Source organism: Octopus bimaculoides, chromosome 3, assembly GCF_046866305.1.
Source record: "Octopus bimaculoides isolate indiv1 chromosome 3, ASM4686630v1, whole genome shotgun sequence".
NCBI classification, from domain to species: Eukaryota; Metazoa; Mollusca; class Cephalopoda; order Octopoda; family Octopodidae; genus Octopus; species Octopus bimaculoides.
Window position 1 is genome coordinate 6,261,773 of NC_142930.1, and position 72,089 is coordinate 6,333,861.

Sequence of the window (72,089 nt, forward strand, 5' to 3'; positions counted from 1 at the left end):
AAAGAGAAATGATAAGTGGATGGGTGTGTTGTGAGAGTGTGTGAGGAGAATGGGAAATGTATGATGATAAGGGTGAAAGTGGTCATAAAAACATTGGGACCAGTCAACAGGAAGTGGTTCCAGTGAGATGGGAAGATAACAGAAATGTCGTGGGAAAGGAAGATGTTAAGAATGAAGGATGGATGTGAAAGAGAATGGTTTTGGGTTCAGATTGAGATGACTGGTAGTTCTGCAAAGGATGATGGGATATGTAGTTCTGGTCTCATTTAGGTACAGCAGCAGAACATTGCAGGAATTAGAAGAGTGATGGAGAAATCAGTAATAGGGCAATGAGAGGATGGTGGAGAAGGCATAACTGGGACAAATTGTGTGGCAGAGCCACATTATACTTCCAGAACCTCAGTTTTACTGTAAAGAATGGGTTTTCTCAAGAACCATATATTGCCAGTCACCTTGGTCTTTAGCAATTTCCTTCATGAAACACAAACTCCTGAGATCAACCTTCACTATTTCATGATCTCAGGATTGTTTTCATGGTTCTTTTACTTCCACAGGTTCCGTCCCATATAAGTGAATGGAATTTTTTTTTACAGTTGTCCTTCATCCCTACACATTGCATATCTATACCACCATAGTCTTCTCTCTTGATCCCTAAATCTGATTTCTCCTATGTCCAGTTTTTCTCTTACCATTTTGTCATTCATATACATTGACATTGCACATCCAGCAAAGCATTTCATTCTAGTCTTTGCAGTCAAAGACCATGCTTCACTATTATGTAGCATTTATAATTCTTCTACAGATTCAGTGATAAAAATGAGGTCATTAACATATAGTAGGTCCCACTAGCACCTGGTCTTAATCTCCTCTGTTATGGCCTGGAGGACTATGATGATTAGGAAAAGACTGAGAATTGAACCCTGATGAGCTACTTGCCACTAAATTCGTTGCTGTACTCATTGCAAGCTTTCAACTGACTAACAAAACCTTTGTATGTAGTTTATATAAGAGAGTGTAGGACCCTTTCAAAGGCTTTCTTCAGGTTGACAAAGTACAGTGGCTAAATATTTTCTTGCAACTGTTTTTTTAGAAAGATAGCATCAGTAGTACTTCTTCTTGACACAAAACTGAATTGTTTTCATCTAGTCAAAGTCTTTCCCTAAATAATCAAAACTAGAACTTCTGTTACTTTCATGACTTTATCTCTCTTATCTCTCCCTCAAGTGTCCCCTTTACCCTTGTAACAGTTGACTATGATATTTTTATGCCAGTCATTGGATATGACACCTTCCTATCCAACCTGAGTGACTCTGTGGGTGATTTGGTCATACTGCCAGATATTTCAAGCATCTCAGTAATAATTCCTGATGGTTCAAGAGCTTTCCTTATCTTCAATTGCTTTATCTAAGATTTTTGTTAGCAGATATACCAGCCATTCTAGTAGCCAAAAGCGTGATAGATAAAAATGCTTTGCAGTAAAATGAAAATATTGTCTGCTATGGTCCAGGAAAAGTGTTTGAATATTCATTTTTCTGAATTTGTCTTCTCCATTTTAAAATTATTTTTGTCTTTATAGTTTCTGTTACCTAGGTGACCACGTTAGAAGTGGAAAAGGAAGTTCTGAACGTGTAGTTACTAGAATAAGAACAGGCTAGGTAAAGTTCAGAGAGCTTCTACTTTTGTTATTAACAAAGGGCCTCTCCCTCAGACTGAAAAGCAGATTGTATGATTGTGTACATGCAGCTATGTTACATGGCAGTGAAGCATGAGCTTTGGCTACAGAGGACTTACGAAGGTTTGAAAGAAATGAAGCTAGCAAGCTCCACTGGATGGGTAATGTCAGTGTGTATGCACGACAGAGTGTAAATGATTTTAAGAGGAAAACTGGGTATAAGAGGCATCAGGTGTTGTGTGCAATAGAGAAGACTGTGCTTGTTTGGTCACGTGATGCATATGGATGAGGACAGCTGCTTAAAGAGTGCTGATCTGTAACTGTGGAGGGAACGTGAAGAAAGGGTAGACCCAAGAAGACGTGGGACAAAGTGGTGAGAAAGGATCTTCAGATGTTGGGCCTCACTGAGGAAATGGCAAGGGACCGGGAGATGTGGCAATTTGATGTACTTGAGAAGACACGTCAAGCTGAGTAAAATCACAGTCATCTATACATACAGGTTTGTCTTTTCCGGTGCCAGTGCCACTTAAAAAGCACCCATGCTGGTGCTACATAAAATGCATTCATTCCGGTACTGTGAAAACATACCTGTGCTAGTGGCATATAAAAAGCACCTAACACACTCTGTAAAGTAGTTGGTGTTAGGAAGGGTATCCAACCATAGAAACCATGCCAAAACGGACAATTGGAGTCTGGACAGCTCCTGTCAAACCGTCCAACCCATGCCAGCCTGGAAAATGGACGTTAAATGATGATGATGATGTTTGCCAGACATTTCTACATTTATAAGTTAGACGTTTTTATTTTGCATTGATATATCGCAGTATGTAAAGTGTAACTTAAGCCATCATAAGTGAGTGAGTATGATGACAACAAATTTCAAGATAAAAGTTGTTGTGAGTCGCAGTGCCAGTAGGGGGCGCTGACGTCAAGGGGACATAACTGCTAATGGCGACAAGCCGAACGGCAGCTGATGGCCGCGACGTCAATTATTGAAACAAACTTGATTATTTACGGCTTACTTTCACAGAACTTTCCAACATATTACGTTTAATTTTACATTGCTTTTCGCTCCGAAATCTCGTTTGTTTTCTGTTGTCTTTCCATGATGCATCTGTCTATCCCTGACACAAAAGAATTCCAAGACAAAGATGGAACAGGGACCTACACAGTAAGTAACCAAAACCATTTAACAGGGCGTTGACAATCTTCCACAGCTGTTTATTACGGCTTTTCATTTAGAAATATGCTCAATAGATAAATTTCTAACTACAAATTCTATTGTTAACAGAACCAGTCAACATAAAGTTTCAGAAAATCTTTCTAAAAAACATTAAATAAAGAAAAGATCTCCAAGAAATGTCTTTTATGACAACAACATGTTAGAGAAATAAGTTAGATCTTATTTTAAATCTCCTTCAGTGAAATTTAATATCGAGAATTTATGGCTAATGACATATTTCGATTGATAAACATTGTTGTTGTTATGTGAAATATTTAAAACTATCTTTTTATATAGCTATATAATATTGATTAACTAACTCTTCCTTATATTAATAACTTTTTTTCTTATCCTTTGACCATTTCTTCCAACTTTTTCAACCCCCATCAATCGTCGAAAGTATTGTCAGCATTTCTGCTTTTCTTTCAGTTGTACAATCATTTAATATATTCATTCATTTACTAATTGCCTTTTCAAGTTTTCCCTCTTTCATCTTATTCCGTGTCGGTATTATTTATTTTATTTCAAAATATATGGTTTCTCTAAAGAATTTACCCTTTCTTCTGTTTTTTTCGTCCTTATTTCTTACAAATAAAGTCTGCCGAGGTGAACGAAGCCAACTTCCCGGGGTTCGACTCTAACTTTGACCTTAACCATCATAAATATTACATTATTTCATTTCCAATCCTTTGCAAACCTAAAAAGTGTATCGAAGACTTAAACCAGTTTGCCGGTCTGTCGAAATTGCGGCCTGGGGTTTCAGTTCTCACCGGGTCTAAAGTAAAGTCATGACCCTCCTATATTATTTCCTTTCCTGTAGATATATGACACATCATTTATTATTTTGGTGGCCTTTACCCACAAACAGCAATTGCGATCCATTTGTTGGCCTTCAGTTTCTAATATCAACTTCGACATCGTTTCTGGTCATTACAGAGATCTGTTGATAAAACAGATCGCATATATAAAATTAATTTTGTGCCTATTAAAAAAGTATTCGTCATTGCTTCTATATTCTTATACACACACACACACACACACACATACGCACATACATGTGTGTGTGTGTGTTGAAACATTTTTTATCTCACTCATTTGCAATTACACCTTTCGATAATTAATCTAATCAGTTTATTAGTGTATTGTCTTCGACTGACTGATCAACTCTTATTTCATATAAATCATTTGAATTCCAGAAGATTATCGATTGTCTTTGGGCAACGGACGATTGTATGGAATGCAAAAGAGGTGCTGTACTGGTATCTTTTTGGCGAAGTCCTATTTATTTGGCTCGTTATTAGTGACATTATTTAATTAGCCTCTTCAGTTGGCAGACACTTAATTCCAAAAGGTTTATTTCTTAGTCTATGACATAATTTCTTGAGGAAAAAAATCTTAGTTGGCAACTGAAGGTATTTTAAAGACCAATGTTGAAGCTGAATTTGTTATTTTATATACATTTTTCATGACTAAAATCCTAGATTCTTTTTCAGTTTTTAATTGATACTGCATTATTCGATTTCATTAAATAAAATTGATGTAATCTATGCAGAACTTCAATAATAATTGTATTTCTTAAATTTAAAATCAAAATAGAATATCGACAATTTACTCATTCTCCTCTCGATATGTTTTATAGTCGTCGTGGTTTTTTTTTTAATTATAATTTCCTTATTCATTCATCTATTAAATATACTTAGCTGCTTTGTCATAATTTGGTTTAAATTCCAAGGTTTGACAAAAGTATCACCTAATTACAAGAAAAGTCATTCCTTCCCAGTGTATTTATAAACCAACTTCTTGGTCATTGTTTCAAGACACAAAACGACACCAACATCTATGACACACCCACTTCTTCTTCAACTTTTAAACATTCTTAAACACGCTGAACTTCATAATTTTACTCGTGATGTAAATCTAAGAATTTTAGTGACGCCTCTAGATATTGTGATATTCTGATTTGGAAACATTGGTCTAAACTGTAATTTTTTTTCTAAACTTAGATAATTTCTTCATTAATTTTATGCTTTATCATAAAAATAAAAAATACTATTAAATAATATTCACTTCTGTTCAAAAAGTTTAACAATCTTTTAAAATATCTCAGAAAGGAAACCTGTTAATATCTTAATGTTTATAATTTGCATTAGGTTGTGATTTATATATGTAAACATAAAAGTGATTGTAGGTGCCAAGTTAAAGGCCACAGCCTTGCACCACCACCACCACCATTTGACGTCTGTTTTCCATGCTGGCATGGGTCGGATGGCTTGACAGGAACTGGCAAGGCCAGGGGCCACACCAGGTTCCATAGTCTGTTTTGGCATGTTTTCTACAGCTGGATGCCCTTCTTAACACCAACCACTTTACAGAGTGTACTGGGTGCTTTTTATGTGGCACCTTGGTTTTAGGATCTCAATTCTGCTGTGGTGGGCAGGTCTTCTTCAATACAGTAATGCACCACATATCTCAGTCCTCTGTTATCTCCTTTGTAAAGCTAAGTGTTTTGAGATCAGTCTTCAATACTCTGTCCCTGTCTTCCTAGGTCTCCCTCTTCCACAAGTTCCCTCCACTTTAAGTGTCCCCATCCACCCACATCTCATGACCAAACCAGTGCAGCCTCCTCTCTTGCACACTGTACATGATTCCTCTTATGCCCAACTCCCCTCTCAATACACCAGTGCACTGTCACACATGCACACTTACACTGCACATCCAGCAAAGCATACCAGCTTCATTCCTCTTCAGCCTTCACATGCCCTACACATTTAGGGCCCACATCTCATTGCCATGCAGCATCACAGTTCATACACATGCATCATACAATCTTCCCTTCACTTGGAGAGAGAGACCTTTCTTCATCCTATTCATAGATGACATTTTAAAGAGGGCTGCATCTTTTCAACAAGTAGAATCAGTAGAGCACCATACACAATGTCTTGTGGTATTTTACGTACTTTATATTAAGTCCTATTGAGGTTGATGTTTGCCTTTCATTTGTCTGGCATTAAATAACATGCTATTATTCATTCCTGGTACACCTTCATTTAATAACAGTCAAGTACTATGTTTCATTAGATTCACTGTTTAATAATTGTTAATTACAAAGGTTAATCACTCAATTTTCAGTGTTTAATCAACCAAGTTGGATTGGATATGTTAACTAAACTGAATCAGTTTTGGCTTGTTACATGATGACAAACTTTTGTTTTACTGGTTCAGCTCTAACCAGTTTATAAAACTTGTTCCAACAAGTTAAATATTATTAAGATGTAGGTTGAATTTATGTCAAATTAAGAGAGTCATCATCATCATCATTGTTTAACGTCCGTTTTCCATGCTGGCAAGGGTTGGACGGTTTGACTGGGGTCTGGGAAGTCAGGAGGCTGCACCAGGCCCCAATCTGATCTGGCAGTGTTTCTACAGCTGGATACCCTTCTTAACACCAGCCACTCTGAGAGTGTAGCGGGTGCTTTTTACGTGCCACTGGCACATGGGTCTGAGGATCTGGCATTGACCATGATTGGATGGTGCTTTTTATGTGCCACCGGCATGGAAGCCAGTCAAAGCGGCACTGGCATCGGCCATGTTTGGATGGTGCTTTTTATGTGCTACTGGCACGGGGGTCACAACTACAATTTCCATTTGATTTGATGTTGATGTACTTTTGAGTGGGCTGGTTATGCGACACTGGTGTAGGTTACAGCTGTGAATTCACTTTATTTGCTGGGTCCTCTCAGTCACAGCATACCTCTAGAGGTCTTGGTACCCTGTCAGTGCCTCTGTGAGGCCCAATGCTCGAAGGTCGTGCTTCACCACCTCATCCCATGTCTTCCTGGGTCTCCCTCTACCCTGGATTCCTTCCACTGTTTGGGAGTGGCACCTCCTCACACAGCTCTCCTCGTCCATCTGCAGTACATGACCATACCAGCGCAAACGTCTCTCTTGCATGCCACGTCTGATGCTTCTTATGTCCAATATTTCTCTCTGCGTGCTTACACTCTGTCGTGTGTGCACATTGACATTACACATCCAGCGGATCATGCTAGCTTCATTTCTTTCAAGCCTATGCATGTCTTCAGCAGTCAGGAGACTTAAAGTTTATAAGTTCAAACCTTGCTTGTATAAAATTGTATTTTTTAACTTATTGGTTCTGTAGGTGGCTATTGTCTCTTGGCTATCTTAAACTCAAGACAAGCGGTAGTCTGGCGCAGTTGGAAGCAGAGGTGAAAAAATGTAAATCAGCCTTGACTATCAATAAGGATAGCTTTTAGTTTAAAGTGGGGTCATTATCAAGCAAGGATATGAGTTTTAATAGTTGTATGTTAACAAAAGAAAGAATTTATTGAGGAGGCAATCCTATGTCATAACAAGTGAGAAATCAAAAACAAGTTTTGTTAAAGTATGTTAAACAGGAAGTTGATTGATAGACTGTTGTAATATGAGAGTCTCCTGCTAGACAAGGTCAAATCATTTGCTAATATTGAAGGTAAACAGTGCTGTTTTTGTACAAACTTAGTCTGAACCTGGTTTTGTTTCCTGGATGAGGCTGTTTTACACCCTTCATGTTCTTGAGAAAGCATGACTATCATCTCATCTTATCTCTTCTTTATAAATCATAGTCTTATACTTTTAATGTAGAAAATGTTACAAAACCAGGATTGCCTCTCAACAAAGTCTGTTGACTTTTCTTTTCTTAGGTTTTGTATTTCACTTGCATTGAGGTCACTTTTGTTGTTATTCTGCAGTAATATAATAAAAAGCAGTGTTGTTTTGAGGCTGATTTTGTTGACTGTATTTTGTTTTACAATAGCAGGTTTACCATCATCATTTAACGTCCGCTTTCCATGCTGGCATGGGTTGGACAGTTTGACTGAGGACTGGCAAGCCAGAAGGCTGCACTAGGCTCCAATCTGATCTGGCAAGGTTTCTACAGCTGGATACCCTTCCTAATGCCAACCACTCCGAGAGTGTAGTGGGTGCTTTTTATGTGCTACCAGCTCGAGGGCCAATCAGGTGGTACTGGCATCGGCCATGTTCAGATGGTGCTTTTTACGTGCCACCGACATGGGAGCCAGTCAGGCTGCATTGTCAACAACCACGCTCAAATGGTGCTTTTTATAAGCTATTTACTCATGTTTCTGGAGGTTTTAAATTTTCTCTTTAAAATAAGAGATTAATGGGAAGAGAAAGGGCTGGTAGAATGGGAGGAAGAAGAAGAAGAAAGCATATATTATGGCTTGCTGTGGTCAGAAGCAGCACATTAATGCAGGCGATATGCTATGCTTGAGAAGACCACCTGTTGAGCCAAGTGTAATCGAAATTGTGGCCAATGACCCGACAAGTTAAGTGAGATTGCAGCTGGGGCCAATACCAGTGTCACATAACCAGCCCATTTAAAAGTAGCCTTGAATTGTCAGGCAATATGCTGTGCTTGAGAAGACCTATTGAGTCAAGTGAAATCGAAATTAAAATGGAAATTGTAGTTGTGGCCGATGCCAGTGCCACCTGACTGGCTTTTGTGCTGGTGGCACATAATAAGCACCATTCAAGCGTGGGTCGATGCCAGTGTCGCCTGATTGGCTTCCTGTGCCGTGACACATAAAAAGCACCATCCAAACATGGTCAATGCCAGTGCCCCCTGACTGGCTCCTGTGCCAGTGGCACGTAAAAAGCACCATCTGAACGTGGCCGACGCCAGTGCTGCCTGACTGGTTCCTGTGCTGGTGGCACGTAAAAAGCACCCACTACACTCTTGGAGTGGTTGGTGTTTGGAAGGGCATCCAACTGTAGAAACTTTGCCAGATCAGTTTGGAGCCTGGTGCAGCCTCCTGGCTTGCCAGTCCTCAGTCAAACCATCCAACCCATGCCAGCATGGAAATGGATGTTTAAACAATGATGATGTGATGTAGCCTGAATGTTTACCACAAATTAGACTTTGCTTAAGGTAGTCAAGGACCAGATTAAGTCGACTACCTAAAAACAGGTACAGTCTGACAGGCTTCCATACAGTTTCCATCTATCCAATTTATCCCAGGCTATGGTTATTCACACTTGACTAAGGTGCTGTCTTGTGTGGGACTATTTGATTGTGCTCTCCTTAACTACATCCCCATACCCTGCACCTGTGTTTCACTGCCGTATATATATCCTCATCCTCATTTGATCGGACTTCCCCTTATTGCTACCTCTGTAATATCCTCCAACTCCACTTTTCTCATTATATCCATCACCGGAGGAGTAGTAGTGATGCAGACCAAGCATAAATAAGAGGGTATAATTGTCCTGGTAGAAGACAGGCTTGTCACAAGAATGGTACTCTGATGCTGCTTTTTTTTGTCCGCATATATTTGTCCAAGATGTTGTCCCAAGTAGGAGGATCTTCTCCAAATTTCAATGAGTACCTTAAATCAAAAGAATTCTTTGGAATCTTTTAGACAGAAGAACTTTTCAACTTGTTTGTTACAAAAGCCAGACATCAGGCTACTGCAGCAAAGGCAAACAAACCTAACAACCATGAAAGCAAGTTCTCAAAGATGAACCAAAAGCCTGTTTTTTTTTTATTCAAGAACCTATATGAAAATGGGTTTTTTTTCTATGTAATCACAAGATCACATACCCACTTTGGTTTTGGTTGGGTTTTGAGAAAGGTTAAACAAATCTGGATTTGACTGTTTTTAAGAACAAGATCTACAAGTAGAGTCCAAATTTAGTTTCTACTATTTCAACATCTTTTGTTGGACCAGGGTATGCATCCCACAGAAAGAGCTGTGTCCATATGGCAATATACAAAGTACAAGAGAGGAGTCTGGCAAGTCGGTTACATTAGTCACACTGGTGTCCTCATCTTGATTGTTGCTTCCATTACGTTTTGGCGGTGGACTCTCCAGCCTTCTTCAGCTGTCTTGTGATTCACCTGAGTACCCCTTATCTAGGATTGAACTACATGACTGCACTGCATTAACCAATGCCTTTATCCACTTCACTATCCCTGGAGGCAGTGTCAGCATGAATTTTTAAGGCTTATAAGCCCCCATTAATGTCTTATGTTGGCTCCGTACCAATTGCATAATACAATGCCAGTGCCGCTTGATTTGCCAGTGCTGCCTCACCGGCTCCTGTGCCAGTGACACATAAAAAACACTGTTTGAGCATGGTTGATGCCCGTGCTGGCTGACTGGTCCCGTGCCAGTGACATGTAGGAAGCACCATTTGAGTGTGGTCGTTGCTAGTACCGGCTGACTGGTCCCATGCTGGTGGCATGTAAAAGGCACCATTCAGGCGTGGCCGTTGCCAGTACTGCCTGACTGACCCTTGTGCCAGTGGCATGTAAAAAGTACCCACTGCACTCTAGGAGTGGTTGGCATTCAGAAGGGCATCCAGCTGTAGAAACCTTGCCAGATCAGATTGGAGCCTGGTGCAGCCTTCTGGCTTACCAGTCCTCAGTCAAACCATCTAACCCTTGCCCGTATGGAAAGCCGACGTTAAATGACGATGATGATGATAATGATTTCTTAGATGAGGAATTTGTATTATTTTACATGAGTCAGAGTTGTGTCCTTGTTTTAATTATTGCTTTCGCTCCAATTAATGTAACTTGATACATAAATTTCCTCATCTCAGAAATATACAATTGTACCACCAAGTAGGGTTTGGTATCTTTTCTACAATGTGAAGGACAGAATTGGTCCATTGTTTACAATGAGATCTACACAGGAGCACAGGTAGATGAAAATATAGTTGAGAGCTTGATCAACTGCCTGGTTGTTATACTGAATTATGCACAATTAAACTGATTGATTTTATTTTATTGGCTGAGTAGTTGCTGTAGTATGGCATACATTTCAAAGGAACTGTTGCTACAAATTGGAGGGGTTAACCCATGCTAGCATGGAAAGTGGACGTTAAACGATGATGATGATGACTTATTCATGAGGAGAATCAGATAGAATGTTTTGTCATTGTATTACACTGTTCTTGTCTGGTGTGGCAAAAACCAATCTTATTTTGTAACAACCACAGATATCACAGAAACAGAGCCGTGATTCCTGTGAACATAAATGGGTTGAAATACCCTGTTCTACAGGGTATGTCGGTGGCATTGATTTGAACAATCAGCTTTCTAATCTTCAACATTGTTAATGTAGCCATTTATAGTTAAGAAAACTGACTGTAAAGATGTTTGTGTGGGCCAGGTTTGTCTCTTGTGGCAAAACACCACCACTGTATCAGGTTGATAAGAAGAGCACCTTTCGAGTGTTGGGCCTCATGGAAGCAAAGTGGCTGACTTCCTTTCAAGCATTGGGCCTCACAGAGGCGATGACCCAGACCTTTGGCATTATGTTGTGCTTGAAAAGAAGACCCATCAAGCTGAGCAAAATCGCAGTCATGGCAGACACTGGTGTCATGCAAATGGCATCCATGCTGGTGGCATGTAAAAGCACCCATTACACTCTAGGAGTGGTTGGCATTAGGAAGGGCATCCAACTGTAGAAATCCATACCAAATCAGACTGGAGTCTGGTGCATCCTTCCAGCATGCCAGCCCTGGTCAAGCCGTCCAACCCATGCCAGCATGGACAATGGACGTTAAATGATGGTGATGATGATGGCTTGTCACAGCTCTGATGAGAAATTGTGCCCTGAATTCATTGGAACATTCAGCTGGTTGACTCCATAACCAAAAAATCTGAATATCAAGGTGAAAGGCCATTTGGAGGATAGGGGACGTGTACTCCAGTCTGATGTAAAATGAATTGAACATTGTAAGCAATAGATGTTTAGTTTGTCTTGAGAAATATTGCAGATTTAGATTTTGGGCATCTAGGAATAACCTGCCTGCTTGAATTCAGGCCAAGTTTCGAAAAACTATCTATCTTTGTCTAATTTCTTTGCCTGTATTTACAAGCTGGGTAAGAATTACTACCCACTACCCCGACGTCCATTGCTGTTGTAAGAATGTCAACAATGCAGTCTTTGTTTCCATAATATTTACCCAATTTACCAGCAAAAAGAAAAAAAAAATTAAGATACATGGCTTAGTGGTTAGTGTATTTAGCTTCTGATTTTAAAATCAAAGGTTCAATCCCTGGTAGTGCTTTGTGTCTTTGAGCAAGATACTTTATTTCATGTTGCCCCAGTCTGCCCAGCTGGGAAGAATGAGTGGTACCTGTATTTTGAAGGGCCAGCATTGTCATGTTCTGTGTCACACTGAATTTTCCTGAGAATTACATTAAAGGTGTGCATGTCTGTGGAGTGCTCAGCCACTTGCATATTAATTTCACAAGTCAGCTATTCTGTTGATTGGATCAGCAGACAGGGAGTACCAGATTTACCAGAAAATACAAATTCAAAATGTTTTTCTTTTTATTGATTTCCTTAAAAATTGGTGGTGGTGGTGGTGGGACCCACTTCAGAAATTTGAAAATTTTGCCCAAGAATAAGAAAAAATATGTTTTAGAAAACTCGTTTAATAAACCCAATTGTTTATTTTTTGTTTTTCTCCATGTTTCAAAGATTTCTAGTCAGTAATAATGATGTTACTAATATTTATTCTCAGAACATCAATTTCAGGAAATTCACCAAAATAATCAGGTAATGTGGCATGTTCTGTATAAACCAAAGAGTTAACTGGTTTTTATCAGTTAATAAATATTGTATTGTGGTTTTTACTGTCTCTCATTGTCTCTTGTTTGTAAATTAGTGTGAGAGAGAGAGAGTTGTGTACATAACAGGCTTGTGTTTTATAAACTAATAGGTGTCATTATATGTTATCGCAAACATTTTTATTTCTCTAGAGCCTAGCACTGTTATCAATTGCTAATGATACTTAAAACAAGATTAGTTGTCACTTGAAGAAGTAATCTGACTTGCTCTACATTTTAAATTCCATTGGAGAGCAGTTTATTTCTTCAGCTAATTACACTCAGAACGGCTGCTGGTGTAGCTAATTAAATATGAGCTGATTAAATATGTGTCTTGCAGTGCAAAAATGAAAATAGTTTCTTTTCTTTTTTAAAATCAGTTTCTGTATCTTGAATTCATAAAAATGAACTGTTTTGTGAAACCAAAATATTTCAAAACTTGTAAATGAAATTTAAACTCAAATAAAAAATATTAAAAGAAAACCTCAGCTTTAAAATATATTTTATCCAATTTCTCATCGTCTCCAAATGATTTCTGTTTACACAAACATCAAGTTTTCAATTAGTCTAAAACTTCAAAACACTTAATAAGAGAGAGGAAATGAGAGATTTATATATTAAGATTACCATCATAGATTGTGTGTTTATTTATTTCTGTCTTCAAGCGGTAAACTTATAAATAGGAGTGGATATTTTTGGCAGACACAGTGTTAAATTTGTTTCATGAACTCTCACCATCATCAGTTCCATTATTAATATTAATATCGTTCAAAGCAGTGAGCTCGCTAAATCATTAGCAATCTGGGCAAAATGCTAAGCAGCATTTCATCTGTTTTTACATTCTGATTTCAATTTCCACTGAGGTCAACTTTGCCTTTCATCCTTTTGGGGGCTTATAAAATAAGTGCCAGTTGAACACCAGGGTTGATGTAATCAACTTGTCCCCTCTCCTGAAATTGTTGGCCTTGTACCAAAATTTGAAGCCATTATTATTATTATTATTGGAATGGAAGTAGAATAAGATGGAGTAATAACTTGTTTACTCTTCACATTTGGATCTTCTGAAGTATTACTAAATACATGAAATTGTAAAAATTGGTGATATGTTGTGATCAATAAACCACATCACAAAAAAAAAAAACCCATATATTTACAAACAATTTTCTGACTTGATTGAATGTTACTATACGGTTAATTAATAGTTTCAAATTTTGGCCAGCATTTGCCCTGAATGGACAAAAGGTTAAGTCAACCTCAGCGGAATTTGAACTCAGAGCGTAAAGACAGACAAAATGCAGCTAAGCATTTTGCTTGGCATGGTAACGGTGCTGCCAGCTCACTGCCTTGTACAGTTTAGACAATAACCTCCAATTTTCTCCCCTTTTCAGGCCTTTAACATCCACATCAATGGTGCTTTCCACTGTACAGTACGGTACCGGCAGTTACACCATTTGCATGAACAGGTAAGTTCTTCAAATGTTCCTCTTTTTAGTTTATCATCATCATCATTGTTGTTTAACGTCCGCTTTCCATGCTAGCATGGGTTGGACGATTTGACTGAGGACTGGCGAACCAGATGGCTGCACCAGGCTCCAATCTAATCTAGCAGAGTTTCTACAGCTGGATGCCCTTCCTAACGCCAACCACTCTGAGAGTGTAGTGGGTGCTTTTACGTGCCACCAGCACTAGGGCCAGTCAGGCGGTACTGGCAATGGCCACACTCAAAATGGTGTTTTTTACGTGCCACCTGCACAGGTGCCAGTCCAGCAGCACTGGCAACGACCTCACTCGAATGTTTTTTCACGTGCCAGTAAGGCAATGCTGGTATCTTTAAATTAAATCAGTTTTAGAAGAAAAAAGAATAGGGCCATAGATGGTAGAATCAGTAGAGAATCAAACTAAATATCTTATGGTGTTTGGTTGTGTCTGGTTTGCATTGAGTTCAAATCCTTCTGAAGTCAATTTGACCATTTCTGGTTCTGAGATTGTTAAAAAATATGCCAGTAAAGTATTAATGTAGATATATATATATATATATATATATATATATATATATAATAGGTGCAGGCATAGCTGTGTGGTAAGAAGCTTGCTTCCCAACCACATGGTTCTGGGTTCAGTCCCACTGCATGGAACCTTGGGCAAGTGTCTTCTACTATACCTTTGGACTGACCAAAGCCTTGTGAGTAGATTTGGTAGACGGAAACTGAAAGAAGCCCGTCTTGTGTATATATGATTGAGTGTGTATTTGTGTTTGTCTCTCATCACTGTTTGACAACTGATGTTGCTGTGTTTATGTCCCTGTAACTTAGCAGTTTGCCAAAAGGGACTGATAGAATGTGTACCAGGCTTTAGAAAAAAACAAGTACTGGTGTCAATTCATTTAACTAAAACTCTTTAACCTGGTACTGTAGCACAGTTGCAGTCTAATGATAGAAACAATTAAAAGATAAAGATATTAACTCTTCCGGCCTTGAAAGTGCTGCACCAGCATAGCCAGAGTCTTGTAGTGAGATTAGTAAAAGAAAATGTAAACAACAATTTACATTTTGTATCATTATTTTGATAAAATGTTAGAACAATAATATTATTCCAAGATAATTTTGTATCAGGTATTTGATAAGAAGCTTTGTAATATTAGCAAACATAAGAAAATCTAGTTTTATCTTCAAATCTATTTCCTATTGTAATGTGGTCTTTTGCCACTTTGTGTATCTGTCTTTTGATGACAGCTGTCGCTTTAACCGATGTTATATTCTGAAGCCGTTGATAGAATGGTTCTATATGGCACTCTACGAACCCCAGTCGTACAGTATTATTATTCTTAAAAGGGTGGATCATTATAACGTTCACTCAGTATCACAGTATAATTACTATATCAGCACAGACACAACTATCATCACAGTCTACACGTACTCTCAACCAGCTACTGGTCTGTTTATAATGGCTGGTTACTACCACCTTTTATCAGGAGGGGTGTATGGTTACACTATATATTTTCCTTGCTAAGGTTTCTTCTATAGTATAAGATCGGAACTTCTTTATGCAGCTGTCGTCATCTACATGCATCACATTACAGTACCAGTGCAGTCGTCTCTCTTGAACTCTACATCTTGTGTACTTGAATTCTAGGGGCACAAAAGGTAGATTATAGAGGAGGACAACTTTGTGTGTAGCAAATTCATGGAAATAAACAGTTGGAACGGCCATGAAATGAAGCCTTTCAAATGTTGGGAAGGTTCCCTTCATCATCATCATCATCGTTTAACGTCCGTTTTCCAAGCTGGCATGGGTTGGACGCTTCAGCTGGGAAGCCAGGAGGCTGCACAGGGGTCACAACTACAATTTCCATTTGATTTGATTTTGATATTGATGTTGATGTTAACTATAAACAAAAACTATGAACAACTTTGAGGTTGTTTATAGTTTTTGTTATTCAGGTGGCTTCATTATTAGTGGTTCTCATGGAGGGGAGAAAGTCTGTGAGAAGTGAAAATGAGGTGGACAATTTGCTGGGTTTCACAAACTTAAGATTCTTAAAATGGTTTTAAACTTGCTTAACACCATGGCAAAGAAGGAAGATTTATCGTCATCTTTATTTTGTTTGTTCAGAGTCAGTATAGTTTTACCGACTCCTACTACCCACTTAATTGTTTCCGACTTCGACTCCACGGCCCTGAGAGGATGTGCAAAGCTTGGAAAGAAACAAGGCAAACCTGCATCACTGGATGTTCACTGTTTGTGTGACTGAACAATAGAGTAGATGAGGGGGATGGGGGAGAAAAGTGAATCCAAGAGGAATTGGATGTGATGCACAAGAGAGAAAACTGAGTTGGTGCAGGTTTGATGAGATGATGAATGGGGGTAAAGAAAGAATCTGCTGTAGAAGACGTCAGCAGACATAAGGAATGGTGAAAATTGATTTCAGGTTCAAATGAGTTCTTAAAAGATGGCAAGAGACTACAATAAATGGCTAGGGGCTGTGCTGGAGAAGAGCTGTCTTAGTCATGCACGTATGGAAACAGACATAAAACAAAGAGAATAACGATTAGTTATTTTGAATAATGGTGTTAAGGTTTATTTTAAATAGATATCGGTGGTACGTAAAAGCACCCATTACACTCTCGGAGTGGTTGGCATTAGGAAGGGCATCCAACTGTAGAAACCATGCCAAGTCAGATTGGGTCTAGTGCGGCCTTCCAGCTTGCTAGCCCTGGTCACACTGTCCAACCCATGCCAGCAAGGACAACAGACATTAAATGATGATGATGAAGTCTTAAAATCATTGAGAATGAGTCTTTAAATGGTTTACTGAAACATTAAATTGGAGATTATTAGAAAACATTCCCCCATAGAAAAAATGTCCAAATAATTATTCTTGAAATTAATATCTCCATGTGGAGGCACAGGGCTTAGTGGTTAGATTGTTGGACTCATGACTGTAAGATTCTGCTTTTGATTCCTGGAGTGGGTGATATATTGTGTTCTTGAGCAAGACACTTCATTTCTTGTTGGTTCACTCCACTCAGCTGGTAAATATGCGTAATCATGTGACTGATCAGCGTCTTGTCCAGGGAGGAATATCTGATACTGTTTCACCTCTGCCAATGCTCCCTCCACTATAGCAAGACACCTGTTTCTGCCTCTCTCTCTCTTTGTCACCCTCTAACCTTTCATCCTCTGACACAAGTTCCCCTCCTCAAAGCCCCTGCCCTTCTCATAATTCCTTGTCTCATGAGTTACTTGGTCACCCTGCCAGTGCTGGTGCTACATAAAAAGCATCCAGTCTTCACTGTAAAGTGGTTGGCATTTAGGACATCTAGCTGTAAAAATCATGCCAAAACTAACTTCGCCTGTGCTTGTGCCATGTTAAAAGCACTGATACCACTCTGCAGGATGGTTGGTGTTAGGAAGGGCATCCAGCTATAAAAACCCTGGGTATTTATATTTTTTTTAGATTTTAATTACTTCTGTGGGAGGTTTTGGAACCATGTAGTTCCAGGTTCAGTGCCACTGTGTGGCACCTCAGGCAAGTGTCTTCTACTTTCGCTTTGAGCCGACCAAAGTCTTGTGAGTGAATTTGGCGGACGGAAACTCAAAGAAGCTTGTATATATATGTGTGTGTGTGTGTGTGTGTGTGTGTTCTAAACATGGCTTGACAACCGATGCTGGTGTGTTTATGTCCCCCATAAGCTTAGTTGTTCAGCAAAAGACACCGATAGAATAAATACTAGGCTTACAAAAGATAAGTCTTGGAGATAGATTTGCTCGGCTAAAGGCAGTGCTCCAGCATGGCCGCAGTCAACTGACTGAAACAAGTGATAAAATAAAAGAATCCACCAGAGAGACTATGAAAGCAACCCTATGCTCCTTACAGGATGATGTGGACTAACCGGGATTATCATTGCTGTCTTATTTAATCTTTGTTGTTAATATGACATCCTGCTTGCTTTTCTTTATTCTTTTCTTTATTCTTTTGTCGGCTGTTCAGTGTTATTTTGTGTGAGGTTTCCTGTATTGTACCCACAGTACTGTTTTTTATGCTTTGTTCATGTGACCTACTCTCTCATATTGTCGGTTGCTTCAGATACTTCTCTTCCAGCTTACACAGAGAGTGGTGGGTGCAGACGTTGGATCATTAAGTTCGTGTCTCCATGTCAGTGGAATCAACTGCTACAACCACTTTACTTCACAGTAATGTGTGTCTTATGGAGACATTACTGAGAGACAACACTTTGAGACTTTATGTAACACTGTATTCGTGCCACATAAAAAGCATTGGTGCTGGTGCCATATATATGTACTGTGGGAATTATGCCCGCAGTACATATATATGTAGGAAGTCCATGGTGTGTGTGTGTGTGTGTGTGTGTGTGTGTGTGTGTGTGTGTGTGTGTGTGTGTGTGTCTTTGAGTCTGTGCTTGTCCCTCACCATCTCTTTGTAACAGGTGTTGGTGTGTTTACATCCCTGTAACTTAGTGGTTCAGCAAAAGAGACCGATACAATAAGTACCAGACTTTAAAATACTGATGCTGATTCTTTCAATTAAAAGATCTTCAAGGCATTGCCCCAACATGGCCACAGTCTAATGACTGAAACAAGTAAAAACACATCTATATATGTACACACACACACACACACACACACACACACACACACACACACACAGCCAGTGGAGAAAGGAAAGAAAATATCACTCAAGAAATTTGATACATTTTTTTTAAAAATAACAATTTGACTAATTTCCACATGACTTAAAGTTATGTGTGTATGTAGGACAAACCCCTCTTTACCAGATATATTAAGAGTAGGGTGGGGGTCATCCTACTCACTCACAAAAGTACTAAAATCCACTCCCGAAGCTTTGGTCAGCCTGAGGCTATAGTAGGAAACACTTGACCTAAATGTCACGTAATGGGACTGAACCCAGAACCATCTGGTTGGGAAGCAAACTTCTTACCACACAGCCACACCTGCAACTATTGGGGCATCCCATAAATAATGTGGTTTGTTTATACTTCTTTTATACTCCTTCATTTTTCTACAATGCTCTTCCATCTATCTGGTAGTCTTGCAAGACCCTTCTTCCAAAATTCACTTGCTCATGATGAAAAATACTCTTCCAGCACTGTTCTGACCTCATCTACAGAATTCATATTTTTTCCATCCAAATAATTTTGAAGACTGTGAAATAAATGATAATCAGATGGGGCAATATCCGGCGAATATGGTGGGTGGGGCGTTGTTTCCCATTCAAACTGCTCCAACCTTTGGAATGTCATCCTTGCTGTATTTGGCTGAGCATTATTCTGATGGAGGAACAGCTTTTATCTTGAAACCAAAGATGGTTGTTTTTCTTCTAGCGCTGGCTTAAGCTGCTCACAGTTGATCTCCTTTGTTATTGCTTGGTTTGAGTTTAAAAGCTCAAAGTGGACTAAATCTTTCATATCCCACCAAACAGATAACAACACCTTACCTGGGTGAAGACCTTCTTCAGTCTGGGGTGCCAGTGTTTCTCCTTTCCCTACCCACTGTCTTTGGCACTTGATATTTTTTATAGAGATTTCGTTTCTTGTCACCAGTCACTATTTGGTCCAAAAAAGCTTCATTTGTGAAATATGACAGCAAAGAAGAGCACACATTCACTCGATGCGCATGACTAGGCTTGGAAAGTTTGTGAAGAACACATTGACCCAATTTGCTGACTTTTCTGATAGCACGCAGGTGTTGATGAATGGTTGAGTGACCAAATACAAGCTTCTCTGCTAGTTCCTCAATAGTTACAATAGGATTTTGTTTCACCAGGGTTTGCAGGATGTCCTCGTTGAGCTCTATAGATCTTCCGGCTTGTCTTCTAGGCTGTAGTTTCTGGGAGGGTGCTTACAAAAAAAACAAGACAAAACAACACCTTATGTACATTACCTAACTGCCCAATCAAAGGTTAAAAATATGTCTGTGGTTTTACATGCTGCATAAAATCACCCATAGCAAATTTAATGAATTCTATGTTAAGAGTACCATCAAACACGTTTACATACAGGTCAAAGAACGTACAAAAACTATACTTATAAATATACTTAAAGAAATATTTTAAAAATAAGTTACTAACTATTTTATAAAAATTGAAAAAGAACACTGTCACAAACCTTTGGGTTTTTGTATCTCCAAAGGTTTGTGACATTTTGTTTTTAAATGTTTTTTTTTTTTAATTGCTAATAACCTTTAAAAAGGTTTTTCTTTAAATATTGTGGCTACATCAAGTACTTTTTGCAAAAAACTTTCAAATATGTATCCTCATCATCATCATCATCGTTTTGTTTTTCCATGCTGGTGTGGACTGGATGGCTTAACAGGAGCTGGCAAACCAGAGGACTGTGCCAAACTCTACTGTCTGCTTTGGCATGGTTTCTACAGCTAGATGCCCTTCCTAAGGTCACCCACTTTACAGAATGTATTGGGTGAGGTCACCAAGTAACTTGCAAGACAATGGTCCCTTGACTGGGAGGGGGAGTAGTATTGAGGGAGGTGGTTTAAAGCATGATTGTGGGGCAGAAGCAGATAACCCTAGTCAGGGAGAGAGAATGGGAGATGGTGGGGATGTGTCAGGTACAAGAGGTGAATGTAAATGGAGTGTAAGAGGATTGGACAGGGCAGTTGGAATGTTTGGTATAAAAAAACCCTACTTGCTAATTAGAACTATTTAATTATTCAGTACCACTAGAAATCTCTTGTGTATAAGTAATGCAAACAAGAATGGGAAAAAAAAATACAAACTAACTTTAAAGTAATTAGCTCCATGAACAAAGACATTAATTAAAGCAAATTTCTTGCAAGTTCATTGTGAGGAAGAACTGTAACTGCTTCATACAGGAAGAAAAAAACAATAAAAAACATCATACGAAAAGGTTTATAGAATATTTATATAACCGCAGTTATGTCTTATTTATATGTAAATTAGAAAATTCAATTAAAATTTCTCAGCTGTTTTTCTCCTTTAGATATAGAATTGGTGCTGGTGCCACGTAAAAAGCAGCTGGTATACTCTATAAAGTGGTTGGCATTAGGAAGGGCATCCAGCTGTAAAAACCTTGCCAGAACAGACAATGGAGCTTGGTATGGACCCCTGGCCTTGCCAGCTCCTGTCAAACCATCCAACCCATGCCAGCATAGAAAACAGACTTTAAATGATGATGAATGGTTTTACAAGAGAAAATGAGTTTATTGTTCTTCTTAACTGAGAGAGGGAGTGAGGGGCAGGGCCGTAAAGGAATTTTGTAAACTATATCAATCACATATGGAAGAGGTAAAAACAGTTTTGGTGATCCTTATTTAATTAGAGAATATTAATGTGGGATACTTGTTGATTGTTTCACTACAAATCACCATTCATCATCATCATTTAAAGTCTGTTTTCTATGCTGGCATGGGTTAGATAATTTGACAGGAGCTAGCAAGGCCAAGGGACCATACCAAGCTGCATTCTCTGTTCTGGCATGGTTTCTACAGCTGGATGCCCTTCCTGACGTCAACCACTTCACAGAGTAGTATACCAGCTGCTTTTTACGTGGCCCCAGCACCAGTATCGATTCTGCTGTGATGGACAGGTCTTCTTAAGTACAGGAAGGTGCCAGATATCTTAGTCCTTTGTCATCTCCTACATAAGGCTCAGTGTCTTGAGACTGGCCTTCAGTACTTTGTCCCATGTCTTCCTGAGTTTCCCTCTTCTATGAGTTCCATCCAATTTAAAAAAAACAAAAACATTATTAAATAATTCAAACCCCGACCCTATTTAAATTTTATGCCTTTTTCTTTCTCTTCTCTCTCTCTCTCTCTCTTCCCGCCAATAATTCATTCCACTCTTAGACTTTACATTAGAAGCACAAACTGATCTTCCATCCAAACTCCTTTCCTGGTTATGGTTACTCTGCAATTATTGTTCACATTGAATAACAGATACTCCAGCCACACTCATCTTATCTCCTTCACTCGTGTGAAGGTGTGTGGCTTAGTGGTTAGGGGCATTCAGCTCATGTTCATAAGGTTATGAGTTCGATCCCCATTGTATCCTTGAGCAAGACACTTGTTTTCACCTTGCTCCTGTCCACTCAGCTGGTAAAAATGAGTTGTACTTTGTAATTCAAAAGGGCCAGCCTTGTTGCATTCTGTGTCATGCTGAATCTCCCTGAAAACTACATTATAAGGGTACACACGTCTGTGGAGTGCTCAGCCATTTACATGTTAGTTTCACAAGCAGGCTGTTCTGTTGACTGGATCAGTTGAAACCCTTGTTGTTGTAACCGAGAGAGTATCAGTTCTTTCACTTACATGTGTGTGCGTAATCACGCACACACACACACACACACACACGCGCGTTCGTGTACAAATAAACACACTCAATGTTTGTGTGGTAAAAATAAATGTTCTAATTTTGTTACAGCCAATGTATTGTGTAGTGCAACTTCAGCCTGTCTACCTGAAACTATATACAAATATACAAACTTTTAACAGCAGTCCTCTATTATATATTGATAACAATCATCTGATGGCACTTGTTCTTTCCAAAATAATCTATTTACCAAATATTTTCCCTGCCAGTTCCTTGTTAGACTTTCTCATGGTTGACTGAAAGACAATCTATTTAATCTTTACTCAAAACACTGAAAAAACCCCGCCAAAAAAACAAGTGTTGTATATGAAATGTGTTTTTCCTTTTCGTTGTTTTTGTGTGAAATTCACTTAGTGAAACTATCTAATTAGCTTCTAAATACTTGTTCTACTATAACTTCCTCAAAATGCTATTGTTTAGCATTTAGTTCTGCACTATTGAATGCTTAAATAGCAAACGATTTGCTCTTTTTCTTTGTTATTTGCAGTTAAAAAAACAGTTTGGAGCCAGTACCTTACCTCCGTTCCCACCGAAACGACTATTGTCTCTGTCTCAAGCACAATTGGATGAGCGGCGAATCAGTCTGGAACGTTATATTCAGATGGGTTGGTACAGTTTATTTATGAAATCAGTGTCAATTTGCTTTTGATATTTACACAAACAGTCTTTGTTGTCTATTATCTTTTATTGTTATTGATATCATTCATGAAGAGCTGGTTCATGAACTTGAGATCATCCTGCAAAAAAACAATGTATTTTATAGTATTAAGTCCCAAAAATCAATCAGGATTGGTTTTACCTTTGAACTCTTTCTTGTGTATAAAATTGATACCAACTGATTCTGATTGAACTGACAATTGGCTTTATGCCTGGTCAATAGAAATTGATTTTAAGAAGCCTTATGGACACTTTTTCACCTTATGTGCAATAAAGGACCTTGTTGTTATCAAGTGTGAAGAGAATAAAATAATGAATTAATGATTTTAATATTTAAACTGAGTCTATCAGAATGTTATATTCCCTGATTTCAATGACGTTCCTTGTGAAATATGGTTTGGTCCTTGATTTCAAATGAAATTCCTTGACAAATACACATGCAAAAGATTTTGTAATTTTATCGACAATGAAATTCATCATAATTATGTTTCAGGTATGGAAATTAGTAGAAGTTTAACCAGAAAGATATTTCTTTGTGTAAAACATTTCTGTCTCATAGAATAGAATTAAAATTTGGTAGCGATGATGTGGTGGCACTGATTAAAGTGTCAGATTATTGCTCAAATGGTCAGAGATTCAAATGTTACTAGGAATTTCATGCCTCTGAGCCAGGCATATTTCTCTGTCTAATTAACACGTGGCATTGTATGTTGGAAAATTAGCACCAATTCCATTGTATTGTATAATGGTGGTGGTTATGATTAGAATTGAAATATTGCTGAAAGATAGCTTAAGAAAATTTATAGAATTTATACACCATTCTGTGTATGTGTGTGTGTAACCATTATCATTTAACATCCATCTTCCATGCTGGCATAGATTGGACAGTTTGACAGCATCCAGTGAGCTCGCCGGCTGTATCCAGTTCTATCTGCTTTGGTATGGTCTCTACAGCTGGATGCTCTTCCTGATACCAACCATTTTACAGAGTGTACTGGGTGCTTTTAATGTGGCACCAGCAGTAGTGAGGTTGCTAAATACCTCACAAGACAAGAACCTTCAACTGAAGGGGTAGGGGTATTGAGAGAAGTGGCTTTGTGCCAGGTGATGAGGAGGTTGGAGTATGATAGAGAGACAGAAACAGGTGTCTTGCTGTATGAGAGACACCTGGCCACCTCAGCTGGATTAAGAGAGAGAGAGAGGAGAAAGTGAGAGAAACTGGTGGAGATGTGTTAGGGTCTATACCCTTATGTTACAGGGAGGTGAATATAAATGAAATGGTACAGAGAATTGGGTAGGGTAAGTGGGTAGGCAGGTGGTGGAGAGGAGGGGAATGCAGTGAATGGTAAACATGGGTGGAGGGATGGGCTGTTAGCAAGACACCTGTGCTTATCCCCCTGCCTTTAACCTTTTAACACTTGGCAATCACTCATCTCCACCTTCCCCTCCCAACTACTTCTTAGTGGTGGGAACTTTTCTCCATCTTTTCCCTCTCAAGAGGTTGCCATTCTAATTCCTTGCAAATTCCATGACAGCCTCATTAGTGCCAGTGGCATGAAAAAAGCACCCAGTCCTTTCTGTAAAGTGGTTGGCATTAGGAAAGGCATCCAGCCATAGAAACCAAGCCAGAGATAACATTGGAGTTCAGCACAGCCCTTCAGCTCACCAGTCCTCCATAAAACTGTCCTGCCTATGCTAAGCATGGAAAATGCTCATTAAACGAAGATGATTGCAATTAATGAACAATAGTGTTTATTTGTTTACATGGTTGTCGTGGGTTGATTATTGTTTCACTGTACTTCTGGCTGCCAGAGTGACATGGCAGAGCCTGTAACTTGATGCAGAACAAATATCAGAAGAGACTTTCTTTGAAGACAATCAGTTTTTCCACTTTTGCACCAACGTCTTTTATATTCTTTACTGATGTATGTTAGTAAAAGTTATACTCTTACATCTGTCTCTGTGTCTCCACATGGCAAACATCTGCACAGTTTCTGTTAAATTATTGGAGAGATTAAAATTGTGATGACTTGAACTTCAAACTCTGAAATTTCTATTGTTTGTGACTAATATAAATTTAAAAGTGTCCTCCACTTGATATCTTGTCTCTTCCACAGTCTCTTGTCTCTATCACTTTGGCCAATGTGATAAGTAGTAGTGTACTAATTCATGGAATTTCAAACAGAAATATTATTAAAATAAGATTTAATTATTTATACAGGTGCAGGAGTGGCTGTGTGGTAAGAGGTTCAACACCTCATTTGTGTTTTTTTGAAAAAAACAACAATGTTATCGAGAAGCTGCTTCCCCCACCAACCATCTCTTTTTTTCATTCCATCATCATCCTTGTGTCTGTGTCCAGCCTGCAAGCTTCCATCTGTATTATACCTTTATGGCAAACGTAATGAAATAAAGAAGCTTGCTTCCCAACCACATGGTTCTGAGTTCCGTCCTACTGCATGGCACCTTGGGCAAGTGTCTTCTACTATTGCCTCGGGCTGACCAAAGCTCTGTGAGTGGATTTGGTAGATGGAAACTGAAAGAAGCTCATGTGTGTGTGTGTATATATATGTATTTGTGTGTCTGTATTTGTCCCCTCCCCCACTGTTGTTTGACAACTAATGTTGGTGTGTTTACGTCCCCGTAACTTAGCGGTTTGGCAAAAGAGATCGATAAACTAAGTACTAGACTTACAAAGAATAAGTCCCGGGGTTGATTTGTTCGACTAATGGCGGTGCTCCAGCATGGCTGCAGTCAAATGGCTGCAGTCAAATGGCTGCAGTCAAATGACTGAAACCAGTAAAAGAACAGACATTATTTTTAGTGCCATCTCAGTTAGTGTGGTGTCCCTTGTGGCCAGCAAATTCTCTAGCCTGCTTCATGGGACTTAAGCGAATAAGAAAAGAAATGGATCTTTTCGTCAAGCATTCGTTTTTCTCAAACTGAATATCTCTGTAACTCTGTTGGTTTCTGGATTCACACACGAGAGCTGTGTAAAAATAAATCTTCACTGCAAATATTGAATAATAACCCCTTCACCCTAATTTCTTGACTGTCAATATTTTATTTTCTGTTGGAAGACATACACAGTTGAGTTCATTGAATGGTGAACTAAAGTTTTTTTTTAAACAGTCATTCAACACATTATTTACATTCGACGGATATTTGTCCTCATCTTGTTTGTTGTTAACACTACGCCATATACCCCTGGGTATATGGCATAGTGGTTAAGAGTGTGGGCTACTAACCCCAAGATTCCGAGTTCGATTCCAAGCAGTGACTTGAACAATAATAATAATAGTAATAATAACATCAAAAAGTACCTTAGGAATGAGAACCCAGGTTTGAAATTTCCCCAAGACACCTGAAGAAGGCTGGAGGGTATATCAGCCGAAACGTGTTAACAATAAACAAGATGAGGACAAATATCCATCGAATGTAAATAATGTACATAATTCCTAATCTCTTAAATAATATAGAACTGAGTCATTCAACACTGTAGTTTTTGATTTCAATTTTTGTCAGTTTGAATAAATGTACCATTTTGCTTTGTATCCAGTGAGCCAAGTCCCTGAGATAGCATCATGCAGTATATTCAACAGCTTCTTGTTAAATGCTCAACAGGTTAGTATCTTCTTTGGTTTGCAAAAAAATATTCTTCAACTTCCATGATAAGGCATTGAGGTAGCTTTCGTAAAGTCTATTTAATAACTGTTCATCACCATCATCACCATCACCATTTCAATAAATATAACTTTACACAGTTCTGTATAAAGTCTTTAAATTCTTCATTAATTGATAAATTGGCATAATTGCTGTAATTGCAGTTATTTTCTTTGGATGTATTTCATATGTAAACATATGAAAGCCCTATTTGTCTTGGCATTTACTCCCATACCTCACAGGTATATGTTTTACTGGGACAACTAGTTAAAATACTGTTTCATTTTATACAGACAACATAAGTAAAAACAATAAATGAATATGTAAAAAGACACCAAATAAGGTCTGAAATCTTCCTTATGTATTCTATCCTGTTTTTAAATTTTAGTCACCATTTTTAATGCATTTCATTTTACCTTTAAACAGGAAAGTATGCAGCAAATAGAAGAATCTGTGAATCTAGAAGTATACCTTATGAACGACCATAAATTAACTGTAAATATTACATCAACAGACCAAACAGAAGACGTGTTAGAGGTAGGTTTGCAGGGTCCTTTAAATTTTCCTTTTCTAATATATTGTTTTATAAGTAATAACCAAGGTGCCATTTAAAAAGCACTGCTGATGGTGTCCTGTAAAAAGCACCCAGTACACTCTGTAAAGTGGTTGGCATTAGGAAGGGCATCCAGCTGTTGAAACCAAGCCAAAAACAGACAATACAACCTTAGGGACATATTCAAAGTATTTGAAATAATTTATGGCACCTGTGCCCAGCATCGCCTTTCTGGCACTTGTGCCCGTGGCATGTCTAAGGACTTTCTTGTGCGGGTGGCACAGAAAATGCACCATTTTGAGCGTGACCATTGCCAGTGCCGCCTGGCTGGCCTTCGTAGGATTTTCGAGCGAGATCATTGCCAGTGCCCCCGGACTGGCTCTTGTGTGGATGGCACATAAAATGCACCGTTTTGAGCGTGGCCCTTGCCAGTACCGCCTGACTGGCCTTCGTAGGATTTTCGAGCGAGATCATTGCCAGTGCCCCTAGACTGGCTCTTGTGTGGATGGCACATAAAATACACCATTTTGAGCGTGGCCATTGCCAGTACCACCTGACTGGCCTTCGTAGGATTTTCGAGCGAGATCGTTGCCAGTTCCCCCAGGACTGGCTCTTGTGCAGGTGGCACATAAAATGCACCATTTTGAGCGTGGCCATTGCCAGTACCACCTGGCTGGCCTTCATAGGATTTTCGAGCGAGATCGTTGCCAGTGCCCCTGGACTGGCTCTTGTGCGGGTGGCACATAAAATGCACCATTTTGAGCATGGCCGTTGCCAGTACCACCTGACTGGCTTTCGTAGGATTTTCGAGCGAGATCGTTGCCAGTGCCCCTGGACTGGCTCTTGTGCGGGTGGCACATAAAATACATCATTTTGAGTGTGGCCGTTGCCAGTACCGCCTGACTGGCCTTCGTGCGGGTGACACGTAAAAGCACCCACTACACTCTCTGAGTGGTTGGCGTTAGGAAGGGCATCCAGCTGTAGAAACTCTGCCAAATCAGATTAGAGCCTGGTGTAGCCATCTGGTTTCACCAGTCCTCAGTCAAATCGTCCAACCCATGCTAGCATGGAAAGCGGATGTTAAACGACGACGACGATGATGATGATGATAAATTTTTTGAAATTTGAGTAATTTGGAAACAGTTTTTTTTCTTTTAAATTTTTCTTTATTCTGTGAATTTTTTCCCTCTATGTCATAGTTATTGTCTTCTGGTCCTAAAATATTTTGACCATTTTCTTTTTATAGGCTGTTGCATCTCAGATTGAAATTCCTGAAGAACATACTTACTATTTTGCCCTTTATCTCGTCAAGAGGGAAGACGATCACTGCTGTAGTAAGTTGAATTATATTTCTTCCCCCTTTTGCTGTTGATTTTTACCTTTTACTTGTTTTAGTTATTAGGCTGTGGTCATGCTGGAGCATGCCTTAAAGAATTTTTAGTCAAATGAAATGACCCTGGTACATTTTTTTTCTTTAAAAGCCTTGTACTTATTTTATCAGTCTTTTGCTGAACTACTAGGTTACAGGATGTAAACAGACCGACACTGGTTGTGAAGCAGTGGTGGTGAACACACACACACACACACACACACACACACACACACACACACACACACACACATGATGATGAACTTTTAGTTTTCGTCTGCCAAATCCACTCGAGAGGCTTTTGTCAACCCAAGGCTATAGTAGTAGACACTTGCCTAAGGTGCCACACAGTGGAACTGAACCCAAAACCATATGGTTGGGAAGCAAACTTCTTACCACACAGCCACACCTGTGCCTTTGTTGAAGTCTCGCCTTCATGGGGTGAAACCTGTAAGATGTCTTATTGTTCAGATTATAATGTTGTTAATGGACAAAGTCGTTAGAATCTTGATGTAATGAAACAATTTGTTTTAATTTAAGAAGACATGTAACCATAAAGGCACTTAATTAACAAGATGGCTTTAACCCTAGTTCCATCATTTTGGTATAATATATATTTCTGGCTTTGGCCCTCTCCATATCATACTCTTATACATGGGTCATATTAATTAGGTAACATAGCCATAATGTTGGTCTGTTTCTTTTCAAATTGTCATCCATCTATCTGTATATCTATATGCTGATGACACATAAAAGCACTTGTGCCAGTGACACGTAACAGGGAACCTGTTCTGGTAACATGTTAAAAAGACACCCAATACGCTCTGTTAAGTGGTAGGCATATTAGGAAAGGCATTCAGCCCTAGAAACCATACCAAAGCAGACAACTGGAGTATGGAGCTCTGGTCAGACCGCCTGGCCTATGCCAGCATGGAAAATGGACATAAAATGATGAAGACAATCATCATTGTGTGTGTCCTGTGTTTTTTTCATTCCTCTTTTTTTCTGTTTCTATTCCTTGTGTGTATATATGTGTGTATACGTGCAAGTCCTTGTGCATGCCCACATCCTTTGTGTGTGTATCCCCTATGTTTTTCTCATTCCGCTTTTTTCTATTTCTTTTCAAGTAATTCGTAAACTTCAAGATTTCGAATCCCCCTACATCTCTTTAAAAGCATTAAACAAAGATGGACCTCATTGTATTGTACTCCGGAAAAGGTAAAATTCCAGATTTTTTAATCGTTTTCCAAAATAGGCTTTTTTCTGAGAAACACCAACCCAGTTTTAAGAATAGGTCTCTTTCTAGATTTTCTTTAACAACGACAATGATGATAGTAATTAGCTCCTTATCAAAGTGTACTTCCACAAGTGTAGGATTTTGAATTTTCTTTTGATGGTTTGATCTGGAGGAAGAGGCTGTTCCCATGGTCTTTATGGGACTTCCAAGACCATTCAGATTGATTCCTCTTGAACAGCGGCAAGGGAAAACATGGAATTCTAGAGGATTGAGTGGGGCCCTGAGTAGAGGGATATAGCGTGGGCGATAAGAGTGATTGTTGAGGCATGAGATCAGTTAGTGTTGAAGAGTGAAGGCTGTGGTAGGATTGCTAGAGGAGTAGAATCGTATCTGTAGCCCAGAAATTGGACTATGTTGGTCCTTCAGCGAAATCAGATGGTTGACCTTTTTGTTAGTGACACCGTCTGAGATTTGAGAGCAGTATTCAATAACGAGTTTCATTTGTGCCAGGTCTTTAAACCATTAGAAGAAAAAACTAATACAAAATAAACCGGTTATTTTACTTTCATCAAAGTTTAATTACTGCCAGACCTTTCCATAACTTAGTCAAGTAATTAACTTTTTTTTTAAAGTTAGGATTATCATTTGCATGAGTTTCCTTTTCCTAACAGTTTATCAAAATAAATAGTTAGGAAGTATATTTAGTGTATAACCCTGATTATATTTAAAGAAAATAGTCATAATGGAAGGAAAAAATGGGAAAATGTTATTGGCTTTACAATAATTGTTTTATTTAGAAAATTGTTCTTCTTGTAATTTTAATTTATTTTGCTGAAGCTACAACTTGACAAGTGATCCAAATGCTAATTTATTAATCCCTGCCCTCTTATATTGGTTTCAAATTTTGGCACAAGGCCAGCAATTTTGGGGATGTGGGTTAGTTGACTACATTGACCTCAGTACACATTAGGATCGATATAATCGACTAGCCCCCTTCCCCCAAAATTTTCGAGGCCTTGTGCCTAGAGAAGAAATAATAATTACTATTATTAATTGAAGGTGGTGAGTTGGCAGACTTGTTAGCACCCTGGGTTAAATGCTTAGCAGTATTTCATCCATCTTCATGTTCTGATTTCAAATTTTGCCAAGGTCGACTTTACCTTTTTCCTTTCGAGGTCGATAAATTAAATACCAGTCGCATACTGGGGTCGATCTAATCGACTGGCCGCCTCCCCAAAAATTTCGGGCCTTGTGCCTAGAGGAGAAAAGGATAAATTAAGTACAAGAGAAGACCCGGCAAGCCAAGTGAGATCGCTGCCAGGGCCCCTGGACTGGCTCTTGTGTGGGTGGCACATAAAAGACACCATTTCGAGCGTGGCCGTTTTCGTGCGGGTGACACGTAAAAGCACCCACTACACTCTCTGAGTGGTTGGCGTTAGGAAGGGCATCCAGCTGTAGAAACTCTGCCAAATTAGATTGGAGCCTGGTGTAGCCATCCGGTTTCACCAGTCCTCAGTCAAATCGTCCAACCCATGCTAGCATGGAAAGCGGACGTTAAACGATGATGATGATGATGATGATGAAGTGAAACACTGGGGTTGAAGTCATTGACTAGTCCTCCCACAAATTTCAGGCCTTGTGCCTATAGTAGAAAGGATTATTATTAATAATAATAATAATAATCCTGTGGAATGCAATGATTCAGTGTGACCCTCTGATTAAAGTCTGATATTGCTGTTGTGAAGAGAAAAGAAAAAACATGCCTGATATTCAACATAGCATGTAGAGTGTACTGGTGCTTTTTATGTGGCACCATCACCAGTGCACTTTTCACATGGCACCATCACCAGTGACTTTTGCATGGCACCAGCACCAAGACTCTTTATGTAGCACCTTGGTTATTACTTACAAAGCAATTGACATATTAGGAAGGAAGAAGTGAACAACTTTGGTGAATTAATGGTGGGAAGTATGCAGGTTGTGGGCAATGAGTGAGCGTGGTACCAATAATGACTGGCACGCTTGGAAGTTGGTACAAATGTAAAGATAGAACACCTATGAAAATCCTCATTGCTTGTAGCAAGAGTTCTCCGCAGTATTCTTGAAGCATGATCAGTAAACAAGTGTTGTTTCAATCTGCTGGCTGTGGACAGTGACAATTTTCGTCATACCCAGCAAAATAAAGCAAAATTTTTCATGATAATGATGATGATAATGGGTTTTTTTTTTTGTTTTCCTCTTTTGTCTTGCAAGGTACTTGGTGACCCTGTCATGTAAAAAGCACCTAGTATATACTGTACAATGATTGACATGAAGCAGGGCATGTCAAAACAGACAATGGAGTCTAGTACAGCTCTTTGCCTTCAGAGCTCCTCTCAAACTGTCCAACCCATGACAGCATGGAAAATGTCAAATGAATAATAATGATAATAATATTCTTTTCTACTCTAGGCACAAGGCCTGAAATTTTTGGGGAGGGGGGGCAGTTGATTAGATCGAACCCAGTATGCAACTGGTACTTAATTTATCGACCCTGTAAAGTTGAAAAGCAAAGTCGGCCTTGGTGGAATTTGAACTTAGAAAGTAAAGGTAGACAAAATACCATAAAGCATTTCGTCTGGTGTGCTAACGTTTCTGCCAGCTCACCACTAATAATACCAACCTTTGCTTCAATAGTTGTTCTAATACAATACTTGAAAGTGCTTTGCTAAAATTTGCTCTTGTCTGTTAATAGATAAAATATGAATCAGTTAAAAGAAAGATTTTATGTTCAGAAATAACTCGCGATTCAAATTCACTGTCTGGGGAAGTAAAATGGCTTTTTTTTTTTTTTTGTACCAGTTTGAACATTTTTCATCTCTTCAACATCTCGCATTAAGAAAAAAAAAAGTCTCTTTAAACCTCCCTCTGTAATCTTTCACTAGATATCATTAAAATTGGCAGATTTTTTTCTGTTTTTTAATTGCCTTCTTTAATTTAATACTTTTGTTACCATTTGATATATCTGTGAACATTTTCTTCTAAACTTTTATTCCTTTTCAATTTTGATGATTTGTAATCTTTTTTGTCCAGCTACTGGGACATGCAGTACGATAATGACCTTCTCAATAACCGAGTGACATTGTCCTTGCTCTACACACAGGTGAGTTTGAAAACTGCTCCCTTTTTTTTCTTCTTTTTTTCTCATTTTTAGGTTCCAAGAGTGGCTGTGTGATTAAGAAGTTTGCTTCTCAGCCACATGGTTTTGAGTTCAATCTCATTGTGTGGCATGTCGGGCAAGTTTATTTCTACTATAACCCCAAGCTGGCCAAAGCCTTCTGAGTGGATTTAGGAGACAGAAACTGAAAGAAGCCCATCTCTCTCTCTCTCTCTCTCTCTCTCACACGTGTGTGTGTATGTGCGTCTCCTTGCCTCGAGATCATGTGATAATAATGATGTCATGCAAGCATTGTCAGTCATTCCCAATATTCTATGAAAACATGTCTGGCCATGGAGAACTTATTACTTTACTTGGAAACAAGTGAGGGTTAGCAACAGGAAAGGCATCCAGCAGTAGAATGTCTACCTCAATAAACTCCATCTGACCCATGCAAGCATGGAAAAATGGATATTAAAATGAGGAATGATGATTTATGATCATTTGATGTTATTTTATTTCATTTTTTGTCATATCTGATGTTAATCACTTAAGCTGAAACTAAATCCAACCAAGTAATTGAGTAAATTGTAACTTGTTAATTTAATTGCTTTAATTAGTTAATCAAGAAACAGATGTCATTGTTTAGTTTGTTTTGTTTGTTTTTGTACTTTACATTCAGACTTGTAGAGCTTTCTTTTCTGAAATTGAAGCTTAACCCTTTAAACCGTCTGTATCTGGCCAAAAATTCCACCTGTTTAATGTTCAAACTGACCAGATCCAGCCTCTCACACTAACCCTACAATGTCATTCTAAAAATAATCAATGACATCATTGGAATTTTGAAGCTCCAAGATAATGCCTGATTAATTCAAAACAATGTGATTAAACAAGTATTACATTTGACAGAATAATATTTTAAAATATTTTTTGACAGGTAGTATTTTCAAAATATTTTTGTTGGGAAATATTTTCAGGCAGTAAACGATATTGAACAACAATGGATTATAGCCACAAAAGACCAATTTTTACAACTATCAGCATTACAGCAAAAAGGATCCAAAAAAGATGTAAGTTTCCATATACTTATTGAATTTTAGAAATTCAACCATATTATCATTGCAATGAGTACATTTTTATTTGCTCCATAGCCTCTGTTTGATTTTTGATGTCGTGGACAGTCAAAAATGCTGGTATCACTCCATCTAAACATGGTCTCCTACATCATAGTGGTTACAGAACGTCTGGCAACTCACTTGGTAAACACCCACAAAATTATTAACAATTGTGCCAACAACCACCTTTTTGAATTCCAGGTGTGATATGTTCCACATTATGATGACATAACTTCGCCGTCTGCGTAATTGGCCCATACGGCATACCTCACCGACTGACACTGCTTGCTGTGTCTGTCCACTATTTATCAGTAGTGGAACAACCCACTTCTTACTTGGGGGTGTCTGCCACAACACCTCCCACCTTTGAGATTTTTTTTTCTCTTCTTTCAACATACTTTTATTTCTTTCTTTTTCTTCTAACCAGAATTTTTTTTTTTTCTTGTTCCACACGGAATTATATATTTTTTTCCTCTTTCAACACAACATCATTATTTTTTTTTTTCATTTCTTTTGCTTCTAACCAGAATTATTTCTCTCTTCTTATTTATTTTTTTCTTTGTTCCACAAAGAATTATATATATATATTTTTTTAAATGCTACAGGTAGTACCAGTCTACATTGTTTACTGGTAGCACCATTAACATACAGTGACCTGACTTAAAACCGCCAAATGGACTTATTATTATTTTTTGTTCCACACAGAACCATATTTTTTTACTTCAAAATGCCACAAGTAGTACCAAGTAGTACCTGGCTTAAATCCTTCACACGGGCTTCATCATCATCATTATCATCGTTTAACATCTGCCTTCCATGCTAGCATGGGTTGGACGATTTGACTGAGGACTGGCAAACCAGATGGCTGCACCAGGCTTCTATCTGATCTGGCAGAGTTTCTACAGCTGGATGCCCTTCCTAACGCCAACCACTCCAGGAGTGTAGTGGGTGTCCACCAGGCTGTCATGCTTGTCCACCAGGCCGTCATGCCTGCCCACCAGGCCGTCATGCCTGCCCACCAGGCCGTCATGCCTGCCCACCAGGCCGTCATGCCTGCCCACCAGGCCGTCATGCCTGCCCACCGGGCCGTCATGCCTGCCCACCGGGCCGCCATGCCTTTCCACCGGGCCGCCATGCCTGCCCACCGGGCCGCCATGCCTGCCCACCGGGCCGCCATGCCTGCCCACCGGGCCGCCATGCCTGTTCACCGGGCCGCCATGCCTGTTCACCGGGCCGCCATGCCTGTTCACCGGGCCGCCATGCCTGTTCACCGGGCCGCCATGCCTGTTCACCGGGCCGCCATGCCTGTTCACCAGGCTGTCATGGCTGTCCACCAGGCTGTCATGGCTGTCTACCAGGCCATTGTGCCTGTCCACCAGACTGTCTGGCCTGTCTTCCAAGCTATTGTATCTTCTCGAAACTTTTGCAGCTGATCAACAAAGCCATGTCTGTCATGAATATATTTTTACAGAGTTGTTTTGCCTTTTAGCTGGATGCATCTGATCTCTAACATTGTCATTTCGAATTTTTCTACAATTTTCTGTGTACTACTTTTCACCAAACCAAGAAAAAAACCATTCTTCCTCTGTCAGTATTTTCTATATTGCAAAGTGATCACTCTTTAATTCCTATTTACAGTATTTACAGTTTGTCCGTACCCTAAAGTATTACGGTTACATGCACTTCCGGCCATGCATAACAGATTACCCTGAAAAGAAAACCAATGTTTTGATTGCTGTGGGAAATGAAGAATTAAATTTCAGAATCCAGACAGGCAAGGTTTGTTGAATTTAATATCATTATCTTTCATATCTATCGCTGTGTGTTTCTTGTCATTCATTAATTTTATTTATTAGAGTTTTTTAGAGTAGAGTTCATTTAATTTGAAGTATTTACAAATTTGGTGACAGCATTACATTTGGTGACAGTTCATCTTTGTAAGATGGACATCGCTCTTTGTTCAGCTCTGATGTTCGTGACATAAACCTGTTGTCTTTGATTCAACTTTGGTTTTATGCACCGTTGAGTCCTGCTTTAGACAGAGTTTCCCCATCAAATTCATCATTATGGACTTCAGTCTTCATTGTCATTGTTTAACATCAATTATCCATGCTGGCATGGATTGGACAGTTTGACAGGATCTGATGAGCCGAAGGACTGCATCATGCTCCAGTATTTGCTTTGGCATGGTTTCTATGGCTGGATTCCCCTCCTGTGCTTTCTTCCTGTCACTGGCACTACTGAGGCCACCATGTGGCTCGGAAGTCAGTAAACCCAGGGAAGGAGGATGTGGCCTCTGCATGTTAGATGGGGGGAGGGGTGGATAAAGTAATAGGGAAGTGGTTGGAGTAGAGCAGGTTTTTGTTCTAGAGGAGCTACATGGCTACCCACATTTAGGAGAGAAAGGGAGAATGAATTGGTGGTGTCTCCTAAGAGACACCGTAGTGATAAGGCACCCAGGTGGCACTTCAGGTAGGAGTAACAGCAGTGGGTGGGGGTGGGGTGGGGTTCAAGAGAGTATAAAGGAAATGGGGGAGGGAGGGAGGTAGGCAACGTCTTTAAAGATTGGAGAAGGGTTGAGGGGAGGGGTGTGCACTAGTTGGGGAGTTTTCAGGGATGCTGGCAGTAGAGTGATGATGCTGTTGGACAACATCTCAAATGTGACATCTTTGGTCTCAGTTACCTTGTCGTCCCGTGCTGGCACAATGTAAAAGGCACCCATGCTGATGTAACATAAAAAGCACTCAATACCCTCTGCAAAGTGGTTGGCATTAGGAAGGCTATCCAGTCATAGAAACCATGTCAAAACAGAGGACTAGAACCTGGTGCAGCCCTCCAGCCTTGCCAGCCCCTCTCATCAGAGTTGTCTGTAAAATGGATTGAATTTTTTTCTTGAACAGACATGATGTATGATTCTTTGTTGCAGAATTGTAAAAAATGCAAATTTTTATTTTAAGAATTGGAAGCTTTGTATAATAAAAATGGTCACACTTTGCATTACCATAAATATACATCCATTTAGTCTATGAGATGCAAATCCACAGATTATACTATATATTTCACATGACAAGCAAATGAGTGATAGTTTACAAAGTCATCTGATGAATAAACCTTTTCATATATGTTTTATGAATGCTATTTATGCAATAGGTACTGTTTCTTATTTCTTTATATACCGTTTTCTTGAATTCTAGGACCAATACAAAGAAGGCTCTTTTAAAATCACGCGAATGAGATGCTGGAGAATCACGACAATAGTAAGATTATCTCTTCTATATCTTTAAATTAAAGTAGGACTTAATCATCATCATCATCATCATCATCGTTTAACGTCCGCTTTCCATGCTAGCATGGGTTGGACGATTTGACTGAGGACTGGTGCAACCGGATGGCTACACCAGGCTCCAATCTAATTTGGCAGAGTTTCTACAGCTGGATGCCCTTCCTAACGCCAACCACTCAGAGTGTAGTGGGTGCTTTTACGTGTCACCCGCCATATCTATATTTATTCAATTATTGCAGTAGCTTGTGTTGTTAGTTTGTGTTGTAGACAATTTGAAACCAACAAACTGACCTGATGCCTTGTAAATTTTATTGCTTGTTCCTGATAGAAATGGGGGATGGTTCTGATTTCTATTGGGTTATATTCTCAGACCATCATCATAGTATCCATTGTTTGTCAGCGTGGTAAATAGGCCTAAAAAGGAAGTGGTATGATTTAACTTTGTTGTTTGTTGGGTTCTGTATTCTGATAAGAAAGGCTTGGTTTATTTAAGTCGAAACAGAGCTGTTGGGTGGCAGGTTGGTGGGGGGCAAGTATTGGTGGCAAAATGTATTTCGATATTCCATCATATTGGTTCTGTTTATATTTTAGTATGCTGACAGAGATAATTGTAGTAAAAAGGACATGAAGCCACAATTGGAAATATCGTTTGAGTATCAGCTATCCAGAGATAAGCTTCAGTGGATTAACATCAAAAGTGATCAGGTAACACACTCGATTTATTTAATGTTCCATGAAGTTTTTTTTTGTTTTGTTTTGTGAAGGCGTGTGGCTTAGTTGTTAGGGCACTTGGCTTACAATCGTAAGATCATGAGTTCAATTCCCAGCGATGTGTTGTGTCCTTGTGCAAGACACTTTATTTTCACGTTGCTCCAGGTCCACTCAACTGGTAAAAATGAGTAGTACCAGTAATTCAAAAGGACCAGCCTTGTCGCATTCTGTGTCATGCTGAATCTCCCTGAGAACTACGCTGAGAGTATGCTTGCTTGTGAAGTACTCAGCCACTTGCACATTAACTTTACGAGCAGGCTGTTCTGTTGCTCAGGTCAACTAGAACCCATGTTGTTGTAACCGACAGAGTGCCAGGAGTTTGGTTTTAATAAATACTCTGACATTGGAATGATTTTAAAAGCAATTCTCTGAACCTGTTTCTTTTTTTGCAATGTAATAAGTTATCATCATCATCTTCATCACAAATCCCATTTTTCCATGACCCCCTAATTTACATTAGCTCCTTCATCACAATCTCTGTGAAAATTACTTTCCTGCATATCCTTTTGGCTTACCTATGCTTGCTTACTGTCTCCCATTGGTGAGCTGGCAGAATTGTTAGCATGCTGGATGAAATGCAGCATTTTGTCTGTCTGCACGTTCTGAGTTCAAACTCTGCCAAGGTTGACTTTGCCTTTTGTCCTTTTGGAGTAGGGTTTTGTGGTTACGAGTGTTGCACTCGTGATCGTAAGATTGTGGTTTCAGTTCCTGGACCAGGTGATGCATTGTTTTCTTGAGCAAGACACTTCATTTCACATTGCTCCAGTTTACTCAACTGGCAAAAATGAGTAGTCCTGCAATGGATCAGCGTCCAAGAAGGTATATATACACCAGAGAAACTGAGAAACCAGCCTCATGCTTCTCAGGGAATAATGTGGACTAACTACAACCATAAACTATTTTTGTTGAACTCTTGCTATTTGGTTCTTACTGATGCATGCCTTTTCTTTCCTTTTTTTTCTCTCCAGGCAATCCTAATTAGCATGTGCTTGGAAGGAATGGTGGATGAATTAGTAAGAAAGAAAAAAGGGAAAAAAATTAAAAAAGTAAGTTCAACCTTGTTTTCTTTTGGTAAATTTACAACTAGAGGTGGTCTGTGTCAGTAGGCCGTCCCTTCCAACTCCGATTGAAATTTCCCTAGTTTGTTTAATAAATCATCATCAAGCCTACAGTTCTATATTTAAGAGATGAGGAATTATGTACATTATTTATATTATTTACATTTGAAGGATATTTGATGGAAAAATACCTTAGGAACGAGAACCCAGGTTTGAAATTTCCCCAAGACACCTGATGAAGGCTGGAGGGTATATCAGTTGAAACATTGTGTTAACAACAAACAAGATGAGGACAAACATCCGCCAAATGTAAATAATGTATCATCAAGTCTGTTTGTTCGTGTTTGCATTGGCTGAATTAGTCTCAGCATCTCATCATTCATTAGTCATCTTGCACACACACACACGCACACGCACACGCACACACACACACACACACACACAGAGTAACTGACCCATTTTCCCCCTGCCAACTTTAATCTTGTCTGTGTCTTACAATGTGGACTGGGTACACTGTATCAGGCCAGTTGGTACTAGAGAGTTTTGACTAAATACTCCTGTCTAATTTGCATCAGTTCTTACTCAGAATTACTGTCCTCTAAGGTAGCAAGCTGGCAGAAACGTTAGCACACCGGGCGAAACACTTAGTGGTATTTTGTCTATCTTTATGTTCTGAGTTCAAATTCCGCCGAGGTCGACTTTCCCTCTCATCCTTTCGAGGTCGATAAATTAAGTACCAGTTGCATACCGGATCGATCTAATCGATTTGCCCCCTCCCCAAAAAATTTCAGGCCTTCTGCCTAGAGTAGAAAATAATTACTGTCCTCTTTGATATGAAAACTGATGTTACATGCAGAGACCTTATCTCATTGATATGGTTCAGTTGGTTTTGGTATGGTTCCAATGGTTGGATGCTCTTCTTGTAATCAACTGTTTTACAGCATGGACTCTAAGTAATAGGACTAAAGAGATTTTCTGTGACAAGATTAAATACCCACTTTCTTCTATATTACTTTTTAACTGGAATTACTACCCCACCAAAGGGAAATAAATTGACTGTGTTGTGGCCTTTAGAATCCATAGATTGTTTATTTGTTGAATTGTTAAAACTACTAAAATAGTTTTGATGTGTCTTGGGAGGAGCATTATGCCAATTTGACACACACACACACAGGTTCAGTTCCACTTCTTTATTGTTAGTCAATTGGTTAAATATCTAACCAACTAACTAATCCGTTGTTTATTAGTCAAAGTTCTTTCATCACTATTCGCGACCTTATCAGTAACTTAGTGATTTCCCCTCTACCTTCCCAATACACTTCAAAATTCATTTCAACACACAAATTCACACCAAGAATCTTGTTAACCAAATACAAAATACTAAAATAATATTTTTCCTTTATCAAATGGATTAGAAGGTGTTTGCTTTACAAGTGCAATTAAAGCCTATGTAGATGCACTCTTTAGTATTTTTTGCCTTTAATTAATAACACGTGTTGACTAAGGGATAGAGGAGAAGAAATTTCAAATTTATATTCATCCATAGAATGCCTTTATTCTTCATTGTTTTTAGCAAGTTATCCTTTCATTTTCTTCAGGATGGGTATTATTTGTAGATTTATGAAAAGCTGCACAAAAATCCCCCGTGGCTTTGCACAATGCATGTTGTGTGTTGTTGTTTTAATAGAGAATATAATGCTGCATGTTCAAGTTTTAAGATGTAATATCTTTTGTTCCCCTTCTAGCCTCAAGACCGAATGCATTATACAAGGGGAGATTACTTGAACAGAGACAATACGTCACCAATTATTTCCAATCAAAATATGAGTCGAACCTTCAGTGAGGTGAGTGTTTTGATTTTCTGTCTGTCTTTCCCAAAGTATAAAGATGAAGAAATCTGGGAACCCTGTAAAGTGATAAAGGATTTTAAGTTTGTATGACAAATTAACTTAGTTGTAAATGAGAGATCATTAGGCATCTCTTTATCATCATTTGCAGTGATGCTCAGTTACTTAAACTTCAGTTAATTATTTGCAACAGAAGAAATGGTATTAATATCAAAAGGTAATCTTTGTATCCAACTTAACATGGATACCTTGTTAGAATACCGAATACTGTGTTATTAGCTTTGAAAGAACCTGTAGGCACTTGATGCATAAAAGCACACATATAGATCATAGCCAATTGAAATTTGTCTGTCATGGGTGTCAGGATGTCCATATCACTTGATTTCGTTCTATTGGAACTCAACAATGTAGAAGACTGGTCGCTGCATGCCAGTAAAATATCTCATTGCTATTAAATATCGAATTTCAACAAACCTGATTTCATCACTGTGTGGTTTTACTCTACAAATAACATCGGATATATATCAAAGAGAAGTGCTGCTTAGTTATTCACAAATTTATACTAAATTTCTCACTGAAATTAGTATCAGGATTTAGTTTAGCCGGATGCTGGTGTAGGAAAAAAAGTTAATTCTAATAGGGGCTATCTTAATTGACTTGATTCCAAAATATTAGTAAAGCTTATTTTCTCAATCCTGGAAAGTGACCCTGCTGTGATTTGAACTCAGAACATAGACAAAATAATATTTCCAAACACTTACCCTGACACTTTATAATTTCTCTCAATTTACTGATCATATTCTTGCTGTCAGTATTTTCTCTCATTAACATCCAAAGTGTTATGCTTAGGGAAGCTTAAAATGAACAATCCTGAAATAAAATATAAGGTTTAGAAGCAAGGATTTTTTTTTTGATTAAAGATAAATAAAGTCATTAACTTTGAGGCTATGTTCAAGTATTTTCTGATTTAATCCCCATATAGCAAAAGGAAAATATTGATAATGTTGTTAGCTGAGAGATAGATTTCTGTTGGTTAAATATGAGCAGGATCTGTCACCGTATATTCCCACAATTTTGCACACATGACAAACTACTTTCAGTTTCTGCCTAGCAAATCCCCTCACAAGGCTTTAGATGGCCTAAGGTTATAATAGAAGACTCTTGCCCAAGGTGCTATGCAGTGAGACTGAATCTGGAACCATGTGGTTGGGATGCAGGCATTTAACCACACAGCCACTTCAGTGCCTACACACACAAGGAGAGAGAGAGATTGTCCTTGATATGTCTGCTACTGGAAGTGAAGTGTGTTGGAGTTTTATTTTTCCAGCTTTCACAGTGTTAACCAAGTAAGAGACATTGTCTTGCCTGTGGTGGAACATATTTTGTCTCTCTGGGAAGAATTACATTCAGGAGCCACTCCGCTGAAACCTCCTTCATCTTACTTCAGTGTCAACATATATTGCAGTAGTGCCAGTGATAGAGTATGGGATGACCAAATTTATAAAATATCTTTAACTTCTCTACAGATTAACGATAGACTCACTTTTATGATTATAGTAAATTTTTTTTATCTTAATGAAATCACTATAGAAATAATCATTAACTTTATGTAAATAACAAGACTGTTTGTTTGTTTTTTCTTTCCCTGCAGCCAGCTGGATTATATTTATACTCTGAACTTTTGGAAGTATGTGCGATCCTCATTGTGTTAGCATGTTATCTTTCCTTTCTCTCTCCTCAGCCATTTTCGTTGTTTTTATAGCTGCCTTTTGATATTTTATTTTCTGCATGGACAAGCAGTATTTTAACTTTTAGAGAAAACTTTTTGGTTTTTGGTTTAGAATATGGGGAAACAAAATGGCTTTAAAATAATTTAAATGTTTTTATTTCAGAAAAGGTTTTAATTCAGTCAGTTTTGTGTTGAAGCAAGTGGCATTTTTAATCTAGGAAACTTATATTTTGCTTTCATTATTTGGTTTACATTATTTCTTTTTATTTATTTATCACCTGCCTTACTTTTGTTTTGCAGTCTAATAACAGCATGGATTTACAAATATTTTCAATATTTTATTTATTATGCCAGTTTAGCACAGTGTTATATATATATAGCATTTTTGTTGTTACTTTATGTAGTAGTAGTAGTAGTAGTAGTAACGAAGTGGTCATAGAGTCTGTGCTGAGTTTTAAACTTAATGACAGCCAGTATTTTATACCTTTCCACTGTTGTTATGCTTGCCTTAATCTGCTTCACTCAATAATTAGTTATTCCTTATTCAAAGAAGACCAATTAAAGTTAAGAGCAGCTAACTCTAAAAGGACTTGTAAATTTCAAGCGTTTAGTAGAAAAGATTATTATTATTATTATTATTATTATTATTGTGATGGTGGTGAGCTGGCAGAATCATTAGCATACCCGGTGAAATGCTTGGCGGTATTTCTCCTGTTGCTGCATTCTGAGTTCAAGTTCTGCTAAGGTTGATTTTGCCTTTCATCCTTTCGGGGTCAATAAATTAAGTGCCGGTTGAGTACTGGGATTGATCTCATCAACTTAACCCCTCCACCAAATTTCAGGCTTTGTTCCTAGAGTAGAAAGGATTATTATTATTATTATTATTATTATTATTATTATTATGGTGGTGAGCTGGCAGAGTCATTAGCATACCCGGTGAAATGCTTAGCAGTATTTCGTCTGCCGCTACGTTCTGAGTTCAAATTCCGCCAGGGTCGACTTTGCCTTTCATCCTTTCGGGGTTGATTAAACAAGTACCGGTTATGCAAATTCGAGGCCTTGTGCTTCCAGTAGAAAGAATTATTATTATTATTATTATTATTATTATTATATAACAGCCAGTATTATTCCATGTTTGTATTCACAAATGCTAAACTCTCCTGTATTTTACTTCACCTAACATGAAACTATTGTTACTGAAATCTCATATCCTGAAAGCAGAACGAATAGAACTTTAGTTTATAAAGTTGAAAATTTTCATAAAATCTAAGAATAAAACAATGAAAGTCCTTCTGTCATCAGGTCTGTGTGGGTGACTGCTGTAAGTAGGCTTAAGCAGGGGAGATCATTGGGAGAACAACATCTCTTGGGAAAACAAAAACTGAACCCATCACTGTAAAAACCAACAAAACTCTTGTCAAGACTGAAATTACCATTTTTGGTATCAATTAAACTGTTATTGTGTGGTGCTTAATTACAGCTAAGTAGACTCAGCCAGTGATTTGTTTTCTAATATCTTATCAACTCAGTAGACACAATAACCTAATCCAATCTTTGGTTGTTCATTTTAGACATTTCATATTGTCAGGTAGTTTCACCTGTCGCATGTATCATTGCTGCTGCAGATTAAGAGTAGGCCTTGTAGCCCACATGTGAACCTGCCAGGGACTGATTTCTGTACAAGATCAGTCAACGTTGATCTATGACAGACAGCCGAAGAAGGAAGAAGAAGATTTCAGTTAGAACCCATTTATACTCTTTCCTTACTACAAAACTACCATCTCCTTGTCTTAACTCCTTTCGCTTGTCGTTTAATGTTCGCCTTCCATGCTAGCATGGGTGGGATGGTTTGACAAGAACCAGCCAGGCAGAAGCCTACACCAGACTTCTGTGACTATTTTGGTAGGATTTTTACAGCGGGATGTTCTTCCTAATACCAACCACTTACTAGAGTGGATTTAGTGCTTTTTACATGGTACGAGCACAAGCGAGGTCAGTTTTGGCATGGTTCTTACAGCTGGATGCCCTTTCAAACGCCAACCACTTTACAGTGTGGACCAAAACACAAGAGGGACCTGTCCCTCATGTCAGTTCCCAGCGTCTGTCTTTCTGGTCTCTGTTGCTGTAGAGAAGATATCCACTCCAAAATGCATGCATCCCAAAGTCTGGTCAGGTGATGCTGCAAACTGACTCACTGTACTCACACCTATTTGTGTGTAGAGAGAAATTTTCTCCATGGCAAAAACACAGTGAATGGCTTTTTTTTACAGGTTTATGCCTCAAACAGATCTGAACTGGTAACAAGTTTATATTTATACACCTCACTGCTTAGTGCTGTCACTCCATATCAAAACAGTGATCTCTTTTCCATGCTACATCTCTTGAATAAATAAATATACTTAACTATAGTTGTGTCCCTCCCTATTTTACACCCTGGATGATCAAATATTCAACTTTACTTCAAACAATTCTTGGTTTCTTGAGATTTTTTTCTTCTAATTGACCTCCACTATTAACATTTTCTTAACATTAAACTCACCTGAACCCTGATAATACTTGGTTACCTGGTCAAATTACTTGCGTTCATCCTCATTTACACTCATTTCTTCTTACATCTTCTTAAAACTTCTCTTTCTTTGCCATTTTAACATTCTTTTGCTTCTTGTCTTTCTCATCTGTCTTCCTTACCATCGACTTTTCTTTCGTAACGAGACAGAGAATCTCTGCTATCAACAAAAGCAATAATACTCCAAGCTTTCTTTGTTATATCTGTATTTTAACCCACCAAATGTTTCTCAATTCATAATTATGAATATAATAGAATTGTGGCAGATGTTCAGGTGCAATAAAGACTGCAAACAAACAGGAAACAACTTCTATCTCATTCCAGGGTGAAAAACTAGAGGTAGTCGATAGCTTCCGCTATCTGGGCGACCAAGTTAGTAGTGGGGGTGGGTGCGCTGAAAGTGTAGCTGCTAGAATAAGAATAGCCTGGGCAAAGTTTAGAGAGCTCTTACCCCTGCTGGCGACAAAGGGACTCTCACTCAGAGTAAAAGGCAGACTGTATGACGCATGCGTACGAACAACCATGCTACATGGCAGTGAAACATGGGCTGTAACTGCTGAGGACATACGTAAGCTCGCAAGGAATGAAGCCAGTATGCTCCGTTGGATGTGTAATGTCAATGTGAATACCCGTCAGAGTGTAAGTATCTTGAGAGAAAAGCTGAACATTAGAAGCATCAGTTGTGGCGTGCAAGAGAGACGATTGCGCTGGTATGGACATGTGGTGAGAATGGAGGAGGATAGCTGCGTGAAAAAGTGCCACACCCTAACAGTTGAGGGAACCCGTGGAAGAGGTAGGCCCAGGAAGACCTGGGCTGAGGTGGTGAGGCAAGACCTTCGTACATTGGGCCTCACCGAGGCGATGACTACGGACCGAGACCTTTGGAAATGGGCTGTGCGTGAGAAGACCCGGCAAGCCAAGTAAGATCGTTGCCAGTGCCCCTGGACTGGTTCTTGTGCGGGTGGCACATGAGATGCACCATTTTGAGCGTGGCCGTTGCCAGTACCGCCTGACTGGCTCCTGTAGGATTTTCGAGCGAGATCGTTGCCAGTGCCCCTGGACTGGCTTGTGCGGGTGGCACATAAAAGACACCATTTCGAGCGTGGCCGTTTTCGTGCGGGTGACACGTAAAAGCACCCACTACACTCTCTGAGTGGTTGGCGTTAGGAAGGGCATCCAGCTGTAGAGACTCTGCCAAATCAGACTGGAGCCTGGTGTTGCCATCCGGTTTCACCAGTCCTCAGTCAAATCGTCCAACCCATGCTAGCATGGAAAGCGGACGTTAAACGATGATGATGATGCTCTGTTTGCTGGAAGCTGGAACATATTGGCAGTGGAGAGTGCTTAAAGGGAGGGAATCACTTCTAAGTTTTTTTTTTTCTGTTTCTTGTTGAAAATTCTTATTGAAGAGTGAAAAATGAAGAGAGGAGACATTTTTGGTATAGTTTTTTTCCTTTTATTAATAATGGCGTTGTTGTGTATGGTTCCATTTTACCTTACTTTAGAATTATTCCTTCCTTCAAATATTCAAGGGAACAAATTTTAGTTGTCTCCTCTTACATTTTGTAAACATTTTCAAAAAACCAAATTGTAAATTCTTCTGCAATTAGTTCTATTTAGAGTTGTTTATACAAAAATTTAATTTATTACTTTATAGTGTGTGTATGGAGGTGTATTTTTGTGTCCCCCTCATTTTGACATGGAGCCATTATTGTAAAAAAACATCTCCATTACACAAACAGTGTCCTTCTTTTCCTGTCTTCTGTGAAAATATGTCTGGCCATGAAAAAGTATTACCTTACTTTGAGGGTTGACAAGGGGAAGGGCATTCAGTCCCTCAAAATCTGCTTCATTGAATCTCATTCGACCCATGCAAGCATAGAAAATTGGATACTGAAACGATGATGATATTTATGTATATATGTGATATGCATTAACTGTATGTGTGTATGCGTATGTGTGCATGTGATGAAAAAAGTTATACAGTACACATTTAGAATATATAATTTATTTTATTCTGTCTTGACCCAAATCATTTATATCAGTGATAAATTACTGGATTAAAGTTTCTTTTTTTAACTTTGATCAGGTAATTCCAGGTGTGTCTACTTGACAAATAATCCCTATTCATTTAACGTCTTTTCTTGAATAGGTTTCCCTTGTAAATACGGTCTCTCTCTTTCTCTCTCTCAACTGAGTTCCTCCACTTCTGCTGAACAAACTTCCATTGAACTCTTCCTCCCCCTCTCCCCCCTCATGTTGGTTAATATTAGTCATTCTAATGTTTTTTCACATGCTTCTTTCTGTCTCTTCATTGGCCAATTAACTGGGTATTTATATAGAAGTGGAATAGTTGGAGAATGAAGTAGGACACATCTTAATTGAGAGATAAATTCAGGAAGCAATACATATTCAAAATAAACAATGTGTAGTTTACAAATTCCTGATCACAATTCTTGCAAACTTGGATCTATCATTCAAGTCATGTCAATCTTTATTCATCGCTCTCCAACAGTTGAAGGAAGTTGTTCAATGTTCTGCAATTCCTCATGCTGTGTAAAACTCAAAAATGTTGTCTGATTATTGATTAACTTAATCTGGAACACTTGCTTTGAAAATGGTAAAACTTTAGCTGGAAAGAACCCACCTCAAAATAATCCTACACAAAGCAGAAGTTATTTTTTCCTAAACCAAACTCTTAAGTTTTGTGCTACTTTCTTTAAATCTCCCAATTCTGTTAGAATCAGTTTTGATGAAATGGCAGTTGGGTCAGTGTAAAAGGAACAAATCATAGAAATGTAAATTTTTGCATGAATTTGGATGAAATTTGCTGATACAGTATAACAATCATTGGTGTATATTGTGAATGTGGTTTTTACATTTGTTGTTAATTTTTTCACCTGTTGTCTTTATCACTTTGACCTGCCCAGGTAGGTTGAACACAGGTAAGTTTATTACACATAGATGTTTTCATTTATATTTACAAGATATTTATTCCTGAGCATTGGTTTCCTTATCATGGCTGAACTTGTGCCTCAGGTGTCTCCTTCAATTTGAAGTTGCACATCTCCCATTAGAAAAAGAATTCCAAGACATATCTTCGTTTCTTCCATTCAAAGACTTTGTACGGCTCAACAAATTAAAGCTATTTCTACTTATTGTGGAGGCACATGGCTTAGTGGCTAGGTAGCTGGACTCATCGTCATAAGACTGTAGTTTCAATTCCTGAACTGGGTGATGTGTTGGGTTCTTGAGCAAAACACTTCATTTCACGTTACTCCAGTCCACTCAGCTGGAAAAAAAGGAATAATCCTGCGATGGATCAGCATCCTGTCCAGGAGGAGGAATATATGCACCAAGAAACCAAGTAACTGGTCTTATGCTCCTTATGGAGTGATGTGCACTAATCAACCTCAGTTGTCTTGCCATATGCCCACAGGCATATGGCGTAGTGGTTAAGAGTGCAGGCTACTAACCCCAAGATTCTGAGTTCGATTCCAAGCAGTGACCTGAATAATAATAATATCGAAAAATACCTCAGGAATGAGAACCCAGGTTCGAAATTTCCCCAAGACACCTGATGAAGGCTGGAGGGTATATCAGCCGAAACGTGTTAGCAATAAACAAGATGAGGACAAATATTCGTCAAATGTAAATGATGTACATAATGTAATCAACCTCTTATTGCAATAATTCTTTTCTCCACATAAACCTACCAGTCTTCACAGGCCCTACATTTAAAATTCAGGAGTAAATTAATGAAAAGTAGATCGTAGGAGTGACTGTAGCTTGCTTACCAGCCACATGGTTCCGGGTTCAGTCCCACTGTGTGGCACCTTTGGCAAGTGTCTTCTCTTATAGCTTCAGGCTGACCAAAGCCTTGTGAATGGATTTGATAGACAGAAACTGAAAGAAGACTGTTACATATCGTCATCATTATCATCATTTAACGTCTGCTTTCCATGCTAGCATGGGTTGGACAATTTGACTGGAGACTGGCGAACCAGATGGCTACACCAGACTCCAATCTGATCTGGCAGAGTTTCTACGGCTGGATGTGCTTCCTAACACCAGTATTTATGTATGTATGTGTTTGTGTGTCTGTATTTGTCCCCCCAATGTCACTTGACAAACGATGTTGGTGTGTTTAGGTCCCCGTAACTTAGCAGTTTGGCAAAAGAGACCAACTGAATAAGTACTAGGCTTAGAAAGAATAAGTCCTGGGGGTCGATTTGCTCGATTAAAGGTGGTGCTCCAGCATTGCCACAGTCAAATGACTGAAACAAATAAAAGAATAAAAAAATTAAAACAATGGCAATTACCCCCCCCCCACACACACACACACTGCACATATGTGCTTGTGTTTGTCTTTCAGTGCTAAGGAATCTGTGTTGGTTTCTTTACACTCCTGTAACTTAGCAGTTCAGCTGAAATAAGACATGACTTCTGGGGTGAATTTAATCAGCAAAATCCTTCTTCAATGTCGTCCAAAGTCTGAAGCCAATAAAAGGTTAAAAGCTGTATGTTCTGCGTTCAAATTCTGTCGAGGTCAACTTTGCCTTTCTTCCTTTTGGGGGTTGATATATTAAGTACCAGTTGCATGCTGGGGTTGGTTTAATTAACTGGCTCCTTCCCGCAAAATTTTGGGCCTTGTGTCTAGAGCAGAAAAGGAATGTATTGAGTGCCATTGGGGGGGGGGGGCACCAGCACTAGTAAGAACACCATGCAGTCTGCAAGGCTATAAACTGAGCGGCGGGGGGTACTTTGTTAGGAGATTAGGGAATAAAGAAGGGGTAAACTATGAGAGAAAAGGGTTGAAGCAAGACAGATTCCATGCTGTGTAGGAGAGTCAGATGGTAGAAGAGAAGAAGTGGGGCGATCAGGGTGGAGATTAAAATCAGGGGGATGATGGGTCAGAGAGGACCCTTTAAGGTAGAAAGTAGGGCAGAGGGGGTAGGAGTGGTGAGTGGGTTGGAAAAGAGATTTCTGACAGTAGAGCAGTAGAATAGAAATGATGATACAGTAAAGAGGATGAGAGAGAGAGAGAGAGATAACTTGCTGTTGGATGGAGAAGAAAGAGAGGCAGGTGTGGTGTAATGGGGGTGGGGTTGGAGATAACTGGTCATTGAAAACGAAAAGGAGGGATGAAAGATGGAGAACAAGCAAATTGGGTCTGGCTAAGAAGAAAAATGGTTTCAAAGAACTGCAGTTAGGGAGGTGATGAGTAGTGGGGATGCCTTGTGGGGGAAGGAAATTGAGGAAAGGGCCCAGTTGTGCATATATATAGTCTGGCACTGGTCATTGGGACAACCTGCTCATGAAATTAACATGCAAGTGGCTGAGTACTCCATGGGTACCCATAATGTAGTACTTGAGGAGATTCAGCATGATGCAAAGTGTGACAAGGCTGGCCCTTTGAATTAGTTACATCTCATTTTTGCCAGCTGAGTGGACTGGAGTAGTGTGAAATGAAGTGTCTTGTTCAAGGGAACTGAATTCATGACTTTATGATCGAGAGCCGAATACCCTAACCACTAAGCAGGGGTTAGACAGAATTTATTGAGGTAGAGCCTTTGTGGTTGGATGCCCTTCCTGTTGTCAACCCTTCTCTGTTTCCAAGTAAGGTAATGATTCCCTATAACCAGGCATGTTGTCACAGAATATTGGAGATGAACGACACTGTTATGTGATGTCAAGACGAGACACACACTCACAACAAATTTCTTTGTTTCCATCTACCAAATCCACTCAGATGGCTTTGGTCAACCCAAGGATACTTTGGTCAAGGCCAAACCACATGAAGCAAGATTCTTAACCTCACAACCACGCCTGTGGCCATATATTTAATAAGAGTTTATGGTTGTACAATGAATATGTGTTTAAATTCTAAATAAAACTTTGTAGATGGAAGTATAGGAATGTGGATTGAATTGTGGGCCTCTTACCTTTGTTCTTCTACAGGTAGTTATCTGTAGATATTTTCCATAGTTAAGAATTGGTTTCTTTCTGTTCCTTACTTTTATACACATCCTTTTTGTCTATTCATTCCTTTGATTCCCTGAATTAGTATGTCTTAGATTTCTTTTATTACAAGCTCCTCTGTGCAAACGAAAATTTTCCATTTTCTTTCCCGTTCCTTGCCACTGTTTTCTCTTGCATCAAACAAAAAACTCTGACATTTGTCTTCAACATTTCAGAACTCCTGTTCAGGTTATTTACAATAACTGTTGCACTCACACATGCACTGGTTTAACAAACTTTTCTCCCTATCACACTACATCACAACTCATTTTCTCTCAGCCATATATCTATAAGCAATTATGTTTTCACATGCATTCATGAATTATTTTCTATATCATATAATGTTGATACTAATGACTCATTCGTACCATTTTTCAATTAGAGAGATTTTCCTCTATTTTAAGAATCTTTTCATTCTTTCATTATTATGTTTGGATTAATCTTATTTTCTTATTTTTCCAGAATGACTACCAACAGAGCGCCATCAACAAAGCTGTAGATTCTGTGAAAAAGATATCTGTAAGTAGTTGCCACACTTTATATAGTTTTTCTTTCTCTCTGTATTATAGGGGTTCGCAACTGGGGTTCATATGACCCTTAGCGGTCCATATAAGATTTTGCTGTTAAAATTCATCTGCAATAAATTGGTTATAATATTTAATTATAAAAATTGAATAGGTTTATTTTTAAACACTGAATGGCCCGGAGGGTACATCCAAGTAAATTAGCAATCAAAGAGGTCCATAGGCCAAAAATGGCTGAGAACCACTGTTCTATAAGAAAGAACAAATGTGTTGTGTTCATGTTTATGTAAATACTAGCAGAAATACCCGGCTTTGCCCGGGTTAAAGAGAATAATGAAATTTAAAAACGCCGTCTAGACTACGCAACCCTCAACTGTTAGTAGCTACGATATCATATTTCTACATTAATAACTCTCCAATCCATGCCAGCATGGAACATAGACATTAAGTGGAATGCTAGTCTCTCATCTAGGAGGGCCTTGAAATCAATGTTACCAACTGGGGACTATGTGTGTCGTAGTGATAATAAAAAGACCCAAAGGAGGTCTGCAACAAAATAATTTTACTCAACACTTTGCAAGTGAATCGGTGGAGGCAAAGATGCGTCTCATTTACTTGACAATTTATGCACCACATTGCAGAAATCCCAATGTAAGTATATCTGAAAGCGTAGTCTTACACTGTTGTACCGTTGAATTACAAATAATGCTCATCTGTTATGTTCGGGTTAAAATTTCATCAACATCAAAAATATATGAATTTTCATGGGAGTTATGGCCGTTATACATAGAATATAATTTCCAAATTTCATAAAGATCCGTTCAGTACTTTTGACGTAGTTTTGGATAAGAAAACAAATGACTAATGCGTGTGTTTGTGTGTGATGGGTGTATATATGTATAGATATCTGTATGCATGTATATATATATGTATATATGTGTACATATTACATGTACATCTATATATATATATATACATCTACTCATGTGTATACATATACATGTATGCATATAGATATATATATATATATATATATATATATATATATATATATATAGCTATGCATATATGTGTACATATACATGTATATGTATACATATACATCTCTTTCTCTCTCTTTCTCTCTTTCTCAAAGTATCTGTAATTATAGTATCGAAATGTGATTGTTTCGGAATAACGTGTACATATACATCTATATGTATACATATACATCTCTCTCTTTCTCTCTTTCTCTCTGAAAGTATCTGTCATTACAGTATCGAAATGTGATTGTTTCAGTTAGTAGAATAGTTTCATTTTTAAAGTGAAAGTATTTGACGTGAGTGTTTTTGTTTCACTTTTGACACGTAATACTTAAATAGTGGAGGAGATATTATGTTGCCGTGGGCTCGAACTCTGCAAGAAGTTAAAATTTTACTGGAACCCTAAGTAAGGCATGTGTAAAATTTGAATGAAATTGGTTGCGTAGTTCTCGAGTTTTAGGGATTCACACACACACACAGACAGACAGACAGACAGACAGACACACATTCTCATTTTTATATATATATAGATTAACTATTACCACTACTCTCTGGTTATATAACAATGATAAAAAAAACAAACAAACAAACACTACTTGAAACTAAGTGAGGATTGTAACAATACTTCACTACAAGTGTAAAAATGACAGACAACTAAGTTGAGATTAAAAACATTATTTATAAAACTATCTTAACTCCTTTGATACCAAACCAGCTGAAACTGCCTCTGGCTCTGTAGCACAAATGTCTATGTTTTCAAAAGTTTTGAATTAAAATCTTCTACCACTCCATTGGTTATGATGACGAGTGTCCTGGTCATTGGGACAACCTGCTCATGAAATTAACATGCAAGTGGCTGAGTACTCCATGGGTACCCTTAATGTAGTACTTGAGGAGATTCAGCATGATGCAAAGTGTGACAAGGCTGGCCCTTTGAATTAGTTACATCTCATTTTTGCCAGCTGAGTGGACTGGAGTAATGTGAAATGAAGTGTCTTGTTCAAGGGAACTGAACTCGTGACCTTATGATCCAGAGCCGAATACCCTAACCACTAAGCAGGGGTCAGACAGAATTTATTGAGGTAGAGCCTTTGTGGTTGGATGCTCTTCCTATGTTCCTAACACTAGCTTAATGATAACTAAGTTATTTTATTAAAAATGCTTTGTTATATTTAAAATTAATTGAAAGAAACACAGAGCATCTCAACAGAAATATGGCAACAAAAGGGTTAAGAATGTCATGTTAACAATATCAACAAAGTTAATGATGGTTTCAGATTTTGGCTCAAAGCCAGCAATTTGGGGAAGGGTGTAAGTTGATTATATCAGCCCCAGCACTCAACTGGTTCTCATTTTATCAACCCTGAAAGGATGAAAGACAAAAGTCAACCTCAGCAGAATTTGAACTCAGAGCATGAAGACAGACAAACTGCTGCTAAGCATTTTGCTCAGCATGCTAACGAGTCTGCCAGCTTATTGCCTTCATCATCATTATCATCATCATTGTTTAACATTCGCTTTCCATACTGGCATGGGTTGGACGGTTTGACTGAGGACTGGCAAGCCAGAAGGTTGCACCAGACTCCAATCTGATCTGGTGAGGAGAGTGTAGTGGGTGCTTTTTACGTGCCACCAGTACAGGAACCAGTCAGGCAGTAGTGGCATCAACCCATGCCCGAATCGTGCTTATTACGTGCCACCAGCACGGGTGCCAGTCAGGTGGCACTGGCCACGACTAGGATTTCGATTTCACTTGACTCAACGAGTCTTCTAATAAGAATAATAATAATAATGATAATAATAATAATCCTTTCTACTGAAGGCAACAAGGCTTGAAATTTGTGAGAAGGAGTTGAGTCAATTATATCGACTCCAGCAATTTTAGCAAAACATATTAAGCAACACTAATAATAAATCAAAAAACATAAAAATAAATAAGCCTTTGATGGTTTTATAGATATTTCAAAATTATGATGCTATGATGCTAGGTGTTTCAATTATTTTGTCCAACCCCTGCAGGTTTATAATAATATATTTGCGACTGAATATTTTTTGTGTGTAAATAGCAATGGTTGTTGCTAAGTGATTGACATAAAGAAATGTCAAAACTTCATTACTTTCCAATGGCTGTCAGTTAATTACTTACTTTGTTAGTTATTCTAGATAACAACAATAGTCTATATGATGTGATAAACATAGAGAAGTTAGTTTAGCTTCCAGTTATCATTGTTTTGGTACAAATGTGGGTTGGTGAGGCTTTCAGATCTGCCCTCACCGCCCTCCCTTTGCTATATCATAGCGTTTCCTGTTCTGGTCCAATGAGTGGATGTCATTTAACTCTTTAACATTCAGATTACTCTGTCAAGAGGTTTCTATGATGTGATTATTTGTTTTTAGAATGACATAGTAGGGCAAGTCTGAGAGGCCACATCTGGCCAGTTTGAACATTAAACAGGTTGAATATTTGGGTTGGATGTGGATGGTTTAAATGCTAAAGGGTTACTTGTATCACTTGTTAGTCAACTAATGATGTTTTTCAGTTAAATAATTTTCTTATTGAAAGATAAATTTTATTCAATGCATAGATACTGAACAGTATAGATATAAAGGATAAATCCTTTTTCCTTTTTAAAAGCAGAAAAATTTGTCGGCGGCCAAAAAGAAAAAAGGATTTTATCCTTTATATCTATACTGTTCAGTATCTATGCGTTGAATAAAATTTATCTTTCTACTTGTTCTACCATACATTTCAGCAGTTCGAAAAGCAAACTTGTTAATTTTCTTATTATTTCCTAATGACAGTTTTATTGTTTTATGTTAGAAATCAAGTTGCGCACTTTTGTTAATCATTGGATACATCTTTGTTTCATTTAATCTTGTTTCAGGACAAATTTGCCAATGTTTCATTCAAGGCATCACGAGATGGTCAAAACATCCAAAGTGTTTTGGAAAATAACGCATTTGAAGAAATAGGAGATGACGATCTCTGATTCTTCACGATTGCTGTGCATCAGCCGAGATTCCAGTTTCCTATCATTCTAATCTTCCTTGATAACCACAAGGGCCAGCAAGTATCATTCCAGAGCAACCTGCTTGTGCCAGGTCATCGAATCGCTTCAGAAGACATATAGCTATTTTTATAAAACCTCAAATATATTAAAATGGAAAGACAAAAAAAAAAAAGGACACAGAAAATGACTCGAATTATTGGAACATTGTAGGATTGTTACATCTTTTGATGATGTTCTGGGAGATTATGTGCAGTAGGACAGAACACATATGCTTTTACCAATTTTGCTATCCATTTAAAACCTGACATTTGTCAATTCATTTAGAAAACACACTTGGTTCTTTGCTAGTCAAAACAAGTTGCACTAATCCTCTAGAATCAGTTCAACTGGTCCATTTTCAAATATATCTATACATATATTTCAAAATCTTTGTGATATCCGATATATATATATAGCTCTGATATATGTGTATCTGATCTATATGTAGATCTGAAATTAAATTTTAATACATTTAGATATATTTTCTCTGATATCTGGGAGGGAAATTATAACTAATTAGAAGAATATGTAGCCGAATGAAGAAATTAATGTAAATATAAAATTTATCAAATGAAAATCTGCTTTCTGAAAAAAGAAGAAAAAAAAAATGCAGTATAAATGTTGCTTTGTTTCCTGCTTCTAATTGTTTAAATGACTTCAGCTGATGAATGGCATTATTAAGAGGGTGAACAAATACCATTATTATTTAATGTCTGAGAGTGTGTTTGAGGAAGTGGCTAAGTGAGGGTCGGTGAGTGAGTGAGGGAGTGCAAAAGAATCGGTGAGAGAGGGAGTGAGTGAGTGTGTGTGTGAGAGATTGGGAGTGGTGTGCATACATTTTAATGACTCCAATGAGTACTAGTCTCAAAGTGCTCTACTTCATATAACAGAAACATTTTTAGTCTAATGATTACGTACGTGTGTGTGTGTGTGTACTGACTGGCCCCCGTGCCGGTGGCACGTAAAGAGCACTCACTACACTCTCAGGGTGGTTGTTAGGAAGGGTATCCAGCTGTAGAAACCTTGTCAAATCAGATTGGAGCCTAGTGCAGCCTTCTGGCTTGCCAGTCTTCAGTTAAACCATCCAACCCATGCCAGCATGGAAAGCAGACCTTAGACGACGATGATGATGATGATATATAATATATATGTATACAAAATTAGCACTAGGCATAAGAACATACTGGGCATGCTTAGTGCTAATTTTAAATTTTATAGCTAATTGATGTTATTTAATACCTGTAACCACCTATATTATTGCTGTTATTATTATCAATATCTTATATTCGTTGCAGATAATATTAACAATAGTAATATCTTTATGAATGTTCACATCTGAATATTTACTCCTTTTATATATATATATATATATATATATATATATATATATATATATATATATAGGAAAGTATTGTAGTTCGCTTGAAGCATTGTGTATTGTTTGCAAAGAATAAAAAGTTTAGAATGGTACAACAATCACTATAAAACAAAAAATGGACTATATACCTGTTGTCATTTGGTTATCTATAGTCTGATGATATTTCGGAATTACAATTCCCTCTTCAGACCTTCTTAGCTGGAGTCTCTGCTATAAACTGTTTTCCAACGGTTTTCTTTGTACCATTCTAAACTTTTTCGATATTAGAGAACTAGAGGATTATTTATATGTTATAATTTAGAACAAACAGTAGGAGGTTGTCGTTATAGTACTCAGAGTTTCAAATGTCAGAGCGAAGACCTACAATACATTTAATGTAACATCATTAAATGTATCATAGCTCTTCGCTCTGACATTCAAAACTCCGAGTACTATAATGACAACCTTTTACAGTTTGCTGTAAATTATAACATATCTACATATATATATATCTATATATATACATATTTAAATAGAGGTTAAAATAGTCTCATTAAGGGATAAAATAATATCCAATGAATTACTGGTTCATTGCCTGTTAATTTTTTTTTTGTGAATAGTAATATTCCTAAAATAATAAGTTTAAGTATAAATCTTGGTTTATAAATATTCAAATTAAAATACAGAAAATGGAGATGTAGCATTAATATAATTTATTAACTGCAGTTAATAAATTATGCTAATGCTACATCTCCATTTTCTGAATTGTAATTTTATCATCATCATCATCATCATCATTTAACATCCGCTTTCCATGCTGGCATGGGTTGGACAATTTGACTGAGGGCTGGCGAGCCAGAAGGCTGCACCAGGCTCCAATTTGATCTGGCAGAGTTTCTACAGGTGGATGCCCTTCCTAACGCCAACCACTCCGAGAGTGTAGTGGGTGCTTTTACGTGCCACGGGCACGAGGGCCAGTCAGGCGGTACTGGCAACGGCCATGCTCAAAATGGTGTTTTTTACGTGCCACCTGCACGGGAACCAGTCCAGCGGCACTGGCAACGACCTCAGAAAGGTACTGACCATCACTGGCAACTCTCACATCAACAGCAACATCTACAGGATCTACTTAAAACAAAGTGATGGTGGTAGAAGCATAAGGTCAGTCCAAACAACCTTTGAATGTCATATTGTATCACTCAGACAACAGTTGCTGAACAGTAAAGAAGGAAATGAGTACATTTCATGCATGCTCAAAAGTGAGAGCAATAACATCTTCAGAGTTGGAGAAGAACTACTGTGCAGGTAAATTACTACTTTTAAATCTCACAACGAGAGATATTCAGCAACAGTACTTTGGAGTAAAGATTGTTTGCCAACATAACATGGCAGTCCTGGTTTAGGATGAGTGTTGCTGTAATTTAGCCCCAGGAGACATCGTCACCAGCCGGCTATACGACACGATCTGTGTCCTTATATTTTTGAACAAGGGAATCTAGCACCCCCTTGTTCGAAATAAGAACATAGATTGTGTTGTATAGCCAGCTGGAGACGATGTCTCCTGGGACTAAATTAGAGCAACATTTGTCTTAAACCAGGACTACCATGTTATGTTGGCAAACAAGCTTTACTACTGTGCAGGTACTCTGAAAAAACAACTGTCTTATGTAACCCAAAGGGGGCTGGACTGGCCTACTTAACCCTTTCGATACCAATCCGGCTGAAACCGCTTCTGGCTCTGTAGTACAAATGTCTTGTTTTCATAAGTTTTGAATTAAAATCTTCCACAAAATTTTAGACACAGTTTATGTTCCTAACACTAGCTTAATGATGACTAAGTTATTTTACTAAATTCTTTGTTATATTTAAAGTAATTGAAAGAAACACAGAGCATCTCAGAATAAATACAGTAATAAAAGGGTTAAACAGGAACTTCGAGGAGAAACAAGCATCATAGCAGCAGAAAGCAATGCAAAACTAGAGAATAACAGTATTGACAAGAAGAGTAATCTCTCCTGGCCCTGCAATAGATACATTACATCACACCTGGAATATGCCTTTACTAACCAGGAACAAAAGATAGCTACTAAATACCTGATAAGAGACAAAGATACTAACAAATCTCCCATGTTGGGATAGGAAATGTCAGTTCTGGAAGATATCCACATCAACAGCAGCTGCCCCAAAATGTCTACAAGACACTCTCTGTCTTTGAGACATGGTATAGTTACAAAGACTATTTACAATGCTATCCATATCTGTGTTGGTGGTGCAAATACCTTGTTGATAACATCGGAGGAAGGCTTGGGCTGTCAATGTCATTGGAGCTGCGGCTTTGAATATGAAATTGAGGTGAAGGTCTTTGCTCATTTATCTATCATGGATCTAGGGCCCATGATAACAATGATAGGGAAGGGCTCGGGTCATCTTTAACAGCTGGAGCTGAGGCTAAATTTATCACTGTTAGTTGCGGGCTTAAGTTATATATAGCTATGGAGCTGGGGACCAGGTTGTCAATGACACTCAAGAGCTTAAGTGCAAGTAGGGGCTAGATTGCCTATGATAGTGGAAGCCTTAGGCCATCTTTTGGGGGATTGGTGAACTATATTGGTGGAGTTGGTTCAAAAGTTGTCAGAAGAGCATTTCTGCCATCCTTATTTTATGGAGCTAGTTTCTATATTTTAATATAAGTAGAGAGTTTAGATCATACATGATGATGGAGCTGGGTCCATTATTGTCTATGTCAGCGGATGGCAGAAGTCATCTATATCAATGGTGCTTGAACCTTGGTTTCTTTTTAGGTTGGGTGTTTGATGTCTGCTATAAATCATTTTTGAATCTGTTTTTAATTTAGTTCTATATTTAAGAGATGAGGAATTATGTATATTATTTATATTTGACGAAACACAATGTTTCGGCTGATATACCCTCCAGCCTTCTTCAGGTGTCTTGGGGAAATTTCGAACCTGGGTTCTCATTCCTAAGGTATTTTTTGATATTATTATTATTATTCAGGTCACTGCCTGGAATCAAACTCAGAATCTTGGGGTTAGTACTCTTAATCACTAATAACATTGAAAAATACCTTAGGAATGAGAACCCAGGTTTGCAATTTCCCCAAGACACCTGATGAAGGCTGGAGGGTATAACAACTGAAACATGTTAACAACAAACAAGATGAGGACATGTCTGTCAAATGTAAATAATGTGTTATTAATTTGTTCATTCTTGATGATTGTTGAAGAATTGGAAGGTATCTTTTTGCAATATTGATGATGTCGTAATTTCTTGGGTTGTGGATGATGACAAAAATAATGCTTGTGTGTTCATTTTCCTCTGAGGTCTGTAGTTGTGATGTTTTTCGCTTTGGTGATTGCTGTGTTAATTAAACTACTTGTCTATTCTTGTGTTTTTTTTTTTAGAAATATTTCTAATTCCTGTGATCTTTTACTTCTGCATCTATTATTATAGTGCAAATTCATTTTGCCATATTAAAGGGTATGTTTCTTTTGGTATGGGAGGAAGGAATGAAAGTTCAAATATTGGTGTGTGTCTGTAGGTTTGTAGGAGAAATCTATTTTTATGGTGTTATTTTCTTTAATTAGAAGTATATCTAAAAATGGTAATTCCTTTGTGTGTTGTTCCGTGGTGAATTTTATTGAGGTATGTAAATTACTTAAAAGTGAGTGAAAGATTCCTAAGTCTTTTTTTTTTGGTCCTGAATATAAAGCAGTCATCTGGATACCATTTCCACTTGTTTTTTTAAAAATATAAATGGAGAATTGTTCGTTAGATGTTTGTGTGTATATGCATATATATATATGCACATGCGTGTATATGTGTATACATTCAAAGGTATAAGGGTTAAGAGGCATATACATATATTGATATATGCATGTGTGTATATATACATATGTGTATGTATGTATGCATGCATATATAAGTGCATGTATGTAGGTTTGGCTGTTATGAAGACCAAGGGAGGGCTTAGGCTGGTGAAGCTGAGGCCTAGACTATCAGTCTGGGGGTTTGTGGCTACATCTGTTTGGTTGGGGCCAAGCTAAACAGAGGAGCTGAAACCATATATTGTGGTAGAGCTAGGGCCTAGTAGTTTAGGCCACAACTATTGTTGGGGCCCAGGGCTAATTTTCAGTGTCATTTAAGAGCTTTTTTCATCTATATCAGTTGGCTTAGGTAGTATATATATATATATATATATATAAAGTAATAGGCAAGTACAATCCAAGTGTAGGAAGTTAGTAAGCTTCAAGAATGTATGTAGCTAGTTTAGATGACAAAATACGAATAAAAGAGTTTATTAACATTGTAAGATACACACTTTGTCTCATATTGAAATCAAAGGAAATTTTGATAAGTTGACCGTCACCATACAACTCGTGGTTTAGCATGAAACAATCATATTCTGTGCTTTACCTGTTCAATTCCTTAACTTCTCAAACGAGTGAAAATTTTGTACTGTACATGTTGACAATAGAAAATTGCCTAATATTGGGGCATGTAAAGCCAAAATAGAAAAATGGGTACTAATACCCATTTTTTTGTCTTTTTTTTATGCCTCAATATGAAACTATTTTCTATAGTCAATATATATGGTGAAAACATATGTACAACACACACACACAAGGTAGAAGACATTTATGTCAAAGGTAGTTTGCAGAAATGAAATGAATTAAGAAAAGCAAGAGAAATTGGTCAGTGGTATGTATTTGAACAAAGACATATATAAGGGTATATAAAGAAAAAAAACATAAAAGATATACATTTGTGCGTATGATTTATACATCTGTGTCAACTGCCAATGCTTAAGATAAATTCTTCATTTATAAAAATTATTTCCACTTCTTGAGAGATTTGAGACAGCAAAACGAGATCAATTTCTAGCAAGAGCAGGACAGGTATTTTGTTCTGCTGGGGACAAGGTAGGTCAAATGCTGTGCTTATTGAGGCAGAAAGAACTGTAGAAGGCAGTTGTTCTCTTGTTTTCAAACAATCAGATTGTCTTTGACACAAAGCAATTGTTCTGAAAGCAGGAATAATTTCAACCAGTGAAATTTGTGGAAATTTTACAGGTTTTGCAAGTGAAAAACTGAGAACTGTAGACGTCTATTGTTATTGTGATGGTGGAAATGACACGGAATGGCAAGGGAGAAAGGAAGACATGGCAGAGTAAGTTGTGACAAGTGTTAGTTGAGGGGGTAGCAGTGAAAGATAAGAGGGGGGAAAAATGAAATGAATCAAACACTGAAAACTGTAATAGCTTGTTGTGGTGATGGCTTTCTTTCTCCCTTATGTAAATGCCAACTCTTGAAATGGGAGTGGGGAGAAGTATTAGTGGGGCAGCTTTGTGCCAGTTGAGAGGTTAAAGATATAAAGGGACAGAGATAGGGGTCTTGCTATAGATACATGGATTACCCAGTTGGAAGGGAAAGCAGGGTGAGAGAGATGGCAAAGAAGTGTCAGGACATGCCTTTGAGGGATTTTGTGGGTGGTGAGAATATATATAGATTATATACATTGAGGCAAAAGCCCTATAGAATGCTATGCAAAGCTTGTCCACAGTTATTGGCTATTTGATGTCATCATACAGTAGAAATACTCCCGCAATTGGATATACATCAGGAATTCTGTATCTAGAGTTTATATAAATAGCCAAATGATAAATAATGTTGTGAATCTCATTTTCTAAAATCAACATCTCACCTATGAACTACAGGTGTGAGAATGTGGAGAAACAATTCTAGTGAATAAAGAATGTCATTAATTCCATTTTCTGCCATCTCTCTCTCATATAAATTAATAAACAAAATTCAGACTTAATGATGATATGAATAAAAGGAAGAGTTGAAAGTTCAAGTCGAGAAGAAACCAAACTGAAATTCTAAACATCACAATCAACCATTGGGTCATCCTGAAAATGTTAAGAGCTGCTGCTTTGTCAATATCCTTGCTTAAAGATTTATCCCAGTCATACCTCAACTTCCTATGATGTTACAGTTCTATATTTACAAGATGAGGAATTATGTACATTATTTACATTCAATGGATATTTGTTCTCATCTTGTTTGTTGTTAACACAATGTTTCGGCTGATATACCCTCTGGCCTTCATCAGGTGTCTTGGGGAAATTTCGAATCCTAAGGTATTTTTCGATTTCAGGCAGTGACCTGAATAATAATAACATCGAAAAATACCTCAGGAATGAGAACCCAGGTTTGAAATTTCCCCCAAGACACCTGATGATGGCTGGAGGGTATATCAGCCGAAACGTTGTGTTACCAACAAACAAGATGAGGACAAATATCCGTCAAATGTAAATAATGTTCCGATGATGTATCTATCTCAAACTGAAACATTATTAGAAGGGTTCTTTTTAAGAAGGCGAGTTCTGGATTATTAACTTTTCTATAACATTTAATATAAAATATTTGAATGTCTTTTACTGGTTGGAAAGTATTGGACAATTTGTCCAACAAAATGATACGAAAACAAAATAGATTTTGATGGATACTTTCATTTGGACAGAAAATGCAAAAAATGTTATTGGCTGGGAGTATATTGGATATGGACTGGTTTATGAGGAACAGTTCCTTAAAGATTTAACTTGGTTTAGAAATGGATTTATTAAAGAAGATAAACCTCAATATTTTAGCAGCTCCTATAAGTTTGGTAACTTGAAATTACTTCATTTTGTTAGAAGGCACCAAAAAGTCAACTGTACCGAAAACAATAAGCTACAATAGAGCTTTCAGGCCTAGAGAAATATTTTAAAAAGGAATAAGAAGAGCTGATTCATATGTTGGGAGTGGTATTTTGCTCAGTCTCAGAAGAGAAATAAAATTAGGAATTTATTAATATTAATGTAGAATCATAATCTTTTAAGTTCAGCATTGGTAAAAAATTCCTTACCCCAGAATAAATGGGGAACCCGCATTAAGATGGATAAAATATAAATTATTTTATAAAAATAGTGAACATCCATGGGGATGTTGAGTCAGGAACGAGGATTCATAAATAGAAAGGAAGAGAAAATAAAATGACTTCAGAAGCAAAGAAAAAAAAATATTGAAATGTTTCCAATTCTATGACCAGACACAATATTCCATTTGAATAAGGCAACAAATGTGGAATGGTTGTCTTGTATCATCATCATCAACGTTTAACATCCGCTTTCCATGCTAGCATGAGTTAGACGATTTGACTGAGTACTGGCAAGCCAGAAGGCTGCACCAGGCTCCAATCTGATCTGGCAGAGTTTCTACAGCTGGATGCCCTTCCTAACACCAACCACTCTGAGAGTGTAGTGAGTGCTTTTTACGTGCCACCAGCATGAGGGCCAGTCACAAAGGACTGGCAACGGCCATGCTGAAAAGGTGTTTTTTTACGTGCCACCTGCACTGGCAACAATAAAAGAAATTTGACAATAATAAAACAATACATGTTATATTGAACAATTCCCACATAAGAAATAAAAAAGTTTTTGCTTTTTTTATCTTGTTGGAATTTATGGAAAAATAATCGTTTGTCACAAGATAATAAATAATAAAACAGCTTTAATTAATTAATTATTAATTAATGCATGAAAAAATAAAACAAAAATTGTAAAATATTTTCTGTAATGATGAAGTGTTTTTCATAGGAAGCTGTTCAATAAGTTATTGAAATGATTATAAAAATTAACGAAGATCAGTCTTATCACAATGTTTTGTTGTTTTTTTTCTCTCAAAAGATTTGAGGAATAAATTTTTTGGTTTAAATATTTGTCTGCAAGTCTAAAACACTACTAGACAAGGCTGAAAAAATGGAATCCTCATCAGAGTCCGAATGTAAACACGTGTTAGAATTTGATGCTATTGACTCACAGCTGTGGCAGACAGACAGCATACTAGAATGACCAAGATCGGAGTCCTCTTCGAGCTGAAACAAAGTGCTTGGTAGGCTATATATTCCTTCAGGTTTTATGTCTGAAGAATTATCTGTTTGTTTTGAAGGATAATTGTGGATAAAATCAATGTTTTCGTCTAATATTAGTTTGTGTGGTCTGGCAAAGTAGAGTTGGAGGTCATCGAAACTGTTGTTGGAATCTATGGCATAAATAAAAGAATAAAATTAAACAATGACAAAAAAAAAATTAATAAATTTAATATAAAAAGTGTTATTAAAAAAAAAAAGATTTCACATCTTTTTTTGAGGAACAAAATAATGGTGGAAATAGAATGGAATCTCCTTTATTTGAAAAACAGGATCAGCAACAGAAAGAGTTTCTGGTTGCAAAACAATATGTTGATAAATTTGTATTTGTTTAATCCATGCCAACATGGAAGAATGTAGAAAAATGGACATAAAACAAACACAAAAAACCATCCATAGAATTCTTAACCCTTTAGCATTTAAACTGGTCAAATCTGGCCAAAATATTTTACCTGTTTTATGCTGAAACTGGGCAGATCCAGACTCTCACACCGACCCTGTACAATATTGTTCTAAAAATAAACAGTCACATCATCAAAATCTTGAAGCTATGAGATAATCCCAGATTAATCCAAAGCAATATGAATAAATTACGCACTACATTTGACGAGTTGGCAGAATCGTTAGCATGCCGGGCAAAATGCTTAGCAGTATTTCATCTGCCATTGTTCTGAGTTCAAATTCCGCCGAGGTCGACTTTGCCTTTCATTCTTTTGGGGGTCGATTAAATAAGTACCAGTTATGCACTGGGGATCGATGTACTCGACTTAATTCTTTGTCCTTGTTTGTCCCCTCTATGTTTAACCCCTTCTGGGCAATAAAGAAATAACTACTAAAAAGTTAAACTCGACACAAATTGTCTTCATTTTAGATTCTATAGAAACGCACCAAGTCAGAGAATTCCAATTTTAGTGTCAAAGACAGGTTTCACGAAATTCTAAACTCCGGTTAAATTAATAATTACAAATTTTTGTAAACAAGATTTAGTTTATTTGATAAGCTGAATGTTTTTTAAAAAACCTGCTTTGACCCCCAACTCCTCACAATTTAATCCCTTACTCGCTAACATGAAGATGATCCCTTACTTACCCCAGGGTTCATCGTCCCGTGAGCTGCACGGCAACCTCAATAGTGCAGATGGCACACACACACACACACACACACACACACACACACACACACACACACACACACACAAAAAGCACCCAGTATACTCTGTAAAGTGGCTGGCATTAGGAAGGGCAAGCAATCATAGAAACCATGCCAAAACAGACAGCAGATCTTGGTGCAGCCTTGTGACTTGCCAGTTTTTGTCGAACCATCCAACTCATGCCAGCATAGAATCATCATCATCATCATCATCGTTTAATGTCGGTTTTCTATGGTGGCATGGGTTGGATGGTTTGAATGGGGACTGGCAAGCCAGGAGGCTGCACCAGGCTCCAATCTGATCTGGTAAAGTTTCTACAATTGGATGCCTTTCCTAACGCCAACCACTGAGAGTGTAGTTGGTGTTTTTTACATGCCAGTGGCACTGGCATCGGCCACGTTCGGATGGTGCTTTTTACATGCTGCTGGTCGGGGCAGGGGGTATTAGCACTGACCACATTCAGATGGTGCTTTTTACATGCCACCAGCATAGGAGCCAGTCACTTGGCACTGGCATCGGCCACAACTACAATTTCCACTTCATTGTGATTGTGATTTTACTTGACTCAATAGGTCTCCTCCAGCATGATATGTCATCCGACCATTCAAAAGTACTTTTTAAATGGGCTGGTTATGTGATGCTGGTGGGATATGGATGTTAAATAATGATAAAGATGACGAAATTGATAGTGATGATGAGGTGTGTGTATTACTGTTTCCTTGCTTTGGCATACAGTGATAGTTGTAAGCAAGCATTTCTGTCTCCTCCCTTTCCAATCTTCCAAAAAATCATGCTGGACATGGAGAGATATTACCTTACCTTGAAATAAATGAGGGTTGGTGACAGAAAGGGCATCCATCTGTGCAAAATCGAAGTCCACCTCACGAAGTTCCATAGGACCTAAGCAAACATGGAAAAATACATGTTAAAACAATGATGTTACATGTATACAATATTATCATTTTATGATAATATTGTATAAGTTTCCTACTGGAAGATTCTCCTCCTTAATCCTTCAACATTCAGATTACCCTGTAAAAAGAAATGCTTATTTATTCACATTGTTTTGAATTATTCACACAGTATCATGGTCTCAATAGTGTGTTTGTATATTTTTAGAATGACATTGTAAGGTTGGTGTGAGAGGTTGGATCTGGTCAGTTTGAAGATAAAACAGGTAGAATATTTGGGCTGGATATGACTGGATTAAACTGTCTGATATACAGAAGACATCATCATCAAAATCATCATCATCGTTGTTTAACGTTCGCCTTCCATGTTGGCATGGGTGGGATGGTTTGACAGGAGCCAGCCAGGCAGAAGCTTGCACCAGACTTCTGTGACTGTTTTGGCAGGATTTTTACAGCTGGATGCCCTTCCTAACACCAACCACTCAGAATGGGCTGAGTGCTTTTAACGTGGCACAAGCACAGGCGAGGTCAGTTTTGGAAAGGTTTTTCCAGTTGGATGTCCTTCTAAATGCCAACAACTTTGCAGTGTGGACCAGATGCTTTTTACGTGGCACCTGCATTGACAGGGTCACCAAGTACCTTTGCAAGACAAATCTTTTGAAGGTGAGGGGGCATTGGAGGAGGTGATCTTGTGTCAGATGATGAAAGGTTATAGTGAGGCAGAGAGAGACAGAAACAGGTGTCTTGCTGTAGAGGGGGGTACAAGGTTACCTGACCGGAGAGGAGAGGAGAGAGAGATCGGGAATGAAAACAGAAACAGAGAGAGAGAGAGAGAGTGGGAGACAACAGGATAGTAATGGTGGAAAAGTGCCAGGGATACTCACAAGGGACGGGGATGTAACAATCAAATTAATCAGTCTACTTACAGTTAATTCTGTATTTATTTAAGACCTTTTTTTGATACTTCAAGCGTCGATACAGGCAGACACTTCCGTAAACTGGGAGGAAGACAGTCCCTAATCCTACAAGAGCGCCACCAACCCCAACAGCCAAGCTACCAAGCATAATTGAAGCCAGCAACTTTCCACCTGTAGACAAAGAAGAACAAATTTATTTCGATCAAATTGTTATAATATTGAATTGTAGAATTGGGAAAATATTTTCATAGTTTGTACTTTTACGGCGTTTCATCACCATCAACATTTAATGTCTGCTTTCCATGCTGGCATGGGTTGGACAGATGGATAGGAGTGCTACATCTTTTCATCCAATGTCACTGTCAAATGTCTTTTCGTCAAACGTCTTTTAGTCCACATCTTTTGGTCCAACGACAAACCCTATCAATAAAATTCTCAATGATTATTTGATTTTGACGTTCACCTTGTTTTCTAAAGAGTTTATTTAAAATTGGACAAAAAGATCATCAGATAAAAAGTTGTTGGACCAAAAGCCCTTGGACAAAGTGACATCAGATGAAAAGTCAGGCCACAATGGACAGGAACTGCTCCAGGTTCTATAGTCAGTTTTGGCTTGATTTCTTCCTAATGCCAACCACTTTACAGAGTGTGCTGGGTGCCTTTTACATGGCACCAACACCAGTTGGAGAAGCATTACCACATGTTTGCTTCAAGTATTTATTGAAAGATGGTATAAAATGGGATTAATTGTGACTGACAGATCAGATTAAATTTACTCTCTCATGGAGGTATAGAACTTACAATTGCAACTATGTATCTTTGGGTCTTCTACTGCTTCCACTAAAATATTGGTTAAACAAGAGATTAGATCCCTTATTATTGGGGTTTTTGTTTATCATGAAAAACTTTGCCTTCCTTGGGCTGCAAATCACTTCATTCTCTAAGGAGCCCTTGAACTCAGTCTTTGAAGCCAGTAATATGAGATGTGTCTGTTAATGTGAACCAAACCAACAAACAGCCATGGATGCAGTGACACTTCAGTGACAAGATACAAACTATGGATCCATAAAAATCTTGGTTTAAGTCTTGTCAGCTCATAGAGCAATAATTTTCTGCCCATCCTCTGTCTGTTGAGAAGGATAACAATGAGGAATCTGCATAACCAATAGTTGAAAATAATATCGGAATCTAAGAATAATATCTAAAAAAACTGTAGAAATTGTTCATTCACTGGGCCAGCTATTTTACCATAACTAGTTGCATTGCTCTGCATCCAAATCATTCTAAGTCGAGTCTTTTATTCTTTCTGGATAAAATAAAAATTAATCTTTTCCTGAATTTGTTTTAATAATTTTCTGGGCTTCCTTACAAGAATTACTTTTGTTAGAGTAAAAAAAAAGAAAAAAATTAAATCAAAATGTGCTGCTAATTGTTCTGATAAATTCCAATAAATGATTCCATTCTAAAGTTTATGTTATGGAATAATCATGGGTTTTACTTACCAAATAAAGTTCCTCGAATTAATTTCCTGGTGATATTTTTTTGTGGGAGGAAATGGTATTTGCAACCAAATACACTTAATTTGCTAAAATGATCACCAAAAAATTTAATTCCACGAAATTTATCTCCACAAAGATAGCAGAAATTGGTATCACATTTCTTACAAGACATTTGATCACAGCCAGTGGAACGTTGGATGAAAATCTGAAAAAAGAAAAAAAAAAGGTGTGTGTGTGTGTGTGTGTGTGAATATCATATACTTGTTTCTTTTTCTTGTTTCAGTCATTTTGACTGTGGCCATGCTGGAGCTCTGACTTTAGTCAAGGAAATCGACTCCAGGACTTATTTCTTTGTAAGCCTAGTACTTATTCTATCGGTCTCTTATGTCAAACTGCTAAGTTACGGGGATGTAAACACACCAGCATCAGTTGTCAAGCGATGTTGTGTGTGTGTGTGTGGGGGGGGGGGGGGGCAAACACAGACACACAAACACATATATATATATATATATATATATGTTTATCCGTGCTAGTGGCCAGTAAATAGCACCATTTGAGCATAATCGCTACCAGCGTTGCCTTCTAGCACTTGTGCTGGTGGCATGTTCGAAAATCATTCGAGCGAGGTTGTTGCCAGTGCCGCTGGACTGGCTCCCGTGCAGGTGGAACGTAAAAAACACCTTTTTGAGCGTGGCCGTTGCCAGTACCGTGTGACTGGCCCTCGTGCTGGGGGCACGTAAAAGCACCCACTACACTCTCGGAGTGGTTGGCATTTGGAAGGGCATCCAGCTGTAGAAACTCTGCCAGATCAGATTGGAGCCTGGTGCAGCCTTCTGGCTTGCCAGTCCTCAGTCAAACTGTCCAACCCATCCTAGCATGGAAAGCGGACGTTAAATGATGAGGATATGTATATATATATATATATATATATATATATATATATATATACATACATATATATGATGGGCTTCTTTCAGTTTCCATCTACCAAATCCATTCACAAGGCCTTGGTCAGGCTATATTAGAAAACACCTGCCCAAGGTGCCACGCAGTGGGACTGAACCTGGAACCATGTGGCTGGTAAGCAAGCTACTTACCACACAGCCACTCCTGTGCCTAGAAATAAACATTTTTTTTACAAGTAGAAGTTTAATGAAATTTTGTGGTAATCCTATTTGCTTTCCAGCTACATGGTTCCGGGATGAGTTTCACTGCGTGGCACCTTGGGCAAGTATCTACTATAGCCTCACACCAACCAAAGCCTTGTGTGTGGATTTGATAGATGGAAATTGAAAGAAGCCTGTTGTATATATGTGTGTGTACATCTTTGTGTCTATGTTTGTTTCCCCCCTCTCCCACCACCACTTGACAACCAGTGTTGGTGAGTTTAGGTTTTGACAACTTAGCAGTTTGGCAAAAGAAACCGATAGAATAAGTACTGGGGTTGATCTGGTCAATTAAAATTCTTCAAGGCAGTGCCCCAGAATGGCCGCAGTCTAATGATTGAAACAAGTAAAAAATAAACGATTCCTACATGTTAAACTAGAAGTATATTCCATGTGCCACATGGCTTTGCTGCTGTAGTCATTTTGTCAAGAGAAGGCAACAATCAGGCAATTAAATAACTGTATATTAGGTGGTGGCCACTATATCATTGGATTCATTTTGCCTTTTATCTCTACCTCAGGATCAATAAAGTACCAGTAATATAATGGAGCCAATCCCTTCAGTTCAGCTATGTACCTGCTCTAAAACAATAAAAGAAATCATCACAGAAAGAATAGGTAGAGATGCCATTTGGGATTAAAGAGAGGTTCCAAAGGAGCTGTGGTGGGGTGGGGGATGGAACTGGGGAGCACTTCTTAAGGCTGACTTCACCCCAGAAGTTTCAAACCCCAAATCAGTCATTCTCTCACTTCAACTCAAATTGTGATGTTGAACTTTTATTTCTTTTTTATAAACAGGAAGAGCAGAGCCCACCGTTTCCTTGCAGAACTGTTCAATGAAAGAAACAAAGAAAGAGAAAGAATTTTAGGTAAATCGATCTTGAACAGAATGAAGGAGAGGAAAAATTATTTAAAATTAAATCCTGATACATAAAAGAGATGTTGAGAAGAAAACCAGCAGAAGATGACATCTATTGAGTAGATGGGGGATATGGAGTAAGTAAATGGATTTTGAATTATTAGTAGAAGGGCAGAAAAGACAGAATCTAGTGGGAGAAGGAACAGAAATCAGATAC

General features: G+C 38.2%; 2 protein-coding genes across 3 annotated transcripts in view; one reads left to right on the plus strand and one right to left on the minus strand.

The window, feature by feature from the left end:
• Window positions 1-2,610: 2,610 nt before the first annotated feature.
• LOC106867188 (sorting nexin-17) lies at window positions 2,611-56,647 on the plus strand. Of its 2 annotated transcripts, XM_089348521.1 has the most exons (17): window positions 2,611-2,843; window positions 13,926-14,000; window positions 22,911-23,028; window positions 26,640-26,704; window positions 27,170-27,280; window positions 28,543-28,630; window positions 29,793-29,883; window positions 32,975-33,044; window positions 34,016-34,108; window positions 35,792-35,932; window positions 37,348-37,410; window positions 38,028-38,141; window positions 39,176-39,253; window positions 41,011-41,109; window positions 42,764-42,799; window positions 51,891-51,947; window positions 55,860-56,647. In XM_089348521.1, the coding sequence occupies exons 1-17, from the start codon at window positions 2,778-2,780 to the stop codon at window positions 55,962-55,964; spliced, it is 1,470 nt and encodes a 489-aa protein (XP_089204647.1). In that variant the 5' UTR covers window positions 2,611-2,777; the 3' UTR covers window positions 55,965-56,647. The 2 variants fall into 2 exon arrangements, with proteins under 2 accessions (XP_089204647.1, XP_089204648.1); XM_089348522.1 differs by lacking the exon at window positions 42,764-42,799.
• A 5,441-nt stretch (window positions 56,648-62,088) lies between these two features.
• The window catches only part of LOC106867194 (E3 ubiquitin-protein ligase RNF217), a 21,132-nt gene continuing 11,131 nt past the window's right edge, over window positions 62,089-72,089 (minus strand). Inside the window, exons 3-6 of the mRNA XM_014911996.3 lie at window positions 69,851-70,052; window positions 68,358-68,519; window positions 67,340-67,420; window positions 62,089-65,483 (exon numbers count right to left, since the gene is read on the minus strand). Coding sequence (XP_014767482.1) covers window positions 65,152-65,483; window positions 67,340-67,420; window positions 68,358-68,519; window positions 69,851-70,052 — 777 coding nt within the window. The 3' untranslated portion in view covers window positions 62,089-65,151. The remainder of the gene's footprint in view (window positions 65,484-67,339; window positions 67,421-68,357; window positions 68,520-69,850; window positions 70,053-72,089) is intronic.

Excerpts from the sequence above, each read along its gene's own strand:
- LOC106867188 (XM_089348521.1), top strand. The coding sequence starts at position 2,778 with ATGATGCATCTGTCTATCCCTGACACAAAAGAATTCCAAGACAAAGAT. Across the intron at positions 39,254-41,010 it reads AAGGGAAAAAAATTAAAAAA|CCTCAAGACCGAATGCATTA; the intron begins GTAAGTTCAACC and ends TTCCCCTTCTAG. Across the intron at positions 41,110-42,763 it reads TGAGTCGAACCTTCAGTGAG|CCAGCTGGATTATATTTATA; the intron begins GTGAGTGTTTTG and ends CTTTCCCTGCAG.